Source organism: Lygodium microphyllum, chromosome 9, assembly GCF_053477565.2.
Source record: "Lygodium microphyllum isolate KBCC chromosome 9, Lygodium_microphyllum_v1.1.10, whole genome shotgun sequence".
Taxonomy (NCBI): Eukaryota; Viridiplantae; Streptophyta; class Polypodiopsida; order Schizaeales; family Lygodiaceae; genus Lygodium; species Lygodium microphyllum.
Window position 1 is genome coordinate 34,530,195 of NC_141143.1, and position 72,089 is coordinate 34,602,283.

Sequence of the window (72,089 nt, forward strand, 5' to 3'; positions counted from 1 at the left end):
AGGAAGTGTGCTCCTCGGCGCAAGAAGAATCTACCACTGACTCTTGGGTGTTGGATAGTGGGGCCTCCCGTCACATGACCAACAAGAAAGGTCTATACAGTTCTATGCAGCCTCTACAAGAATCCATCACTGTGACGGTTGGAAATGATGCTAAATGCCCTGCTGCGGGCACAGGTACTATTTCTTTTGTTGCTGCAAATGGTGAAGTCAAAAAGCTTTCAAATGTGTTGTATGTTCCCGAAATCAGGAGAAATCTCTTATCAGTTGCTGCCATAACTGATCTTGGTCATGAAGTGAGGTTCAAGAAGACAGGTGCAGAAATTATTGATAGTGCTGGCACAATTGTTGGCAAAGGAGAAAGAAGGAACAACCTGTATGAGCTAAGTGCTCTTACAGCCACCGCTGGAGTGGGCACAAGTAAGCTTTGGCATGAAAGGTTTGGACACATCGGATTTGCAGTATTGAAGGAGATGCAAAAGCAAGGTATGGTTGCTCACCTACCTACAATAACTGAATTGAAGGAACCATGTGAAGCTTGTATGATGGGCAAGCAACAGAGAAAGGCATTTCCACAAGAAAGCAAGAATAGAGCACATGCTCCTCTAGAGTTGGTGCATGCTGACTTGTGTGGTAAGATGCCTACACAGGCCTTGGGGGGATCTTCTTATTTTATGTTGATTGTCGACGACTACAGTAGGAAGATGTGGGTGTACTTCCTTCGTGATAAGGCTCAAGCTTTTGGTAAGTTTAAAGAATGGCTAATACTTGTTGAGAATGAAACAGGGAAAAGTGTGAAGAAATTTAGAACAGATGGTGGTGGTGAGTTCAACTCAAAGGAGTTTGAAGGCTTTTGCAAGAGCAAAGGGATCAAGCGTCAATTGACGACGCCTCACACACCTCAGCAGAATGGTGTTGTGGAACGCAGGAATCGTACCATTGTGGAGATGGCAAGATGCATGCTAAAGGGCAAGGGATTGCCTAACCATTTTTGGGCTGAAGCTGTTAATACTGCAGTCTACATTCTAAATCGGAGCTACACAAAGGCTCTCAAGGGAAAAACACCTCATGAGGCTTACACTGGTAAGAAACCATCTGTTTCACATTTCAGAATTTTTGGATGTGAATGTTATGCACATGTTCCAGATGAGAAGAGAAACAAGTTACAACCAAAAAGCAGAAAATGTATCTTCTTGGGTTATAGTGATGAGCAGAAGGCTTACAAGTTATATGACCAAGAGGCAAAGAAGATCATCGCGAGCCGTGATGTGGTGTTCAAGGAGGAGCCGCATACAGTGGAGGAGGAGAAGGCAAGGTCTTCCACTTTATCATCAAGCGAAGAAGTAGTCCACTATGAACCTGTCCCGAGAGCTATCCCTATCCTTAAGGAGGAGGAAGCATCATCTTCAGATGATGAGGAAAAAGTTCACCAACCTGACATCACCCCACCGGAAAAGCCATTGCCGCGCTGGGTGAAGCAGCTCTATGACCACAATAATCCTATGCCTGCATCTGTTGAGGAGAAGGCAGACGGACCAAGGAGGTCTCAGAGAATAGAGGAGCAAAGGAGGGCTTCTGCTCACATAGTCAACATGGCCTTGATGGTTGAGATTATGAGAGAAGTAAAGGAGCCAACTGACTTAGAAGAAGCACTTGCAGATCCATCATGGAAGGCTGCTATGCAGGCGGAGTATGACAGCATAATGAAGAATGACACTTGGGAGCTAGTGGATCGGCCAGCAAAGCGGAAGATTATTGGCACCAAGTGGATCTGGAAGGTAAAGTACAAGGCTGATGGTACCTTAGAAAAGTACAAAGCTAGACTGGTTGCCCAAGGATTTTCACAAGTTGAAGGGTTTGATTTTCAAGAGTCATTTGCCCCAACTGCCAGAATGACCACTATTCGCACGGTACTTGCAGTGGCTGCCTACAAGAAGTGGCCAGTGTACCAAATGGATGTTAAGTCAGCGTTCTTAAATGGTGACCTCAAGGAGGAGGTGTACGTGGCTCAGCCACCAGGGTTTGAGGCCCCCCATTCTGAGAACAAAGTGTGTAAACTAAAGAAGGCATTGTATGGGCTGAAACAAGCCCCCAGAGCATGGTACCAGCGGATAGATAGGTTCTTTTTAAACCTAAACTTCAAAAGATGTGCCTCAGATGCTAACTTGTATGTTTACAGGGATGGTAAAAAGTCTGTAGTGATTGTCCTATATGTGGACGACCTTCTTATTACAGGTGACTATGAAGATATGATCAACCAAACTCGAAAGGCTTTGAGTTTTGAGTTTGAAATGACAGACTTGGGCTTGCTGCACTATTGTTTGGGGATTGAAGTCTGGCAAGAGCCAGGAAAGATCTTCATCTCTCAGAAGAAGTATGCATGGGAGATCTTGAAGGCATTTGGCATGACCGAGTGCAAGGAGATAGCTACACCTATGGAGGTGAATGTAAAGTTATCCGTTGAGGATACATCAGCACTAGCAGACATTGGGAGGTATAGGAGGTTGGTCGGCAGTCTAATCTACTTGTGTAACACCAGACCAGATATCAGTTTTGCTGTTGGTGTTTTGAGCAGGTTCTCAAACAAACCTCATGAGAGTCATTGGAATGCTGGGATGCGGGTGCTCAGATACTTGAAGAAAACTCTTGACTATGGTATCACATACAGTTTCGGAACTTCTCTTGTGGGGAACTGTGACTCAGATTGGGCAGGAGACATTGATTCCAGGAAGTCAGTTTCTGGTTATTGTTTCTCTTTGGGTTCAGGAATTTTCTCTTGGATTAGTAAGAAGCAACCAACAGTGGCATTGTCTTCTACCGAAGCAGAGTACAAGGCAGCTTGTTTTGCTGCATGTGAGGCCGTATGGTTGAGAAGGATTCTATGGCATATGGGAGTGCAGGATGAAGAACCAACTGTGCTGAGATGTGACAATCAGAGTTGCATCGCCATTGCCAAAAATCCAGTGTTTCATGCACGCACCAAACATATAGAGATCCAGTATCACTATGTGCGTGATTTGATGGAGGATGGGATAGTGGAATTGGTCTACTGTCCAACAGAGGAGAATGGAGCAGATATCTTCACCAAAGCACTTACGAAGGATCTGCTTCAAGTTCATCTTCAGAGACTCGGCATTGGGCCGAGGAGATAGTTCACCTATGGGTGGACATTGAGGGGGGGTGTTAGATATGATCAATGCCCCACCCTCATTAGGTGCTACCAATGATCCATGGTGCTCAAAGTTGTAAGGCCCCCATTATGAGGAGAAGCCAAATGTGAGCCCGGACATTGGTTGAGTCCTGACTTGTATATCAGATGAGGTCTATGTGACCGGATGGCAAAAAGGTGACTGTTGTGGGTCTAATCTTTGGGTTAGACGGAGTGGTTAAGCTGGTAGCAACTCGAGGCACATTGCATTGAGTTGCGTGGTAAGGGAGTTAAAAGGGGCCCCTATTGTGGGGTCCGGGGGCCGCGGAAGCGGCCCCTGGCTGGGGGGTCCCAGGGGGGCCAGCGGCCCCCCTGGCGGGGGTCCGGGGGCAGCGCCCCCGGCCCGATGGTAAAGGGAATATTCCCTGGAATATTCCCTGGCCGACTAGTGGAGGCTCATATGGTAGGTCGGTCAGCAGGCCGACCTAACGACCTTCGCGGGCTATAAAAGCTAAACCCCTTCGCAGCCATCTTACACTCATCTTTCACCCAGTCAGAGTTGTTGTTCCAGCTAGCCTTAAGCTCTTCACCTATCTTCTGTCTAGATCGCCATCTAAGCTTCATTCATTGGAAGCGCACGGGTGGACAGAGCCATCTTTGTATCAGTTGTTTGGAGTTAAAGAATTTTACTGATTCTCCTCTTATCTGTTGTGTACTCTCTATCTCTTTCTCAGATTCTGTTCGCTGCGCCGTGTAATATTTTACAAGGTGCACTTGAAGGAGGAGTAGCTCATCTATAAGGATCACCAGATTGAGCAGCATTTGAATGAGGAGGTGTGCCAGAGATGTCCTATCTTTCTCGACTACCTAGAGGTAAAGTCCCCTTTAATAAGAAGGCATTATACAAAAAATACTCAAAGAAAAAGAGGTGTAAGAGACATAAGGATCCAAATTCCTGGTAAGCAATTCCACATATATTCTTTAGAATATGTCACACTTTTATGTCTTCTTCTAAAGAGACTATGGCTGATCATAGAAAAGTGATACCTCCGGTGCATTTGTTATTACAACGCATTCTTTGGAATGATTCAGGATGAAGGCGTAATTTCTAAAATGTTTTGATGATATTTATTGGCCACACTTTAGCCCTACAATGATATTATTTGTGGATGATAGCATAAAGAAGATGCAATGTAATCCACCTAACTCTTTTATATGTCCATCTACATTTCAAGAAAATCCAATGGATACCTCCCTATTTGATTGAGGAAAATCCTAGGAATACCATCCTCTTGGAATACATGCTTTCCTGTTTGACTGAGCTAGTAGGTTTTCATGGGGGAGTCTAGGAGTTTGTTAGAGAATGCCCATTTCACCTTCCTGCAATGGAGTTGGATTGATATTTAATGTTTGCAATAAATATATTCATTTGCTTTGTGTATAGTAGTTCACTAACTTGCAAGTGCATTTATGGATTTAGTTTTTTTTTTTTGGGTAGTTTTTATAGTAACTTCATGCAATACAATGTAAAATATATCACTATATTAAAATATTTGGTTGTTGGAGTTTGGAGTTTAAAATGAAGAATTCTTAGAAGGAATAATAGCTACAAGTAATAAAGTAATACTGAGCTATATTTTATGGAGATTGTGAAGTAATTGCTTGCATTGCAAACAAATGCATAACTTCAATCCATATATAAGGCCAATGAAATGAGGAAGAGAGAGAGAGAAAGAGAAAGAGAGAGAGGAATATGTGAATATAAGTGAATGTGTCTGTGGTTCACTTGTGTGTATATAATTAAAGTACTAACACATCAATATATAATTACAAAATATGTGCAAAGAAGGGAGAGAAGGGGGATGTGAATGCATATGTAGTGTGATATCTCATATGTATGTATAATTGAACCATTAGCATTGTGATAATATTATCAAAGATAAGCGCATAAGCTTGATCTAGTGATATAAATAAGTTAAGAAGAGAGAAATACTAATGCATTGTGAGAGAGAGAGAGAGAGAGAGAGAGAGAGAGAGAGAGAGAGAGAGAGAGAGAGAGAGAGAGAGAGAGAGAGAGAGAGAGAGAGAGAGAGAGAGAGAGAGAGAGAGAGAGAGAGAGAGAGAGAGAGAGAGAGAGAGAGAGAGAGAGAGAGAGAGAGAGATTGTTATTCATAAGGAGAAGGAAAGGGAGACGTGTTGTGGATTCCCAACATGTGTGTGTGTGTGTGTGTGTGTGTGTGCGTGTGTGACTTGTTTTTGAGTGGAGTGACATGTTGATGGTTGGTCCCCAACATATGAGAGATAAAGAGAGAGAGAGATAGAGAGAGAGGAATGTGTAAATATAAGTGTATCTAGTTTTGCATATGTGTGCACAATTGAAGTACTAATACATCATGATGTAATTATAACATTCATGCAGATAATTGAGAGAGGGGGGATCTGAATGTATACTTGAGTGTGATATTGCTTGTGTATGTGTAATTCAACCACTAACATTGTGATAATATTATAAAAATTAATCACATAAGCTTAATTTATTGAGGTAAAGCAATTAAGGAGAGAAAATTACTAATGTCTTGTAGAGAGAGAGAGAGAGAGAGAGAGAGAGAGAGAGAGAGAGAGAGAGAGAGAGAGAGAGAGAGAGAGAGAGAGAGAGAGAGAGAGAGAGAGGTAAAAAAGAAAAAGAGAGAGAGATAGAGAAAGAGGGTGTTATAAAGGGGGAGGAGAGAGAGAGGGTGTTATTGAGGAGGAGAGGGAGATGCATGTTGTGGGAGAGAGAGAGAGAGAGAGAGAGAGAGAGAGAGAGAGAGAGTAGTGGCAATGCTAGTAGTGGTAATGTTATTAAGGGGAGTGATATGTTGAAGGTTGGTCCCCAACATATGAGGAGAGAGAGAGGAGAATTGGTTGTGGTTCTAATGAGGAGGGGGAGAGTAAGATGTGACAATGCTAGTGATGGTGGTGGTGGTGGTGGCAATGGAGGAGTAGCAATGGTACTTGATATATGCCCAAAAGAAAAATAGGACTAAGTGGACTATGTGGAATAAAATTGGAGGTTGCCAAAAAAAGCTCACTCCAAAAACTCGCTTCTCGCACGCACTCACATCCATAAAAATATCAATCCAATTATCATCATAAATCTCCAAAATATCTAGTGGCCCATACCTTTGATCCCAAATACACTTTCTTATCAATAGCTAGGAAGAGTAGGAACGGTAATCCAAATGGGGTATTAAAAAAGAACAACACCATTTGGGGTGAAACTAGCAATCCAAGGGAGGGTATACATAAATCCCCTTTATGGCCCATAGAGAGCCCATAGTGTCATATAGCACAAAATCCCTTTCAATGGATTAATCAAAAAAGGCAAAAAAATGCCCTTACCCACAAAAGTAACCAATGCCAAGTTGCTTGAGAGAAAATAGAAGAAAACTATTACCATAGAATAGCTTGCATATCACTACTTGAGACATGAGAGAGAGAAACTTGTTGGTTCTCTATACACATTCTTCCCACTATTAGGACATTTAGGCTTCAACTCCCCATTATAGACACATACATCTAATCTCATAGTTTTCTCCAATTTCTCACATATCGCACCACTGATTCTTGACCATAATAGCATACTCCAAGTAAATTCCATGTACAACCTTTTGAGCCCTAGTAATATTGTCAACATTAAAAGGATGAATAATATCCAAAGGTTGCTTTCTTGTTGCACCTCAGGTCACACACAGCAAGGGAGTACATGTGTATAATAATAGATTTAGAATCTTCCCATGCCAGATGCTATCTTTCCATGCTAACCACTCTACCTTCCATGCTTTTGCATCCATCTTAAGGTAGAAACTCTAGTTTACATAGCACATTTTGAGTACACAACTCTAAAATCCAAAAGGTAAAGGTGAATTTTCAATATTACATTCATCCAAATTTAAAATATACATAATATCTTAGAAGCTTTTGCAACATGAAAAAGTGTGATGACTATAGTTCCTAATGTCAATGTGATGCCGATATAGATACACTATAACAACTAGCATTGATCTATGAGTGTTCATGTTGATGTGGTGTCTCTATTGATTTTGATGCATGATGTGTGATGGATATAGTTGTTGATGCCAATGTGCTATTGATCAATGTACATTGTAATCACTAATATTTTTTATGTGGTTAGTATTAAGGTAGTTCTCGTATGTGACTAGTGTTGATGTTGGTGTCCATTTGTGTACATTGTAGTTTTTAGTATTGACATGTGGTTTACTAGATACTTTGTTCCACTAAAGACATATCACTGCCTTAGTTTGCCAATTACATTGGAACTTTCCACATTGCCATTGAATGAAGTCATACATCTAATAGTAGAGTATTTGAACTTGCATTAGCAGATACATGTAATTGTCCTTTTAAAATAACAAGTGACCATCCCTTTGCAAGTTTACATGAGAGCACAATAGCAAAACTTCCTAACTAAAAGATAGAGCACTAGAAGGCAAGTTAGTAAACGAATTTTCACAAGTTGGATGACTCAATGCTAGGAATCCACTAAGGTTTGTTCAAAACGAGCATTGTGTAGCCTATCTTAAAATAGCATCAAGGACATTCACAAATGAGCACTTCACTGTAGTAGTTGTCACTTCTATGGCCTTATTAATACTATAAAATGGTCCGATGTGTAGTTTGAGCAAAAGCCTATGTCACCATTCACATGCTTTATGATAAAGCCATGTATCTTTGGAGTATTTTTGCATATAGTTTCTTAATGTGATTGGCATATCTATTAGTGCCTGAAGCATGCTGAATGCTATTGCACATGGCATTCTTGAATGAATGTCTTTGCTTGACAATCTGATAATTTGTTGGACAAGTAGTGTATAGGCTAGTAGTGTTTGGGGAACAATTAGTTGCATCTAACATTGTAAACATGCTTACTTACAACTTGCATGCAGTGCATGACAATGGTATAGTATAGTCATAAATGGTATATTAGCCCTTATATGTTTCAGTGAAATAGAGGCACATAATGAATTTTCAGTCCTAAATAATGTGGCCAAGCCATCAAGGCCACATGTTTACAACTCAAGGGATACCAATAATCTCTACTCCATCCAATTTAGAGACCTTGACTTATTGAAGAATTGATCAATAATCAAAATGCAACATTTAGGTAGGATAATGACTTGACAAGCTAGTCTTCAAACTACAATCACATCACCCTCAAGACAATCACCTTTTTGTCTCTATTTCCATTTGGCCACAACTAGTACAATAGATATTTGCACTTTAGCAAGTACATCAAGCTAGGATCATTCCTTGCATGCTTATGTTATATCATGGATGAACAAGGACTACATTAAGTGAACAACCAATGAAATTGCCACTACAAACATAGATGTCTCGCTCATCCATAGGTAGTATGGTGTTGCTTACAAGGTCATGCAATGGAGGCTACATTGAGCTGCCTCAAGTACTCATTATCACCTTGAGTGAGGTCATCCACTAAGTTGACTTATTACTACATGAGCTGAGCCATCACCTCATGTCCAAGTTCTAGATTGTTCTAAGCATCCATTTACATGTACTGCCTATGACTCAAGAACAAAATGTTCTATGAGCACCACAAATTCTACATCGTAGAGAAGGTTGGTCACATGAATCAACACTCACTAACATATCAAGAAATATAATCATGTGATGTCATAGACTTGTGGGGTACATAAAACATCATCTTGGCCATCACACAAAAGCCTTCTTCTATAATGACTCAGTGCACCAAATAACCTTCCAACCAAAAGTAGAATTATTGACAATGAAGAGCACACCCAACTCTTATTTTATCAAGTGTGAAATACAAAACCTTATGCAAAGCAATGAGGTTCTAGAGATGTACATCACAAATACATGCAATAAAACATGCTTGTCTCTAACTAGCATAACCAACTTCCCAATATGGTCCTCTAAGAAACCACACTAAGAAGAGGGTTGAATTGCCATGAAACCTTCAAGCCAAAGCTTTTGAAACAGGCTAAAAGAACGTTTGGTGAAGCTCTCGAATGGCTTTAATACCAATTGAAGGGAAAAGTCTAAGTGGAAACAAGAGAGATGTGAGCTATGGAGGATGGACCACCAAGAGAGCAAGAGAGAGAGAGAGATTCAAGATGTGGGAGATCCAATAGTCACAATGTGTGACTGGCCTTCCCTTAATCAATAGTTATTGAAAGAATAAAGAATAACGTGATTGTGATAGGCACCCACCACCTACAATGTATAGGCGTCTGATCATAGTGTGTAGTAAATATGGGGCAATGTAGGCATAGGTGCCTTTACCCCCAACAACCTTCCACTTAAAGGTGAATGTGCCTTTAGTAAGGAGAGAACAAAGAAAAAAAATATAAAGTACAATAGGATGAGAAATAGATGTCATCTCATTCTTTGCCCATCATCTTCCTAAGGAAGATAAAATAGTTTGATGAGAAACTTTTAGTGAGTAAATCTGTAGGATTCTCATCAATCAAGATCTTCACAAGCTTAACAGACTTACCCTCTATCACATCCCTAATGAAGTGATAGTGCCTCTCAATGTGCTTTGCCTTTGCATGGAAAAATGGATTCTTGGTCAATTGAAAAGCACTCATACAATCTGAATGTAGTATAGGAGTAACAATAATACCAAGATCTACCACTAGACAGCCTCACCATAGGGTCTCCTTGTAAGCCTCATTGGCTGCAACATACTCTACCTAGATATTAGATAAGCCCCTACATTTCTACACCCTTGATATCCAAGAAACAACACCTCCAGCAAAAGTAACCAACCTTCCCTTATTCAATTGTTACTTAAAGAATAAAGAATAAAGTGATAGTGATAGGTGCCTACTCACTTGTAGTGTATAGGTATCAGTCATGGTATATGTAGTAAATGCAGGGTGATGTAAGTACATGCACCTTTACCCCCAACAATCTCCCACTTAAAGGCAAATGTGCCTCTAATGAGGAGAGAATAAGGAAAAAGTGATAAAGTACAAATGTACATAAAGTACAACAGGATGAGGAATATACGTCATCTCATCCAATGCCCATCATCTTTCTAAGGAAGGCAAAATGTTCCATTGAGGGACTTTTAGTTAGTAAATCTGTAGGATTCTCGTCAACCACTAGAAAACCTAACCATAGGCCCTCCTTGTAAGCCTCAATGGTTACAACATACTCTATCTTAGTAATAGATAAGGCTCTCTATTTCTACGCCCTTGACATCCAAGAAACAACACCTCCAACAAAAGTGAAGACATACCCAAAGGTGGACTTCCTATTATTAACATGTCCTACAACATAGTTGGAGTTAGTGTAATCACGATTGTGGTATCCTTGCCACCATAGCAAATGCATGTAATTGCAATGCCTTTCAGGTACATCATGATACCCTTCACAATGTCCCAATGGCATCGGTGAGGTATAGCCATATAGCATGCCCCCATAACTGCCACTACAAATGCCATGTTAAGGCAAGTAGCTATCATGGCATATATCAAACTACCCATTGGGGATGCATAAGGGATCTTGACCATCTTGGCCTTTTGCTCATTTGATTGGGGACAATTATCCTCATTGGACTTCACATGGGAAGGAAAAGGATAGCCAATTGGTTTACTATCTTGCATATGGAATGTATGCCTGTTGTGAAGTAAGGGAGACTCTTAGAGCGACTGTGTGTGATGCATATACCAAGAGTATGTGAGGCTTGCTCCATGTCCTTCATGTGAAAACTCTTCTTCAGCTGAGTCTTCAAAGCATCCAAGTCGAGCTCTCTCAGCAATCAACATATCGTCAACATAAAGTACAAAGATAATAAGGCTACCATCACGGTCCTTCTTCTATAAAGACACAGATCCATATCACTACGAGTATATCCCTGCAAATGCATAAAATCATCAAATTTATGGTACCATTCCCTAGATGCCTACTTAAGGCCATAAAGACTCTTTCTCAACTTGTATACTACGTGTTCCTTTCCCTTTTATTTAAATCCCTCAGGCTACTGCATATAGACATCCTCAAGTAAGTCGCTATGCAAAAAAGCCATTTTCACATCCATTTGATAAAGTTTCAGATCTAATTGCACAACCAAGGCCAAAACAACATCATGGTTGTGGATGACCGTCCAAGCTTGAAAATAGCCCATCTCACTTGCATCCCTATAACCAAAGAAGATGTATTTCATTGACTTAGGATCCAACTTATTTTGTTTATCCTTTGGACATCAACAAGGGATGCCTATCTCCCACCTTGCAGTCTCTTCTTGAAGAATGAGGATCATTATTCTTTTTTTCTTTTTTAAGAGTGAGAAGAAGTCCCTAAAGGCATATGTAAGCAAGGTAGCTGCAAGTGGCTTAGACAATAATGATTACATGGAAGAAATGATTTCCCAACAAGTTGTCTTCTTGGTTAGTTTGTGTTTATGTCTTACATTCAACACACACACACACACACACACACACACACACACACACACACACACACACACACACACACACACACGCACGCACGCACGCACGCACGCACGCACGCACGCACGCACGCACCCACACACACACACACACACACACACACACACACACGATATTTTCAAGATCTCACACACACATGTGAGTACATGCACATCCACCACTGAACTATTCCTTTTCAATCCTATAATTCTTGACATAAGTCACACACACATACACAAACTACTTATCCTTACTTTTCCCACACACATTTACACCCTACATGATTGAGACATACACATACATGTATATGTTGACATGGGATATTGGTCTTATAATTCTTGACACAAGTCACACACACACACACACACACACACACACACACACACACACACACACACACACACACACACACACACACACACACACACACACACACACACACACACACACACACACACACACACACACACACACACACACACACACACACACACACACACACACACACACACACACACACACACACACACACACACACACGCGCACGCACGCACGCACACGCACATGCACACGCACACACGCACACACACACACAGTGTGTGTGTGTGTGTATAGACATGGGATATTAGTCAACTAATATAGCTTATATATATTTAGAATTGATGTAGATTCTTTAACGATGGATCTCATTGTTATGGGTGCTCGATGCAATGTTTTTGGGCTAATGATAGGCCAATGATAGATAAATCTTTTTTACACACGCTCGCATACAACACCCCCCCCTCTCTCTCATATACACACACATGCTCTCTTACTACCTAATCTAGCTCACACACACACACACACACACACACACACACACACACACACACACACACGCACGCACGCACGCACGCACGCACGCACGCACGCACGCACACCACATGTCCTATGTATCTCAATTTTGGCATATTGGCATTTAGATTAGCATATTGGGTTCACACACCATACATTTTTCTCAATGTACTCTTCTGCCTGTCTTGACACATTTCTTTACTTCTCTAATATTCAATTGCCTTACCTCTACTATGGTTGCAAAATTAGACAAATATATTACAAGGAGATGGATCCCTTTTTACATGTACATTTCTCCAATTCGATCCAATGACGTTTATTCTCACAAACACACTCACTATTTACAAGGAGTATCCACACATATGTTAGTTATCTAATAGCCTAATTGTTTATTTTTGTTGTATAATTAGACAAATGTATTTCATATATCTTAACTACCATGTTTGTCCACATAACGACTTCCTCCTCCCTAACTTTTATCAAGAAACATAAATCATCAACCTTAGATTAAGCATCCCAACCATATACATAATAGGTATCATTAATTCCCCCTCCTATAAATAAAAATAATACTTAAACATCTTTATTGCAACACTCATTAGTGACCAAGTAACAAGCATGTTATAATTCTATAACTAAACACCTTTTCTTAAGCAACTTTGAATATACATAATGGTAAACTTCATTTCTTTTAACAAACATTTTCCTTAACTAATAAAATGACAATTAATTGATATGTGGGATATAATGCATGCCTTACATATGATGTTACCAAGTGCTCAGTTTTGGATTTGGCACATATAAATCTTAGCCCCCTCCTACTTAGGATAAGTGTTGCCACTCCTTCTCCTTATTAAGTGATTCATCACATTAAACATTCTTTCTTACTGTAAATCCTAAAGCCTTTATGTGACCTTCCTAAGAAATTCACGAGTCATTGCACTATGGACACTTAGAAATTGTCTAACTCACATTAGTTCATACGACTATTACTTCCAATTTTATTAATAGGCCATGCTTAGCAACCATCTAGCTCACTGTAGTCCCTATGACCATACTTATACTTGCATCATATTCTAATTCATTGATTTGAAAATGAATGGTAGCGTGAAACAAATGTCATATCCATAGATAAACTATTATACTATCTCACACACTTAAAAACATGCTTGTGCATGAGTATATGAATACACTTCTCATTCTTTGAGTAAGCCCATATAAAAAAGGATTTAACCATTGGATACGTTATTCCTTTGCTACATAGGTTGTGTCTACGCACTTGATCATGGTGGTCATTATGAAGTGATGTATGTAATGTTTTTAGTAAATTGACATGTACACCTCTGATTAAGGAATCCTCATTATGTAGGTGTCACAAGTGATGCACCTCACGATGAAAATAAACTTGCCATCACTCTCACTCTGCCATGGCAGAATCTTGATGAAAAAAACATATTATCATCACATTAATCTCCCACTCTTCCACTATGAATCAAATTTTACCTTTTTACACCTTAATTATAATTTTTGTATTTAGGCACCATTACAATATATAGGTAATCTCTCCACTATATAGGTAATCTCCTTTTAAAATGGCAATTTTGGTCTCATCATTGTACAATCTTTTTATGCGATTAAACCATGCTTAGAGACAAAAAGAAATTACTATTTTCCAACAAAATCTATGGCTTCACAATCTTCTAATTAGGTACAATTGACATGGTGTGAAAGGGATGACAATTGAGGTGGTCCCTTGACACTTGCAACCCATCAATACTCTTTGGTTTTTACTAACTAGTGTTTTTTGTTGGCTTTGCAGGTACCAAGATCACATCTTCACCATGGGATTTGTAGTGTACTTTGAATATTGTAAACATTTTTCACTAATAGTTGACATCAATCTTTAACTTGCCACATAATTTCCAATGAATCCCCCTATTGTGAATGATGGTTCACAACTTCCAACTACTAACATTTCATCTCAAAATTTTGTACTTTTATGGAAATGCTATTCCTTGAATAATTTGCAACAACTATAGTGCAATCTACATTGTTAACTTTCTTCCTCAATATTGAAAGCAGTAAGGTACTTGTATATTTTTAGTGGTGAGCCTATTGATAACACACACACTAGTGGTCATAATGTGCAAGTACAACTATGATGTTTATTTAGTCATTATAGCCACTAGTTGGCATGCCCCTTCATGAATAAACAACAAGGAAGAACCCCCCTATGTGGGTGCCTTTATTCCACTTCAGCATTTAGAAATTCTTCTTCATGACAAGAATAACACAACTTGGAATTTTGGGGCCTACACCCTAGTTGCCCCTATTTGAATTGAAATGTCACTTATATTATTAGGAGAAAAGGAACTATCTTCAGCAGCTCTAAAGAATATGCAAGGCTTTCTCAAGGTGGAACTACTTCATTGGCAAGCACCGTGCACCTAATGGATCTTTTTCTATGCAAACTTTTGGGGTAAATTGTTGTCCATCGCCACATGGCCTTTGTGTGTCCACCTAGACTCACAAGGAACCTGACAATAGAAAATATGCTAAATTTCTATATGGATATATGAATTATTCTAGGCCTTTGTGTGTCCACCAAGACTCACAAGGAACCTGATGGTAGAAAATATTCTAAATTTCTATATGGACATGTGAATTACTTTAGGCCTTTTATCAAATGTGCATGTGATGTTACTAGTCATAGGTCAAAATGCAAGAATAGCTCAATTTTATGGATTTGACCATGCATTCTGGTTTATCATCAACCATATAGAGGAAATTTGTATTGGGAGATCCTTAATGGACTCTATGATTCTCTTATTCAAATGGATTAATGAATGCCATGTTTTTATAAAAGCATCATTAGTCTTTGCATATCAAAGAGATCTAATTCTTTCGGCCATGAAGAAGACACTTACACGTAGGGATGGAAGTTTGCTAGAAAATTTCAAAGGAGATGGCATTAAGCTTATCAACAAATGCCTACTCCCCCTTAACGCCAACAATCATGAGACAGCCTCGTAAGTCCACAAAAGAAGCAACTACTCCCAAAATGTCACATCATCTCAAGGCAGTAGAAGAGGATATCCTTCCTCCAAACTAGTGAATTTTGGTAATAGAAACACAATACTCTATGAACCATCAACAAGGAGCTCTACATCCCATTGAACTTAAAATGGATATATATTACATTGGAGGACTACAGTAGTACTATTAAGAAACTATTGTATGATTGATGTAGGTTTCTATAATTATGAAACCTCATGGAAGGAAGTGACTTCTCTAAAAAAGATGTTGAAAGTTTGTAATCCATGTTTGTTTTGTAAGCGTACTCATGGATAGACTTAATTTCAAATCACTTCTACAAGAGTTCTTTTTTGCACAAGACATAGCTCTCCCTCACTCAATTTGGTAATCTATCACTTTTGGATGGACTTTCCTCCCCTCTCTTAAGCAAACATTGTATCATCCAAAAGAATGCTTTCGGTATAAAAATGATTCTTCATGTTTTTGCCACCTCTATGATTCTAAATTCTACTTTCAAGAATATCAACATATGGTAAGAACCGACCTCAATATCATTCAAAGTTCTTCTCTTTGAGGGATTCTCAAATTAGGGCTTAACCACCAAATGCTCAAAATGCTGTGCAAGCCCTACTAGAGGTCTTCTCATCATTTTGTGAAATATGCAACTTACAGATTCCCACCAACCTTTCACAATCCTTTTCCCATTGCATCTATATCAAACTTAAACTCTTGATGAATTCTCAAAGTCCTCATGAAGATGAGGAATCCCTTTACTTTGACACAATCACTTCCCACTTTTTCACTATGGGTTTGGATAAAGCTCCAAATAATCCCTCGTCTATATGTAAAAAGCTCATTCCTAATTAGCTCAAGAGAATTAATGGTCTTGATTTTGCTCCCATGTCCCTTCTTCTAGAAAACATTCATCTCTTATTGCATCAACTAAAAATCCATCTAAATCTTGAGTTCACACCCTCTTCCATGACACTTTCCTTCCTCATGGCCAACTTCAAGATGCATAAAGATGATTTTAGATAGCTCACAAATGCCTCATCTTGCCTCTACTACAAAATAACCACCTTATGTGCTGCTCTACTATAAATATATGCAAGGTAAAGCTTTAAGCCATGAGTGGAGCCTTCAATCAAAAAACCTTATTGACTGCATGCCTTTGAATCCAATCCTTTTGGATCATTGACTTAGCCATTGAATTGATGTTAAACCTTCCAAAGAATATCTTTAGTGCATGAAGGATTGGCAGGTTTAAAGGATACCCTAACAACACTTACCTCTTGGGCATTCAATTGTGCTTAAGGTTTCTTACATCTCATTTCCAAAATTCCCAATGGATTCTACTTGTTCCTCTTGGTGCAACAATAGCAAATCACTCTCTTTCAACCTCAAGAAGTCATTTTCATCAATAACTGGTTTATTGACCATACTTATATTCAATTGAATGGGAAGATTAGTAGGCAAATCCATGGCATACCTATGGGGTTCTCTTTTTCACCTCTATGGTGTAATTTATATTTGTTCCACTTTGAATATACATTTTGAAAAAGACTTGCCAAGCAATAAAGATGAGACATTCTAAAGATGTTTCAACATTGCTTTCATTTATTATAATGATCTTCTTCTCATCAATGTTCCAAACCCTATGATATTCTTCAATGCCACAATCAAAGATGAGGAGTCTATCTTCTATATTTATCCTAAAGATCCCATTGATCTTGACTATTCAGATAATAAGTTTTATATGATCAATAATTGCCACTATATTTAAGTCTACACTACATTCCTCAACTTGGAAATAATGGTCTCTAAAGGAGGAGCATGTTTTGAAAAGACTCAGCAAGAGAAATGTTCTCCCTTTTGAACCAATTCGGTTCATTCATAGAAGAAGTAATCGACCTTCGAATTGGGCACAAGAGATTATTTTATCACAAATTCACTTTTGCCTATATGTAAGAAACTCAGTCATGAGGACACATTTGTTTCTATTAGGATGACAATCAAGAAATTTTGCAATAATGGTTTTGAAAAAGCTAAAACATGGAGGCTTGTTACATCTTTGGTCAAAAAAGATTTTCTAGGTGTTATGTTTGACATTTTCAATATAAGAACGCTCCTTCAAGGTGTGCATAGAAGGGACCTAACCAATGGGTAAGATATTCTATGTTGCACTTATCTCTTATGATTCCTTCAACATGCAGGTTAGGGTGGGTACTCTTATGCATGCTTTACACATTTCTTTACTTCTCTAACATTCAATTGCCTTACCTCTACTATGCTTGCAAATTCAAACAAACATACTACAAGGAAATGGATTCCTTTTTGCGTGTACATTTCTCCAATTGGATGCAATGTTGTTTATTCTCACAAACATACTCACTATCTACTACGAGTATCCACACATATGTTAGTTATCTAACAGCTCGATTGTTTGTTTTTGTTGTACAATTAGACAAATGTATTTCATGTATCTTAACTACCATGTTTGTCCACATAACCACTTTCTCCACCTTAACTTTTCTCAAGAAACATAAATCTTTAACCTTAGATTAAACATCCCAAGCACTAGCCGAACTAGATACATAATATGTACCATTAGTTCCTCCTCCTATAAATATAAATAATCCTTAAAACATATTTAGTATAACACTTATTAGTGAACAAGTAACAAGCATGTTGTAATTCTATAACTAAACACATTTTCTTAAGCAACTTTGAATATATACAATGATAAACTTCATATTCTTTTGGCAAAAATTCTCCTCAAGTAATAAAATGATAATTAATTTAAATGTGGGATATATTGCCTACCTTACATATGATGTTTTGAAGTGCTTAGTTTTGGATTGGGCACATGTAAATCCTATCCCCCTCCAACTTAGGATAAGTGTTGCCACTCCTTTCCCCCATTAGAGCAATTCATCTAAAGGCTTTATGTGACCCTCCTAAGGAATTCATGAGCCATTGCACTATGATGACCATCTAACTCACATTAGTCCATACAACTATTACTTTCAATTTTATCAATAGGCCATACATAGCAACCATCTAAGCTCACTTTAGTCTCTATGGCCATACTTACAGTTGCATCATATTCTAATTTTTTGATGAGCAAATTAGGATAACAAATGCCACCCTATAACATCAACCATTACACTATCTCACACACTTAAAAACATGCTTGTGCATGAGTATATGAATGCATGTCTCATCATTTGAGTAAGCTCATATAAAAAAGGATTTAACAATTGGATACATTATTCCTTTCCTACATAGGTTGCATCTACACACTCAAACATAGTGGTCATTACGAAGTGATCTAGATAATGTTTATGGTAAATTGACATGTGGTACCTCTAATGAAGGAATACTCATTATGTAGGTGCCACAACTCATGATGAAAATAAACTATCCATCACTTTCGCTTTGCTGTGGTAGAATCTTGATTAAAAAAACACATTGTCATCACATCAGTCTCCCACTCTTCCACTATATTTGTGGATGAAATGGATTCTAACATTTTATATCTTCACTCTAATTTTTGAATTAGGCACCACTACAATTGCCTATATAAGCCACACTTTCTCATTCCACTAATCTATCACTCTCTCTTCCCATGCCCTGAAATGTACATCTCCCCCTTAGACTTAATGTTTGCTTCTCGAGCTTACCCCACTAAGCTATCAGTCTCCCTTCTCATGCCTTGAAATATAAGTCTCTCCCTCCTGACTCAAAGCATCCCATACTAAGTGAATCTTCCTTGTTTTGTAGCCACTTTCATGAGAGGTAGATGCTTGCTTTCTGCTTGTCTAGTTAATTAACCAAGTTTTACTAATTATCACACTTATTAATGCAGCTAATGAGTTAATGTATTCATGCCCCTTATCATCAAATCCTATTTCTCCATTATATAGGCAATCTCCTTTTAAAATGGCAATTTTGCTCTCATCATTATACAAACTTTTTTTGTGTGATTAGACCATGCTCAAAAGACAAAAGGCAACTACTATTTTCCACAAAATTCTATGGCTTCACAATCTTCTAATTAGGTACAATTGATATGTTGTGAAGGGGATGACAATCGAGATGGTCCCTCAACACATGCAACCCGTCAATACTCTTTGGTCCTTACTAAATAGTGTTCTAAGATAGCTTGTAGGCACTAGGATCACCTCTTTACATCATGGGATTTGTACTATAATTTGAATATTGTCAAAAATTTTCACTAATAGTTGATATCAATCTTTAACTTGCCACACAATTTCCAATGTATCCACCTATCGTTCACGACTTCCAACTTTTGGGACACTAGGGGCTCAACTGTGGTTATCCTAGAGTATCTTATTTTGGCTTTTGGTTTTATGGCTCCCGCTTGGAGCACCTTCGTGGTAGCGGGTATTCCTCATATCATTAGAATTCAACTTAGCATTTGTACCATGTTACTCTTTTTACTCTCTCTTGTGTATAAGGCTTATTCCTTAATTTAATCCTATACTATTCATGGCATGGTCTTCCTTTTAAAAAAAGGGGGAGGCTGAATCCTAGTTTTTCTTAGGGCAAGTACCCTAATCCTTAAATCACTCATATAACCCTCATTTGAGGTACATTTTACCTGTTTCCCCCTTGACATGCTAGAGATATCATGCCTATGCCTCATCTCCATCCCGTTTGCATGCTGCGAATGATTTCTTCACTACCATGGCTCATATGTTTGGTCCATTTGGAGCTTTAGTAAATAACTCTTTGATTGTGGAAATTGATTTTCTTGGCTTTTCCTAGATGACCCTTACCACCATGATGATGCATAATCTGATGTAGTCGTCTAGGCCTCGATGTTTACAATTATAACAATCTACATCACTTGCTTGCTTCAGAGATGGATATGACCATTAAGTTGGCTTCTCTCTCACAAAAAGCATTTGTCCTTTTTGGGATTGTGATGTAGTTTATCAGCACATGTTGTTACAAGTAATGATTTTATAATGAGTGTTTATCCTCTCCTATTAGTAATTGATGAAATTTTTTAACTGATGTGGCATGCTGAATAATGAATCTTTGATTGTAATAATGTTACATAATGAAACATAGACTGTTAGTTTATTAACCTTTTTAATTTCAATATGAATATGCTCTTAACAATGAGTCTTGCTAATTACCGGCCTCCCTATAGGCTCTTAAGACTTAAAGGCCTACATGTCCATACCACATGCTACTCAACATGAGTAGCTTATTGACTATGAGTTTTTAAGGCATAAAGAGTGGCATACCTATGCCACATATTATGATAACTTAGCATGAGTAGCTCATTGCCCATCTATATATAGCACTTGTGCTACTCATTCTTCTTATCCTGCTAGTTGCCTCGACTACTACTAATGATCTCAAAGGATATTGTACATCTAGATAGACTCATGTCTACATCTAAGGTATCTAAATGATTCCAGGTGATAATGTGGGAGCTTCTCGCTCAACCGCCAAGACCCACAGATTGCTTATTGCTTCAAGTGTTTCAGGCCAAGTGCAATGTCTACCTCTCACATAGCTGTACACGCTCTCACACCTATGCGTGTAGTGAGCTTACCTCGATGATTGAGTTGCCTCCTCCCTAAAGCACTCTGGTACCATCCAAGGTGCAAGCTCAAGAAAGCTCGATTCTCAAGCTCCAAGCTCTATGCTCCATTGCTGTGTCTACTTTGCAAGGAAGGGTCTACTTTGCAAGTAGCCTTTTATGTTAACACGTACATTTAGAGGTGTTGTTGATAGGAAGGGGTGGCTACACTTGGTGAAGCAGCTATCATTCATATATTCCAGAATGACCATGTAAAAAGAAAGCAGGAGCGTGGCCCTCATCATTAGATAGGCCATCATGCAACTATCAATACATGCATTTAGATAAAAAATAGTGGTAGGAGTCGGGCCTCTTTCGCCATGGGCTTTTGTTTGAGCAAAATCCTAAGTAACCTAAGATTAATAATATGGGAGCTTTCACTCAACCGCCAAGATCCACGGACCACTTATTGTTTCAAGCGTTCCAAGTGAGCTCTAATGGCTATCTCTCACCTAACCGACGCGCCATCGATCCTACGAGTGTAGTGAGCTTACCTTGATGCCGATATGAGTTGCCTTCTCTCTCTCGTGCACTCCGGTAGCTCCACGATCCTAGATGTTAGCTCAAGAATCCTCAAGCCTCCTCCATCTCTGAGCTCCATCCACCATAGCCGTGCGTGCAAGAGAAGAGAAGAGAAGAAGAGAAGAGGAGATGGTGAAGAGTTTCACCCTCTTGATCCCTCACTCCCACACACTCACTCTCTCACATTCTCACACTTTCTCTCTCAAGAGCACACACACAAGCAAGGAGAAGAGAAGAAAAGAAGAGCTCTTGTTGGCCACATACCAAAGAATGAGCTTCCATTCACTTTTTGAACTTTATATACAAAACCCTAAATTCCCATGGGCACCCATCCCTTTCTTTTACATGACTCGCCATTGTGGCAAGGTCCTTTGTCTATTTTCCCCTTCTAGCCTTATGCCTCTAGCCTACACCCATTTAATACTTTACAATTGGCACAGGAGGGAGCCTGGCACTCTTTTACATGAGCTTTTGGAGTTTTTTGAGGCGCCTTTCATTTAAAATTATGCCTTTGGCCCCAGCTTAGCTTTAGAGGCCGCCTGCGTGTCTTTGCTTTTTTTTTCCCCATCCTCTTCCTGCCTTTTTATTCATTCTTCGGCCTTCTTGATTTGGGATTAACATTACCCCCTTTGAGACAGGTGCCAGTCCCATGGCACTCTTGGCTGCTATTGGGGTTTAAGAGGCAGTTGGTGAAGTAGTTGTGTGAGGGTAGGGCCATGTGTAAACTCAGGTGCCTGTGGAAGCTTGGTAATAAGTTTTATTGGAGAAGCCAAATGGATAGCAAGTGGATGACAGGGGCCTCCGAAGTCGGTGGTTTGTCGCCTTTGTGATGCCCGAAAGGAAAAGGTGCCATGCTCTACTTAAGGGGGGTGTTGATCTTATTGTGTAGTGTATTGTGCTCGTGTTGGTGGAATGGAGAGTTGGGTCTAACCACAGGCTAGCTTGGGTGATATCCCACACTTGAGGACCCCATTTGTACAAAGGGAGATGTGGTGTAAGTAGCTTAGGGTGATAGGTCTAACCGTAGGCGAGTGGTACCCCCTAGGTATGTCTTGTCCTTGATGGGCCCTAAGTGTGAAGTGGGGGAGCAAAAAGGGCTACGGGTTTAGGAGCGGGGCCAGTCAATCGAAGCCACTGGGCATGCCTAACTTGAGGACCCCTAGGTGCAGTGATCGTGCTTTATGTGGTGCTAAGTGCTTCTATAAGTGAGTTGTTTTGTCCATTCTGTGCGCAATGTTCCTCTTGCTTTTTCCTTGTATGTTTGTTTTTTTTTTGGAAATAGTATTACACTAGTAGAATGACAGCCTGTGCCTAATTCTCCTCATTTGATTTAGGCGGAGAAGGGGGTTGGGTAGATTTGCTAAAAAATTGATGGCTTTGCATGTATCCTTTGAGATTCATGTGGACGTAGAGGGAGGTGGTGGAGAGGAAAGGATGGTTGCATCTAGTGAACTGGCTGTCATTCATATCCTTTAGGAGAGCTAGGCAAAAAGAGGGGAGAAGGCTAGCCCTCATCATTAGATGCGCCATGGCACAGCTGTCGATGGCATTAGGGTCAAAAAAGAGGGGAGGTAGGCCAGGTTCTTGTGGGGTCGGGTCTTGTTTGAGTAGTAATTTAAGTAACCTAAGATAATTAGAGGTAGTTACAAAGGATGGATCGGGGCATGAAGAGAAATCCGTGAGGAAACACGTCATGGAATCATTTAGACTTCTCGAGTCGAAGAGGAGGGCATGCTCGAAGGAGGTAGCATTGGAGTTGTAGATGATAGGAAAATCATAACGCCCATGGAGGGTGGCAACAAAATCCACACCTACCCTACGAGGGTACGCCATGAATGTGGGGTCGTTCCTCTCGTAGGGCAGGGTGTTGCAAAAAGCCATCCAGGTGAGCATGCTGATGTCGCACACTCGCCTCCTCCATAGGGGTTGGCAGTTGTATCCCTGTACAATATGTGGTACTTCAAACACCTTGTTTTGCCTAAACTCTGCTTCTTCATTTCCCCACAGAGTGGGGGTCCTCTCCCTTTCCTCCAGCCACTTCTGTCGCAGTCGTCTGCCAATCGTGATTACCTCCTCCATCACCTTGAGCGATAGGACCCTCTGCAAGCTGTTGGGCATGAGAAAGCTGAAGGTGAATGGGTCCTTTTCTCTTTCCAGCCGCTCCCAAATCACCAGCTCTGTGTGGAATCCAGCAGAAAGGTCATCGGGGCACGGTGGGAGGGGTGCGGACAGCTGCACAATTGGTTTGGCTCTTAGTTGCTTCCTAGTTTCTTCAACTAACTTTCTTCATCTCTCCCTTAGTGCGACTTGTCTCTCCGCGGATGGATCACCCTATTGCTGTTCTTGGATACGCGGCGAGGGGGGTTGTGGGATCACCTCTTCTCTAAATCTCCCCATATCGAATTCAAGCTCAACCTCCTCCCCCTGTTGCTCTTCTTGTTGTGCTCCTTTTTCAAAGCCCATTGCGTCAATTTCCTGGGGGGTTAGGCTGACTAGTAGCAGGTTATTTCGTTGCTCTTCTAGGCTTAGTCTAACCTCTGCAGGGTTGTGCTCCTTTTTCAAAGCCCATTGCGTCAATTTCCTGGGGGGTTAGGATGACCAGTAGTAGGTATTTTTGTTGCTCTTCTAGGCTTAGTCTAACCTCCGCAGGTTGGGGTGGCATCTGTAGCGCTGCATACAGAGCTTTGCGTGCGATGCTCAATTTTTTCTATACCACCTCCAATGACTCCTTTTCCTGTGGGTGGGTCGTGTCCCATGAGTGTGTTAATGAAGGTCTTTTGCTGGGCATTGAAGGCTATCTGGGCGGCTTCTGCTTTACTCTCTGTGAGGATTTTTTCTTTCTCCACCAAAGCGAGGCGCCATGCCAGTGTCTTCACCCTTTTTTCGTTTTGCGCTGCCCATTCCTCTGCTCTCTTGTTCATTTCTTCCATGCTTTCTCCCTACTTCTGTACTAGGGTTATGAGCTTCTGCTCTTGGGCTTTTAATTCCCTGCTCATGTTCTCTTGCTCTTTCCTTCCCAAGCATAGCTGATCGGGTCATAGACTCGTTCTCCTATTGCTGCTGCTCCCTCTCCTGCTTTCTCTCCTCTTCTTTGGCATTCAATTCCTCCATCATTTGCTCAATGTTGGCAGCTTTCACCTCCAATTTCCCATGTTGCATTAGGAGGAGCTTATACTCTCTCTGCGTCTGCACCAATTCCTGATTCTCATCCTCCAGCCGCTACTTGTAGCTCTCCTCCATATCCTCCTTGGCCTTTAATTCTTGTTTGAGATCAAAGATCTGTCGTTGCTACATGGCTATTATGTGGGTCTTTTTGAGCTGGAAAGCGGCTACCGACTCCTTTTCTACCACCAACTCAGCCACAGCCATCTTCTTTTCCTCCTTAGCCTTCTCCAATTGGGAGAGCAACTCGGCAATATACTCGTCGTAATTGGTTGGTGGCATCACTGTTGTGTGGATTGGAGTGGTTGAGGCTTCCACTTTCTGACGTTTCTGGTCTTGTCTCGACTCATCATCTGCGAGGTTGGTCTCTTTTGCCCCGTGGCCGTGGTCTCCGTGCTCTTTTCCTGGGCCATTTCTTTATTGATAAAATATTGTATCCATGCCACGAAGTTGGAGACCTCTACATTGGTGGGGATGCTAGGGGTGAGGGTGGTTTGTTTGGTAGGAGGCACCATGAGGGTGGGGATAGGATGGATAAGGGCCTTGCCTTTGCCTTCAAGGATAGCGGGCTGCGTGATTTCTGGTACTTGCATGCTGGAACTAGGCCCTTCTTCCCTCAGTGGGCTCCAGGCTCCTAGATCATCAACTCTGCTCTACTGCTCGATGGACCGGCGTGTGGCTTCGGCCAAGTCCTCCTCCTCCTTCCTTCTTAGTTCCTCTTCTTCCTTACCAGCTCTTCTTTGCCTTTCTTCTTCAGTTTTCCTGTACTCTTCCTCTAGTTTCTCTTTTTCTTCCTATTCTTTTCTTTTCCTATTCTCGGCCTCTTCTTTTGACACCTTTTTAGCCTTGTTGACTTCTTCCTTTGCTTTTTCTTCTTCCTGTTTCTTCTTTCTTTTCCCTCTCCTCGGCCTCCTTGAGGGATTCTCTTTTTGCCTTTTCCAAATCCTCTTTCTCCTTCTTGCGGCCTTCATCCAGCTTCTTTTTCTTTTGTGCCGTCTTCTTGTTGGATTTCTTGGCTTGCTTTTTGCCCAATTCTTCTTCTTGTTCCTGCCCTTCCTTATCACTCTCGGTCCTGTCTCGCTGGACCTCTCTTGGTCCTAGTGAGGGGGTGACCTGTCAGGCGTTTCTCCTTCTCCTTCTTCTGCATCTTGTGTCTCCTTCACTGCCTCTTGGATGAGCACTATCAAAATTCTTAGGCAATAAATGAGGCCTTCTTTCTTTCCGTGGCCTTGGAAGCTAGGGACTCCCCTCCTACTGGTGTACTTCCTAAAGCTAGTGCTTTAGCCACCTGGTCAATGGTTTTGCATACATATCCGTTCCAATTGACTTCATGCAAGGTGTGAGTTGCTACATTCTCCAGCACAGGCACTTGATTTGATGCATTAAGGCATTGTAGCGCTGGCTGGAGAAGAGCGCGTGTACTAGCTTCGCTTGTAGTCTGGCTTTCGCATCAGGAATGTCCTGGATGCTGATGCCGTCATTAGTTAGCACATCCTCCTTTTTTGTTTTCAGCATGGCATACATATCCCTCTTCTGCTTCTTCTCTATCTTCGGCTCCAGTCCCAATGCCTTCTCTGTCAAGATTATGGGAGAGAAGAAAGGAGTCTCGCTTGAAGCTTTCTTGCTTGCACAATGGGGGAAGACACACAAGGGTGGAGGCTGAAAACAATTTTCCTCTTCTTAGTTGTGTAAGCCAAAAGAACTCAAGTACAAAGAAATAGAAGAACCCTATATATGGGTCTCAAACCAAACTCAACTAACTAAGGTGGCATACTAACTGAGCCACGAACTAGAGTAGATAAGGATAGCTATCATGTAGCTATTATTCATGGGCGGTGTACCAACCGCGTCTGCAACTGACAAGTCGGTGACATAAATACACAACGGTCACCCTGGCGTATCACGAGTGGAGCTCAATATCTCAACACTCCCCCTCGAGCTCAATCCCAATTCCTGCACACCAAGCAGGTCTCTGAACTTGCGCAGCTTCTTTGTGCCCAATGCCTTCGTGAATATGTCAGCTACCTGATCCTCTGTGCTGACATAAACTAGATCAATAAGACCTAGTAAAACCCTCTCTCGCACATAGTGATAATGCACCTCAATGTGCTTTGTTCTAGCATGATAGACTGGGTTATTTGCCACGTGTATACTACTCATGTTGTCACAATAAATGACAACTGGCCCATCTGTAGACTGATGCATATCATAAAGTAGCTTATGCAACCAAGCTACCTCACATGCAGCCATTGCTGCACCCCTGTACTCAGCCTCTGTGCTCGACAAGGCAACTGTAGGCTGTTTCTTGCTGCTCCAAGTGACTGCAGCACTCCCAAAAGAGAACACATATCCACTGGTAGATCGTCTATCATAGATACTACCAGCCCAATCAGCATCAGTGTATCCATGCAACTGTATCTGAACCCCAGTCTCATAAAATAGTCCATACTGCAATGTGGACTTCACATACCTGAGTATGCATCTAGCCGCATCCAAATGTGGTTTCCTTGGAGCTTGCATAAACTGACTTACCAATCCAACAGCATAGCTCAAATCTGGCCTGGTAATAGTCATATAAATCAAACTTCCTACTATGCGTCTGTACATAGTAGGGTCTTCTAGAAGCTCACCTGCATCTGTGCTCAGCTTCACATTCTGCTCCAAAGGAACTGAAATAGGCTTACAGCCTATCATCCCATATTTGGACAGCATGTCCAATCCATACTGCCTCTGCAAGAGCTGTATCCCACTTGGTGATCTAATCACCTCAATGCCCAAGAAATAATGCAGCTCTCCCAAATCCTTCATCTCAAACTTGTGCTTCAATAGCATTTTCACATGAAGGATATCTTCATCACTGCCACCTCTCATAATCAAATCATCAACATAAATGACAAGTAGCATAATACCTTTCTCTGTTTTTCTCACATAAAGTGAGAAATCTACCTTGGAAATCTGAAAGCCAATAGTGACAAGATACTGTCCTATCTTGTCAGACCATGCTCTAGGTGCTTGCTTCAAGCCATACAAGGCTTTCTTCAACCTGCAAACAAACTTAGAATAAACAGCATGCACATAACCTGGTGGCTGCTCCATATAGACCTCTTCTTGCAAATCACCATACAAGAAGGCATTCTTTACATCCATATGATGTAAAGACCATCCCTTTGATGCAGCCATAGTAATGACTGCTCTTACAGTTGCCATCCTTGCAACCGGACTGAATGTTTCTTCATAGTCAATGCCATATGTTTGTGCATACCCCTTGACTACTAATCTTGCCTTGTATCTGTTCACAGAACCATCTGCATTGTGCTTCACCTTATAAACCCACTTACAGCCAATTGCATTTTTACCTTTAGGCAAAGGTACCGATTCCCATGTAGCATTTGCTTCCAAGGTATCCATTTCTTCATCCATGGCTTTCTCCCATTTTTCTTTTCCCATGGCTTGCTCAAAAGAAGTAGGTTCTGGTTCCTGTATCACTTTGACCATATATGCATAGTGAATGGCTGTAAATCCATCATATTTCAGCCTATCCACAGGATACCTAGCTCTCGTAGACCTGCGCAAAGTAGGTTCACTCCCAAGTACTCTCAAAACATCCCTGGTCTTCCTTACTCCAGGTGTAACAATAGAAGGAATACCCAACTCATCATCAATGCTCTGTTCTGAGCCACTGGATTCACCATCCACATAAGAGTGACCTGCATTCACATCAAACATGGGCTGATCAACCTTCTCTTTTCCTTTTCGTGATACCTGCATACCACTATCTGCATTGCTTTGAGAAGATTCTCCTGATCTCAATCTGCCTGTCCATGGCGAAGAATGTGAACCACTGCTAGAGGATGCTCCAGGTCCACTAATATTTTGTGACTGCTGCTGTGAATTCTGTGCAGCATTACCATTTTGTGCATCTACATCATCAATCACATTTACTGGTTTATACTAGCTACTCATCTCATAAAAAACAACATCTCTGCTCACTGTAAACTTACGAGTAGAAGGGTTATAGCATCTATACCCTTTTTGTTGCAGAGAGTAACCAATAAAGATGCACTTCTCAGCTTTTGGATCCAACTTGGATCTCAACTCATCTGGCACATGTACATAGGCAATGCAACCAAAAATTTTCAAATGAGAAATATCTGGTTTCCTACCAGTATACCTCTCCTTTGGAGTCATTCCATGTATTGCTGCAGTGGGAGTCCTGTTTATTATGTAGACTGCTGTAGCAACTGCTTCAGCCCAATAAAAATCTGGCAAGTCTTTTTCATTGAGCATGGCACGAGATACCTCTCCAATATGCCTGTTTTTCCTTTCTGCAATTCCATTTTGTTGTGGGGTATGACTGCATGAATATTGCTGCTTTATGCCATGCTCCTATAGAAACCTTGCAAACTCATTTGAGAGGTACTTTCCCCCTCCATCTGACCTTAGGCATTTTATCTGTAGGCCTGTTTCTTTTTCAACCATCGCTTTAAGAGTTTTGAAATGCCCAAAAACTTCACTTTTCTTTTTCATAAAATACACCCAAACTTTTCTGCTATAGTCATCAATAAAACTGACAAAATAATGACAGCCTCCAAGAGATGCAGCTTTAGTTGTCCACACATCAGAGTGGATTAATTCCAATGGCTTCTTACTCTCTTGAACATGTCTAGGAAATGGTTTCCTTGCCTGTTTTCCAAACGGACAGGCTTCACATACCTTATGCATTTCTGCAACCTTGAATTTTGGCAAACCTGCAACAATATTTTGGGCTTGCATTGATTTAAGTCGCTGTACATTAACATGACCAATGCGTTTATGCCAGATATCAATATCTGCAACTACACCGGTCCCGTGTGCAAACATTGCTGCACTCAATTCAGACATGTCTGCATCCAATGTAAACATTCTGCCCTTCTTCTTTCCTTTTGCTATCAAGCGACCTTTATTTTTCATATCCTCAACAAAGCATCCATGAGGATTAAATCTGACCTGCAAGCCCTGCTCAACCATTTGACCAACAGAAACCAGATTCTTGGTGATATTCGGGACATGAAATACATCGGACATGTATTTCTTTTTCCCATCCTGCATAGACAAATTAATTTTTTCAATTTGCACAATAGGATGTGCAGTATCATCACCAGTCTCCACAAATCCTAGTTTTTCCATTTTCCTTGCATCCTTCATCCATTCTGCATGACCTGTCATATGGTTTGATGCACCTGAGTCAACATACCATACATCGTTGCTTTCTTCTGCACTTGTCACAGAATTGTTCATGTGCTGCACCATAAACAGATGCTCATTTCTGTCATCACCCTGTCTACTAGAGGATGCATAATTTCCTTGTAGCAGTTTTTCATTCATGATGTCATTCTGCTTTCTATAGCAGTCTTTAGCCATATGACCCATTTTACCACAATAGTAGCATTCAACATTACTGTTTGCATTTTGGCCTCTTTGCCATCCACCACGACCTCTTTGGCTCCCCCTGCCTCTAGAGTTACCACGTCCTCCTCCATAGGACTGGTTTTCTTGAGTTTGCTGCATATTCTGATTTCTACCACGGCCTCCATATCGGCCTCCTCTACCTCTGCCTCTACCTCTTCCAGCATTTGAGTAGAAGACAGCTTCTTTTGAAGTTCCTCCTGAAGAAGATGCACCACCATTTCTTTGCTCCTCAGAAATTAGAAGAGCAATCAGCTCCTCAAAATCAGGAAATCTTTCACGAACTGAAATGGATGTCCGAAACTGTGCATAATCCTTTCCTAGACAATTCAAGGTCACAGAAACTAAATCATCATCTTCCACTGGCGACCCAATGGAAGCAAGTGCATCTACAATCTTCTTCACCTTCATGTGGTGGTCGTTGATGCTCATACTTTCTCTTTGCACATTATGCAACTCTTGCTTGAGCTGCATTTTCTTGGCTTACGTATTTGTGCTATACATTTTTGACAAAGTATCCCATGCCTCCTTTGGCGTACTTGCATCCTGAATATGCACAATCATAGAGTCTGAAATACTGATAGACAGCCAATACATAACTTTTCTGGCTCTCTCATGCCATGTTTTGAATGCCTGCATTTGCTGTTGATTGGGAACATCAGGAAGAACTGGTTCTTCTTCATTTCCTGCAACAAATTCCCAATATCCTTTTCCCATAAGAAAATTTGTCATTCTAAACTTCCATGCTTGGAAGTTGTTCTTGTCAAGCTTTTCAGTGACAATCTGTGAAAGAGAATCAGACGCCATTACAGAACACTGCAAAAAATTATGTCACTACAAAGAACACAGCTTCAGCCTCATAAGGGCAAATCTGCAAAACTGACGAAAGTGGTATTTGACCACACAGTCACTTCCTAGTGACGATTTTGCATCAACAGGCAACAGGGATGATTCTGTAACTCCCAATGTCTCTGCGCACAAGCATACAATGCAATTTTTACATTAACTATTCACCAACCTGTAGAACAGTGGCTGCACAGCATAAAATTGGGCCTTTTCCTGAGTGCGTGCAGAAAACTTCCGCCTCCAAAACAGGCCCCGAAATGGCCTCAAATAAAAAAAACAAGGTCGCCGAGGGCTAATGCCCTCGCCCGCAGCATATACTGCCCTCTTGCTTCATCGCGAAGGGCATCTCAACCTGAGACAATGCACTCCTGCACTTTCCGGCTGTGCTACCTGTAGAGATCTGCTCCCAAAAAGAAAATGAAAGCAACACTGCTCCTCTTACCAGAACACCGCGAGCTTGGCTTGCTTTCTTGAGCTCCTTACCACGAACAAGGCTCTGATACCATGTCAAGATTGTGGGAGAGAAGGAAGGAGTCTCGCTTGAAGCTTTCTTGCTTGCACAATGGGGGAAGACACACAAGGGTGGAGGCTGAAAATAGTTTTCCTCTTCTTAGTTGTGTAAGCCAAAAGAACTCAAGTACAAAGAAATAGAAGAACCCTATATATGGGTCTCAAACCAAACTCAACTAACTAAGGTGGCATACTAACTGAGCCACGAACTAGAGTAGATAAGGATAGCTATCATGTAGCTATTATTCATGGGCGGTGTACCAACCGCGTCTGCAACTGATAAGTCGGTGACATAAATACACAACGGTCACCCTGGCGTATCACGAGTGGAGCTCGATATCTCAATATTCTCCACCAAGGTTGGGTTTAAGTGAACATGTACATGTTTACCATTTTCTCCCCTTCCGATGGTGCCGCACTTATTGTCAGGGTCGTATGTCCTCAGAAACTCCACACACATCGTGTGGTCAGGTTCTTATGCAAATTTCTCGAGGTACTTGGTGAGGTTGCATTGCTCGATGACTCTCTTGGCTGCTTCCTCCTTGGCCACCACACCCTCTACGTTATGAATGGTTCGGAACTTGAGTTGGTTGTAGGTGTGGTTTTTAAGAGTGATGCGGTATTGTGCTCTTTCCTCCTTCATGAAGGGAAGTCGATGGGCACGGTCTTGCTGTGACATCTTTGTTGAGATATCGAGCTCCACTCGTGATACGCTAGGGTGACTGTTGTGTATTTATGTCACCGACTTGTCAGTTGGCAGACACGGTTGGTACACCGCCCATGAATAATAGCTACATGATAGCTATCCTTATCTACTCTAGTTCGTGGCTCAGTTAGTATGCCACCTTAGTTAGTTGAGTTTGGTTTGAGACCCATATATAGGGTTCTTCTATTTTTTTGTACTTGAGTTCTTTTGGCTTACACAACTAAGAAGAGGAAAACTGTTTTCAGCCTCCACCCTTGTGTGTATTCCCCCATTGTGCAAGCAAGAAAGCTTCAAGTGAGACTCCTTCCTTCTCTCGCACAATCTTGACATGGTATCAGAGCCTTGTTTGTGGTAAGGAGCTCAAGAAAGCAAGCCAAGCTCGCGGTGTTCTGGTAAGAGGAGCAGTGTTGCTTTCATTTTCTGTTTTGGGAGCAGATCTCTACAGGTAGCACAGCTGGAAAGTGCAGGAGTGCATTGTCTCAGGTTGAGACGCCCTTCGCGGTGAAGCAAGAGAGCAGTATATGCCATTTCGGGGCCTGTTTTGGAGGCGGAAGTTTTCTGCACGCACTCAGAAAAATGCCCAGTTTTATGCTGTGCGACCACTGTTCTGCAGGTCGATAAAAAGTTACTGTAGAAATTGCATTGTATGCCTGTGCGCAGAGACATTGGGAGTTACAGAATCATCCCTGTTGCCTGTTGATGCAAAATCGTCACTAGGAAGTGACTGTGTGGTCAAATACCACTTTCGTCAGTTTTGCAGATTTGCCCTTATGAGGCTGAAGCTGTGTTCTTTGTAGTGACATAATTTTTTGCAGTGTTCTGTAATGGCGTCTGATTCTCTTTCACAGATTGTCACTGAAAAGCTTGACAAGAACAACTTCCAAGCATGGAAGTTTAGAATGACAAATTTTCTTATGGGAAAAGGATATTGGGAATTTGTTGCAGGAAATGAAGAAGAACCAGTTCTTCCTGATGTTCCCAATCAACAGCAAATGCAGGCATTCAAAACATGGCATGAGAGAGCCAGGAAAGTTATGTATTCGCTGTCTATCAGTATTTCAGACTCTATGATTGTGCATATTCAGGATGCAAGTACGCCAAAGGAGGCATGGGATACTTTGTCAAAAATTTATAGCACAAATACGTAAGCCAAGAAAATGCAGCTCAAGCAAGAGTTGCATAATGTGCAAAGAGAAAGTATGAGCATCAATGACTACCACATGAAGGTGAAGAAGATTGCAGATGCACTTGCTTCCATTGGGTCGCCAGTGGAAGATGATGATTTAGTTTCCGTGACCTTGAATGGTCTAGGAAAGGATTATGAACAGTTCCGAACATCCATTTCCGTCCGTGAAAGATTTCCTGATTTTGAGGAGTTGATTGCTCTTCTAATTTTTGAGGAGCAGAGAAATGGTGGTGCATCTTCTTCAGGAGGAACTTCAAAAGAAGCTGTCTTCTACTCAAATGTTGGAAGAGGTAGAGGCAGAGGTAGAGGAGGCCGATTTGGAGGCCGTGGCAGAAATCAGAATATGTAGCAAGCTCAAGAAAACCAGTCCTATGGAGGAGGACGTGGTAACTCTAGAGGTAAGGGGAGCCAAAGAGGTCGTGGTGGATGGCAAAGAGGCCAAAATGCAAACAGTAATGTTGAATGCTACTATTGTGGTAAAATGGGTCATATGGCTAAAGACTACTATTGTTCATGTTTTCTAGAAGTTCATGTGTTGCATCTTCTAGTAGACAGGGTGATGACAGAAATGAGCACTTGTTTATGGTGCAACACATGAACAATTCTGTGACAAGTGCAGAAGGAAGCAATGATGTATGGTATGTTGACTCAGGTGCATCAAACCACATGACATGTCATGCAGAATGGATGGAGGATGCAAGAAAAATGGAAAAACCAGGATTTGTGGAGACTGGTGATGATACTACACATCCTATTGTGCAGATTGGAAAACTTCCCTTGTCTATGCAGGATGGAAAAAAGAAATACCTGTCCAATGTATTTCATGTCTCGAATATCACCAAGAATCTAGTTTCTGTTGGTCAAATGGTTGAGCAGGGCTTGCAGGTCAGATTTAATCCTCATGGATGCTTTGTTGAGGATATGAAAAATAAAGGTCGCTTGATAGCAAAAGGAAAGAAGAAGGGCAGAATGTTTACATTGGATGCAAACATGTCTGAATTGAGTGCAGAAATGTTTGCACATGGGACCAATGTAGTTGCAGATATTGATATCTGGCATAAACGCATTGGTCATGTTAATGTATGGCGACTTAAATCAATGCAGGCACAAAATATTGTTGCAGGTTTGCCAAAATTCAAGGTTGCAGCAATGCATAAGGTATGTGAAGCCTGTTGGTTTGGAAAACAGGCAAGGAAACCATTTCCTAGACATGTTCAAGAGAGTAAGAAGCCATTGGAATTAATCCACTCTGATGTGTGGACAACTAAAGCTGCATCTCTTGGAGGCTGTCATTATTTTGTCAGTTTTATTGATGACTATAGCAGAAAAGTTTGGGTGTATTTTATGAAAAAGAAAAGTGAAGTTTTTGGGCATTTCAAAACTCTTAAAGCGATGGTTGAAAAAGAAACAGGCCTACAGATAAAATGCCTAAGGTCAGATGGAGGGGGAGAGTACCTCTCAAATGAGTTTGCAAGGTTTCTACAAGAGCATGGCATAAAGCAGCAATATTCATGCAGTCATACCCCACAACAAAATGGAATTGCAGAAAGGAAAAACAGGCATATTGGAGAGGTATCTCGTGCCATGCTCAATGAAAAAGACTTGCCAGATTTTTATTGGGCCGAAGCAGTTGCTACAGCAGTCTACATAATGAACAGGACTCCCACTGCAGCAATACATGGAATGACTCCAAAGGAGAGGTATACTGGTAGGAAACCAGATATTTCTCATTTGAAAATTTTTGGTTGCATTGCCTATGTACATGTGCCAGATGAGTTGAGATCCAAGTTGGATCCAAAAGCTGAGAAGTGCATCTTTATTGGTTACTCTCTGCAGCAAAAAGGGTATAGATGCTATAACCCTTCTACTCGTAAGTTTACAGTGAGCAGAGATTTTGTTTTTGATGAGATGAGTAGCTGGTATAAACCAGTAAATGTGATTGATGATGTAGATGCACAAAATGGTAATGTTGCACAGAATTCACAGCAGCAGTCACAAAATATTAGTGGACCTGGAGCATCCTCTAGCAGTGGTTCACATTCTTCGCCATGGACAGGCAGATTGAGATATGGAGAATCTTCTCAAAGCAATGCAGATAGTGGTATGCAGGTATCACGAAAAGGAAAAGAGAAGGTTGATCAGCCCATGTTTGATGTGAATGCAGGTCACTCTTATGTGGATGGTGAATCCAGTGGCTCAGAACAGAGCATTGATGATGAGTTGGGTATTCCTTCTATTGTTACACCTGGAGTAAGGAAGACCAGGGATGTTTTGAGAGCACGTGGGAGTGAATCTACTTTGCGCAGGTTTACAAGAGCTAGGTATCCTGTGGATAGGCTGAAATATGATGGATTTACAGCCATTCACTATGCATATATGGTCAAAGTGATACAGGAACCAGAACCTACTTCTTTTGAGCAAGCCATGGGAAAAGAAAAATGGGAGAAAGCCATGGATGAAGAAATGGATGCCTTGGAAGCAAATGCCACATGGGAATTGGTACCTTTGCCTAAAGGTAAAAATGCAATTGGCTGTAAGTGGGTTTATAAGGTGAAGCACAATGCAGATGGTTCTGTGAACAGATACAAGGCAAGATTAGTAGTCAAGGGGTATGCACAAACATATGGCATTGACTATGAAGAAACATTCAGTCCGGTTGCAAGGATGGCAACTGTAAGAGCAGTCATTGCTATGGCTGCATCAAAGGGATGGTCTTTACATCAGATGGATGTAAAGAATGCCTTCTTGCATGGTGATTTGCAAGAAGAGGTCTATATGGAGTAGCCACCAGGTTATGTGCATGCTGTTTATTCTGAGTTTGTTTGCAGGTTGAAGAAAGCCTTGTATGGCTTGAAGCAAGCACCTAGAGCATGGTCTGACAAGATAGGACAGTATCTTGTCACTATTGGCTTTCAGATTTCCAAGGTAGATTTCTCACTTTATGTGAGAAAAACAGAGAAAGGTATTATGCTACTTGTCATTTATGTTGATGATTTGATTATGAGAGGTGGCAGTGATGAAGATATCCTTCATGTGAAAATGCTATTGAAGCACAAGTTTGAGATGAAGGATTTGGGAGAGCTGCATTATTTCTTGGGCATTGAGGTGATTAGATCACCAAGTGGGATACAGCTCTTACAGAGGCAGTATGGATTGGACATGCTGTCCAAATATGGGATGAGAGGCTGTAAGCCTATTTTAGTTCCTTTGGAGCAGAATGTGAAGCTGAGCACAGATGCAGGTGAGCTTCTAGAAGACCCTACTATGTACAGACGCATAGTAGGAAGTTTGATTTATATGACTATTACCAGGCCAGATTTGAGCTATGCTGTTGGATTGGTAAGTCAGTTTATGCAGGCTCCAAGGAAACCACATTTGGATGCGGCTAGACGCATACTCAGGTATGTGAAGTCCACATTGCAGTATGGACTATTTTGTGAGACTGGGGTTCAGATACAGTTGCATGGATACACTCATGTTGATTGGGCTGGTAGTATCTATGATAGACGATCTACCAGTGGATATGTGTTCTCTTTTGGGAGTGCTGCAGTCACTTGGAGCAGCAAGAAATAGCCTACAGTTGCCTTGTCGAGCACAAAGGCTGAGTACAGGGGTGCAGTAATGGCTGCATGTGAGGTAGCTTGGTTGCATAAGCTACTTTATGATATGCATTAGTCTATAGATGGGCCAGTTGTCATTTATTGTGACAACATGAGTAGTATACACTTGGCAAATAACCCAGTCTATCATGCTAGAACAAAGCACATTGAGGTGCATTATCACTATGTGTGAGAGAGGGTTTTACTAGGTCTTATTGATCTAGTTTATGTCAGCACAGAGGATCAGGTAGTTGACATATTCACGAAGGCATTGGGCGCAGAGAAGCTGCGCATGTTTGGAGACCTACTTGGTGTGCAGGAATTGGGATTGAGCTCGAGGGGGAGTGTTGAGATATCGAGCTCCACTCGTGATACGCTAGGGTGACCGTTGTGTATTTATGTCACCGACTTGTCAGTTGCAGACGCGGTTGGTACACCGCCCATGAATAATAGCTACATGATAGCTATCCTTATCTACTCTAGTTCGTGGCTCAGTTAGTATGCCACCTTAGTTAGTTGAGTTTGGTTTGAGACCCATATATAGGGTTCTTCTATTTCTTTGTACTTGAGTTCTTTTGGCTTACACAACTAAGAAGAGGAAAACTGTTTTCAGCCTCCACCCTTGTGTGTATTCCCCCATTGTGCAAGCAAGAAAGCTTCAAGTGAGACTCCTTCCTTCTCTCCCACAATCTTGATAATCTTTTGATCCTATCATAATCCCAAGTTTCCATTAGTGCTTCCAAATTAACAATTTGTTGGGAAAGTCATAATTAAACAGAAAGACTCTATATGTTTATTGAATGAAAGCATTAAAATCCCATCCAATGTAGAATCTTCCCTTCTGACTTTAACTTTTTGCCCTTTATTTCAAAGTTCTCTTGCCATTTTCCTACCCCGCTCATTGTTTACGTGTTTATGCATTTTGCTTGATTTTCCTTGGTTTTAATTTGATTCACGTCACCCCCCTCCCCTCCCAGGTCGAGAAGAATCCTTCCTAGGATTGAAGGTTTTGGAGGTTGAGGACATTCTGCAATGGGTCTAGGAGTTACCGGCGTAGGAACCAAGTGTAGAAATTGGGGTTGTACTCTAACTGAGCTTCACGGTCTAGATCAACAGGTCGAGTGCCCATGTGTGATGTAAGTGAAAAAGTCAGTGGAAGTGACGCGGCTAGCAATATGTAGCTGTTCCTCAGTCAGTAGTAGGCGATCGAGGTAAGGGTGTCCTTTGATGTGCTCTTCCAAGGGTCAGCCATGAAGAGTGGTTAACACTCTATATGAGGTTGGCATGACATAAGTGGGATCGTACTCCACTGTTTTGATTGCGTGGCACTGCTCAGCGTTTGTCATGACTTGGCAACCTTCTACTTCCCATTGCAACCTAAGAGTGTACTAGTGCCTTAAGAACGGGGATTCAGTCTCAGCAAGTTTAGATAATTTTGCAATTTCTTGGTCATTGATGGTAGAAGTGGTTCGCTAATCATATGACGTGATGAGGCGTTGTTTGAGGGCTTGCTCTTTAGAGATCTCGCTATTGAGCAATTCAACAGGCGGAGTTAGCTACTTTTGCGAAGGCAAGTTCAAACGTCTCCTAGGAACAAGGCATCGTACGAAGTTCGGTTGCAAAAGGATCGGGCAACAAGCCTAAGTCCAATCGGTCATAGCTCAGAGCTAGCTCTCTAAAAGTGGCATCTAGTCATCTAATGCAATCAACCATGTCATCCCCCGTATCTTTGGCTAGATCTGAGGCCAGTGTCAAAAATGATTTTCGCTCATAGGAGGGTTTAAGACGTGCTGGTGGTTGGGGTTGTGGGTGTTCTTGAGGTTGTGGTTGTTGGACCTCCTGGTTTAGGGCTGGGGAAGTAGCAGCTACTTCTGATGGACTACTGCCTTTAGAATGGATCATTGTAGTTGGATTGGCTCTAGGGGGTGGTGGCTCATGTGAGATGCCTGTTGTTTGGGCCGATAGGCTTGTTCGACGCTCTTGGGCATGTGTCTGGATGAGCTTGATGGATGTGGGTCTAGGAAGCACTGTAGATTATGGTTTTGAGATTCTATGGGGCTTGGGGTGATCAACCTTGAGGGCGGCGTATGAGTGGTGCCCTTGGCCGTGTGGGCTTTAGGGATCCATATCCAGGCATTCCCCTCATAGTAGCCTTGCGCGTGCAAGAGGGCTTTAGGGACCCATCTTTGCTTGATCATGTGCCGATTTTTGTAACTGCACCTTGGTTTCCTAGGTTTAGAGCTTCAGGTCTTATGAGGATGTGTGCGTCGACTTGTAGGCGATGGTTACGGCTGGTTAGGCCTCCATTGAAACCTAGGTTGTTGGGCCTTAGCTTTTGCTACCATGAGCAGCGGTTCTTGAGAGGTGGTGGGTGGTGGTCGAGCACTACCCTTCTCCTTAGATTTGGCTGCTAATATTTCTACTGGTGGCTGTGCAGACTGTGGTGAGGTCGCGCAGCCCTTGTCGAAAGCTGTAACAATGCGGACGTTGCCTATGGTGAGGTGGATGAACTGCAACCCATAATCAACGTTGCAACGAGTTTGCTTTTTGAAGGTTCACCTTAGCAGCGACTCTGTGCCTGTGTCTTTGGCGTACAGCCTCAGACTAGATAGAAACTGTGGCCCTGCACTTGTCGAGAAGTGCATATGAGCGGCCCCCATATGGGCTTAATTTGGCATTAGTGGCTTGTAGTGGTGGTTTGCCAAGTTGGGTCCAATGATCGTGAGTTAAGACATTGAAGTCCGCTCCCTCGTCGATCAAGGCATTGAAGACGTAGGCAATGACCGTGATGTGCAGGTATGTGGGCTCCACTGTTTCCTCATCCTCATCATCGATTTCGGTGATGGTGGCTACTTGTACTTTGACAGGCGGTTCCAACATTGGTGGCTCATGCAAAGGATGCATGGGAGGATAGTACTTCTTGACATGACTGCCATTGAAGAAGCCTATTCCCTCACCGTCTAGAGTCTCGAGCTTGACATTGCCCGTTTGGCTGATTGCATGGACTTTGAAAGGTCCAAGACCCCTAAACTTCATTTTTTGCTTATGCCCCTTAACTAAGTATAGGAGCACTAAGTCGCCCTATTCGAAGTCACGTTACTTGACGTGCTTATCAAACCATCTCTTGCGTCGTGCCTTCTCACATATGAGTGCATGAGTGGCTAGAAGGCGAGTCTCTGAGAGGCGTTCGAGTTCAACTAGGCATTGCGTCCATGCCTCCTTTCCTTCCCACTGCTCCTGAAGTGTGATTCGCAGGCTAGGCATGAAGAATTCTACAAGGAGAATTGCTTCTATTCCGTAGGTCAACCTAAAGGGGGTCTTGCTGACAATCATTTTATAAGCTGTGCGGTAAGCCCACAAGGCTGCCACCATCAGCTTGTTATCCCAATTGCTGCACGAGGCAGAGACTACCTTGGTTAGGACGTTGACAAGAATCTTGCTGCATTTGATCCTTGCGAATTAGGTGGCCTGCGAATACTGTGCTACGGGGCTGATGGATCCTATGAAGTCGATTTTCCATTTTTCAAAGGGTTGTCGTGCAATGATTGGGGTCAACTCCATTTGATCCTTGCGATTTGGTTAGGACGTCACAATGCTTAACAAATCGTGCTGCATCACGGAATAGTGTTGGCCACCATAGTTGAGATTGCACCACCTTGCAGGCCGTCGTATCTCCGCTAAAGTGTCCACCAGCAATTCCGCTATGTGTCTCTGAGAGCACGTCGTGCATCTCATGCTCGCACATGCATTTGCGCAGCAATCCATCTTGCCCTAGGTGATATAGCTGGCTTGCTATCAATTGGTAGGGTTGGATCTTGAGAATGAGTCACCTCAGTTTTGCCTTCTCTATCGGTTGCTCAGGCAGTCCATGCTCAAGCGCTTGGACTATGTCATCTACCCAATATGGCGTTAGACCGGCCTTGAATAAATCTTCCTCGTTGGAGAGGTTAAAGAGATGGGTGTCTGGCAATTCATCGACAATGCCTTCTCCAGTGGCTTCTCCTGTGGAGATGCATGACATATGATCAGCCATGTAGTGCCGTTTTCCCTTCCGTACAATAACGGAGAAGTCAAACTCCAAAAGCAAAAGGAGGCACCGAGCTATGCATCCTGTAGCACAAGGTTTATTCACTAGATATAGCAAGGCTTGATGGTCCACAAAAAAGGTAAAGGGTGTAGCGAATAGATAATACCGGAACTTGTTCACAGCAAACACCATGGCCAAGCCCTCTCTTTCTATTGTCGAGTAGTTCATTTCCGTCTCAGTGAGTTGTTTGCTAGCAAAGCTCACTGGATAGTCTAGGTTGTGCTCACTAGGTTGGCATAACACTGCCCCCACAACAAATTTAGAAGCATCGATATGCATGTGGAAGGTAATGGTCCAATCTGGGGCTCGTAGAATTGGTGCTATGGTTAGAGCCTTCTTTAATTCTTCATATGCTCGTTGGCATGCTTCAGTCCATTCATCAAAGACAATCAGTAGCCTATATAAAGGTCTAGCTATCAATGCATAATTCAACACAAACCATCGATAGTATCTCGTATGGCCTAAGAAGCATTGGACTCCCTTGTAGTTGATTGGGGGTGGAAGGTCGACAATGACCCTAACTTTCGAGAAGTCAGTGGCAATGCCGTTCTTTGACACCACGTGGCCTAGGATGCATCCATGCTTCACCCAAAATTGGGATTTCAAGGGGTTCAAGGAGAGACGATATAGGTGACAATGCTCAAAGACTGCTTGGAGTTTGTCTAAGTTTTCCATCCAGGTCGAGTGAACTTAGAGGTCATCGACAAAGACTTCCAAATCTTTGCGAAGCATGTCTTTAAATATGGTGCACATGAGGTGTTGGAAGGTGGCAGGGGCATTAGTCAACCCAAAAGGCATGATTATGTAAGCAAAGACATCCCACTCGGTGGCAAAGGCAGTCTTATGCCTGTCGGTAGGATGCACTTGCACCTAATTGTATCCTGAGAAGCCATCCAGAAAACTGTAGGCCTTCTTCCCCACCACTCTTTTAAGCATGTGCTCGGTGTATGGCAATGGATAATTGTTCCTTTTAGTAGCAGTGTTCACCTTCTTGTAATTGATGCACACTCTAATTTTTTCATTTTTCTTCATCACGTGACTATGGGTGATACCCAATATGTGTGCTCAATTTCGTAAATGAATCCCGCTCTCATTAGCTTATCAATTTCTTCCTTGACCGCATGAACGTGCTTTGGATTCATTGGGTACGGTCACTGCTTTACCGGTGTTGCGTCTAGTATCATGGGTATATTATGAGTCACTACCCTCGAATCTACCCCTTTAAGCTCTTCCAAGGACCAAGCAAATATGTCTACGTACTCTCGCAAGAGAGAGACAAGACTCGTTTCTTCTTCCTCAGTCAAGTCATCGGCAATGAAGACTGGTCGGCGTGTCTCCCCTTCCTGGGCTAGGTTCACCTCCTTGACCTTGGCTGGTCCCTTGATTGGTTGGCTTGTTTGCCCTTGCCGTTTGGTACCCAACAGGATCACTACCCTATCTCCTTTCTTGAATTTTGTAAATCTTTTAGGGAGGTCTTTTGGTTTTCGTTGTTCGTCTGTTCGTGTGTCCCTGGGTTGTTTCGCCCTTTCCTACTTCAATCGTCTGCACCTCAGGTGGACGGGTAGGTCCCCATTGGTGTGTGACGGCCTAGGTATTTTTGGGTCACTATCCGAACTTACCTCCAACTCAGAGTCGAACTTGTCGGCTTCGCTAGAAGAGGTGGTCTCCCTTGGTGGTTGCAGTTCAGATGGTGATTCTGTCCTAAGCATTGGTGTTGCTCCCGGTTAAGCTAGGCCTGCTTACTCAAGGTCTATGGCTCCTACGTGTTCTAACGAAGCACGATCACAATCCATGTGCATGACCCCTCGCTCTATCCTATAAATACTCCTTTTCTATGGCTTGGAGTCTGCCCGTATTTGTTCTCTTTCATGTCCCTCAGTGTCATATTCTACTGTGTCTATCTCACCCTTACTTTCATCGCTGAAGGATTGGCAATCTTATACTCGTTATCAGAGTCCTCTACGTCAGACTGCTCATCATCTCCTAGAGCCTTGTATATCTCTTGTCGTTGATCAGGGACTAGGGCCCAATTGTACGTAAGGTTTAAGTCATGCACCTTGGTCCATTGCCACTTGGATTCGCCTAAGAGATCCTAGAGTGGTTTGAAGTTTGCTGCTGGGTTGTCAGCTAGTTTGTTCGTTAAGTATTCCAGAATCTCCTAGAGTTCCCTTTTGTTGTTTGGCACTTGGAAGGTGATGGGCTTAGGTCTCCCACGAAGGGTTCTTGCCATCATGCAAACTGGTACGGTGGGTGTGCCGTTAGGCCTGCCCCTCATCTTGATGGCTTGCTCATATGCCTCATGATCGGAGAACGGCAGGTCGACTGTAGCAAGGACATGCATCCAATCCCGCTCATCCTCTGGGCATGGGATATACTTGGTTAAGGGCCCATAAGACTTCTTGACTTGAGTGTCACTCTTGAGCATCGCGGAGACGGCATCCAAATCGACTGGTGAGGTCTTCCAAGTGTCCATCTCTACCCTCACAGCTTCCGTTCTATTGCCTAGGAAGATCAAACCATTACCCCAGTCTTCGATAACTCTAGCATTACGCATCTAGGGTCGGCCTAATAGGATATTGTAGTCCACCCCCTTCATGACTATAAAGTCGACAGAGAACTGGACACTTGCGATTTTCATTAGCCAGTTTTTAAGTACCCCGAATGGCTTCACTCTCATGCCATTTGCTAATGTGACATTAAATCGAGCAGTCTCGACAGGTGGGTTTCCCCAAGTTTGAAGTACTGTGTGGCTCAGCACACTAACCTCGGATCCTATATCCATGATCCCCTTTCTCGTTGCGTTGCCTAAGGCTAGGAATGGTAATACTGCATGTGTCTCGGTGCCTTCCCAGAAGGCATTAACATGCAAGGATTTTGGCACAGAGTGCAGCGTTAGACTCGGTATTTGTGTTTCTACATCATGATCATGCAGATTTGCAGCTTGTTCTCGTGACCCCTCAACCCACTGCTTGAGGTCTTACCATAGGGTGGGATGCTGCTTAAGCAAGTCTCCCAGGCTTAACGTCACAGGGGTGGTCACTAGCGTGGTAAGGAGGCTTTTGGCTGCTCGTCTCTCTCCTAAACTGGATTATCTTGGCCAACGGCTGTGACTAATTTGTGGGCCTATAGCATCAAGGCTTGGCCTAAGTGGTGTTGCCTGTGGTGCGGTCGCATCTCCTGACTTTGGTTGAGGGGGTGAGACCGGCGTGCTTATGCTAGGGAGATCATCGATCTCATCCTCTAGGATGGGCTCATCATCCCTTAAGTGCTCTTGGGCCTCTTTCACCCAGTCCTTCACTTTCTCTATGGCCTCGAGTTGGCGCTTCGGATGTGGGTATTCCCCTACCTTGGCACTTCCCTTTTTGACCATCTTGGGGGCTGAAGTTTCTGTCTCTACGTCCGTGACCTTCTTTCCAACAGGCAGAGTCATAGTACTCTTAGTTTTCAGTGTGATCTTAGCTTTCGACCTCTTCTTCCTCCGCCTGTGGCTCTTCTTCCCTATCGAGATTGTTGGGTCCTGGAAGTGATATGCCAGCCTGCTTTGTCTAGGCACAGGTCATGACCCGCAATGGGATAGGTGTGGCCTCCCCATCGAGGTTCTCGACACCAAACAGCCCCCATGGGACAGATGGTACATTGGCTAAACTTAAAGAAGGTTTTTGCTTTGGGCAATCAACAAAGAGATGGGTGATTCCGCACTCAATGCACCTTAGGTCAGCTTTGTCTCTGTTCTGCTGCTCTCTCTCGGGGCAACGTGATGAGACATAACCTGGGTGACCACAAGTCCAATAGATGATTGGATCCTGCATCTGCCCTCCTAGGCCTCTACCTCATCCTCTCCATAACGCCATTACCAAACCTGGTCGATAATCCATAAGGACCGCATTGCCCTCGTTGTCGTGAGAGACATAAGGGCATAAGTAAGTCTCTTCCTCATTTGGCTCTTCCACGTAGTGGATTGGAGCGTAACTTGGTGGATGGGTCACATAGGGACCAGGTGGTCTAGGTATGCCTGTAGGGTTTACGTCCACCCTTGGGACATTCGGCTTAATGTCGTTAAGTGCAGGAAGGGCCAATGGGGCTTCCCTTTCGAAGAGTAGCTGCGGCCTATTCGCTAGGTAAGGCTAGCCATATGGTTGGGAGAACGGAAGTCTTCTCGACAATCTGCAATGCACGATGTCGTGACCGAACCTGCCATAGTTAGCGCAAGGTCTCGATCGAGGGTCTTGACACTTGGCCGGCAAATGGTTTCCGCCACAGTACACACATTGGACGTGTGGGCGTGTTGGTCATCTCCACATGTCTTGCAGCTTGGCTATCTCCATCTTGACATCAGCCAAGTCTTGGTTCGTCTTGATGGCTTTCCCCTTATCTTGGGATGATGGGGCTGGTCGTTCACTAGAGGCTGACGCTCTCTCTGAACTTTGTGAGTTGGTTTCTTTTGAGTTGGAGCTCTTGGAGCTTTGCTCTTTCAGTTGATCATCAACTCTGATGGCTTCCTATAAAACCCTAGCTAGCACGTCTCATTGCAAGCTCGAGTTGGCTGCCAAAGCCTTATACAGTTCCTTGTTTCGAATTCTATTGATGAACTGTTGAAACTGCTCTTTCAATTGGTCATCCGCCTATAGGGATTCTCTTGAAGAGACTCCTCACGTGGGTTACGTAATTGCGAATGTCCTCCTTCTCTTTTTGCTTGACATTCACTAGCAGATTGTCAGAGTATCCGGGCTCGACAAATCTCTTGATGAAGAGATTCTTGAGGCCATTGAAATTTTCTCGCTCTGCGACATCTAAGCTTGTATTCCAAGTCCTGCCCTTATCACCTAAGCAGAGCCCAAATGCTTGAGAGTGCCGAGTTAGGTCGCTGAGGCCATTGGCTTTGCAAACTTGCTTGAACTGCTCTACAAAGGTGTATGGATCATCGTGGGGTTGGTACTTGTCGAGTTGCTTTGGGACTATTGGGATTTTAGGTTGGCTCTTAGAGCCTTGGCTTGCCCCTAATCCTGCCAGTAGTGATGTCGCCAATGTTGCGGCACTTTGCTCTGCTGTGGTATTATCTAGCAGTCGCTTCAGCGTTAGGTCTCCTTCTAGGGCTCTCTTGTGATCCGTTTGATTTCTACCAGCTAAGTTCAACACTCGCTGCACCTCACGCAACTCCGTGCTTTGCCTCTAGCTCCTGGCCTGCTAGTCTCTATTGTATTTGACTATGCCTTTGCAATGCTTTGTGGGCTAGCTTTCTCTCTTCTTCTAAGTCTGCGATGATAGCATTTGCTGTCCAGCCGCGGTGCTCATACCGGGTGTGCACATCGTAGTTGCTGACCAGCTGTTGAATAGCCTCTAGGAAGACGCCTAAGTCGAGTTCCTCGTTAGACTTGCAGTCTGAGCTTTCTTTTGCCATAGTTGAATTCTCGTGATCCACCAAGCTATCGATTAGGTTGAGTAGGTTTGTCAAATCCCCTTCGTTGGTGCCACTTGCTTGGTCCTACTTTGCATGTCTCCATCTGTGGGTTCTCTCCTATTGGTGGTGTCCTTGAGTGGCTTATCTGAGTGAGGTCCTTAACTTATTAAATACAATCCTCAATTCATCTCCACTCAGTGCGTGTGTTCTTTCCAGTGCACCTGTGCTCAATCAAGCTTTCAATTTTCCTTAAGTGCACTTCAAGTGCGGAAATTCAAGGTGAGTGCGGCAAATAGTCTCTAAGCGTTTTACACACCCTCGCTTCATTTTGGGCATGATAGGCTTTGTCGATCAATTCTCTGGCCGTCTTGATGGGATTTAGGGCTTTTCGGTTACATTGCCTTGCTCGTTTTTGGGTTCAATTAGGGTTTCATGGCTCTACGGGTTGCCTCTAGGTCTCTAGGTTTTTAGGTCTCGTGATAGCCCACTCAAGTTGCTAAGCAGCTGCGCCTTACAATTTTGTCTATTCTACACACCAGAATCAAGTTCTGAGCGTCAGGAGGACTTGCGACAGTTTGTGCTGTTGAGTCCAGCCGGGTCAGGTCAAATTTTTGAAAAGTTGAGGCAAATACACACTTGGCCTAACTAGTCTGAATTGTAGGGGCCGAGTGGGTGACTTGGATGGGCCGAATCACACTGGTCTGAGGATAAAACTTTTCGCGGGCCGAGGGCCGAGTGCCGTCACTCAAACGGGCCGAGTTAGGGCTTGGGCCGAGGGCTGAATTGGTAAATGGGCCAAGTGCCGAGTTGGTTAAGGGGCCGAGTGCTATCACTCAGACGGTCGAGTAGACTATGGACTAAGGGTTGATTAGGGTTTTCGGGTCGAGCTGGCCGAATGGAAGGGGCTGAGGGCCGAGTCTAGGACTTGGCCCAAAAATGGCCACTCAGATGGGCCGAACGCGGCACGGCGAATGCTGCGTGATGACGATTTTGATCAAATCTCGTGATTTAGGCAATCATTCTAAGCACAAACTTCCAGATCCTAACAACTAAGGTACCAACGGAAGTGATTGGTATACCTAAGGTGAGCGGTAGGCTCTTCAATGATGAGATTGAATCGAGTCTTTGCGGGAGCTCTCTCTCTCTCTCTTACTGCAATGGTTGCAAATGAGCTCTCCCTTGGCCTCTTGGCTCTTAAACCCCCTCCCAGGTAGGATTTTGATGCTCCCAATCACTCACTTGCCGACATTAAGCATCCCAAGCAAGCTTTTTGCCATTTTTTGCATGATTTATTTCTGTTTTGCCCTGTTTTGCAACAGTAAACCCTACCCTTTCCCGATTCGATTTCCTAATCCTATCCTACACTAAATGCAACAAGAATCGAAAGCAACAAATTGAAATGATTTCTTCATGTTTTCCAATCATCAAACAAACAAACTAACCCAAAATACATACTTGTTTTGAAGATCAAAACACCCAACCTTCCTACCTATCTCAAGCTCCATTTCGGGGATGAATCCCTTACTTCGATGCTCGATATGAGGTGCGCAAGTGCTTAAGCTTGAATTCGTTGGTCCCGACAAACGGAACCAAAATGTGGGAGCTTTCATTCAACTGCCAAGATCCATATACTGCTTATTGTTTCAAGCGTTCCAAGCGAGCTCTAATGGCTATCTCTCACCTAGTCGACACGCCGTCGATCCTACGAGTATAGTGAGCTTACCTTGATGCTGATATGAGTTGCCTTCTCTCTCGCACACTTCGGTAGCTCCACGATCCTAGATGCTAGCTCAAGCATCCTCAAGCCTCCTCCATCTCCAAGCTCCATCCACCATAGCCGCATGCGCAAGAGAAGAGAAGAGAAGAAGAGAAGAGGAGATGGTGAAGAGTTTCACCCTCTTGATCCCTGACTCCCACACACTCACTCTCTCACACACTCCCTCTCTCAAGAGCACACATAGAAGCAAGGAGAAGAGAAGAAGAGAAGAAAATAAGAGCTCTTGTTGGCCACACACCAAAGAATGAGCTTCCATTCACTTTTTGAACTTTATATACAAAGCCCTAAATTCCCATGGGCACCCATCCCTTTCTTTTACATAACCGGCCACCATTGTGGCAAGGTCCATTGTCTATTTCCCCCTTCTAGCCTTATGCCTCTAGCCTACACTTGTTTAATACTTTACAATTGGCATAGGAGGGAGCCTAGCACTCTTTTACACAATCTTTTGGAGTTTTTTGAGGCGCCTTTTATTTAAAATTACGCCTTTGGCCCCAGCTTAGCTTTAGAGGCTGCCTGCGTGTCTTTGCTTTTTTTTTCCATCCTCTTCCTGCCTTTTCATTCATTATTCGGCCTTCTTGACTTGGGGTTAACAATTACACATTGTGGTAATAAAGGTGGGATCCAGGTAGGATGAGAATTAATCAAGGAAGTGCATGATGGATGGGTGGATGTCCCACTCAGTGAAGATGAGGCACTCCTTTGGGCTTTTTGCATTCACATTGTAGATCCTTGGAAAGTTATACTTGCTCTGGTTGTAATCTACCTCTATTATTATCTGCAAATATGGTATGTAGGTAGCATCATTGTGATCATCTGGTATGGTGCCATAGAAGGCCATCCAAGCATCAAGGTTCGTGTCCCAGATGCGTCGTTGCCATTGTGGTTGGGCTTTGTATTTGCTGACGGTCTTCAGAATCTCCCAAACCTTGTATTGCCAATAATCTACGGGCTCTCTTTACCACCTTGTGGGGTGTCTTCTTCTCTCCATTGTCCACCTGTTTCCTAGCCATTGTGCGAGCCTAATCACCTAGTCCACCACTCTTAGAGATACAACTCTACCTAAAGAACAAGGGTAGTGGAAGGAGAACTTGAAGGGTCAGCTTTAGTTTTTCCACTATTCCCAAACAACCAGTTCTTGGGCGGAGTTTACAAGGTAGCATTCCTGTCTTTGTGGGACTTGGACCTAAGGAACTTGTTGTGGCCTTGCTTAGAGTCTCCTTTATGCCAACTCTACGTGCTCTCTCTGCTTGTGCTTTCTTTCCACCCTGCTTTCTCACCCTGCTCTTCCATGTGTGCTTGTACTTAGTCTGCTAGGCTTTGCACTTTGCAGCTGTTCTTCTTCATCTTGGCCTTGTTTGAAGTCTCGCCCTTCTTCTCTTGGTGGTTTTTTTGGAGCTGCAGTGGGTGGTTGATGTGAGGTGCCTCCTAACAGACTCGGAGGAGTCCTCTTAGTAGTTGACTAAAATTCATATCCATGCACATCACCATCTTGTCTTCCCATGGGAAACCTTGGACTTAGTTGAACATGGGAATCTCAGTTCTACTTTAGAGGGGAAGTGTGGAAAAGTCACCCTAATAGCAATTTAACGCCCACCTAAGAAAGACCACTTTATAATCAATCAAAGGCACAAGTGAGGTTAATACCGCACTTGGTTCAAAGAGAGTGTGAGACGGGGGAGAGTATAACTCGATCCCCCTACCCATAAGATAAAATCTCAGCTTCAACCCCCTAAAATGGTGTTAAACCTGGTAACTAATCCTATCGGTATTGGGAGGGTGATGATTTAATCAACTCTATCTAGTGTTGGAAAGTTACTTGACTTATCAGGTCCACCCAGCCATAACCATCCAATCATCCAGGATCAAAGCCTTCCACTTTCCTCGATGGGGTTTGCTTAGTTTTCTAATTAGGAAAGCATACTACCACACTATTTGGACATATAAAATCAACTTCCTTTTATTACTCTGTTAAACTGGGTTCGTTAAACTCAATCTTTAGCATATAACAAACAATTCAAAAATCAGATACTTTATTTCACCATCACTTCGTAGTGTGATACAAAAACCGTCTTTTTATAGAAAGACACCGTCCAATGTAGGATAGGGCCTTCCAATCCCTTGGCATTGGGTTGTATGTGATCGCACTCCATCTGCGGTCAACAGGAAATTTACTTGCTCAGAGCCCCTCTAAGCTTCCTTGAGCCGCCGGAGCCATCCTACACAATAGGGACACTTATCACTCGATCCTTTGCCCTCTCAGGTGCTCGAGTGATCAAATATCAAAAACACCTATCTCCCTTAGGAGCATAGCACCCCCACCTATAGGTGAGTTTTTCCAAAAAGACCTACCCGTCAGGAGCTTAGGACCCCCACCCGCAGGTGATTTTTTCTATGCTCTGTAGAGTGTTTAGGGAGCATTGGGTTGGGGACCCCAATGTCTCGAACCACCACAATCCACAACTCATCGGGCTATGCAAGCCCTGAATCATAAGAGCCATAACTTATCATTCACAAATCCAAAAGCAGTCATAACCATAAAACATTTTTAACATAGTTGTCAATGTATGTGATGCATAGAATCTATCCCCTTAATCAATTTCCATGTTCCTTCTTGAAAAGTATTTGATAATACTAATATGCTTTTACAAGTTTAAGTAAGTTCTAACTAATGGCGATTCTTTTCTTATGTACTAATCTAATTATATCCATTTGGCCATCCATCGTGATTATGGTTTATGGCCGCAACCTCAATTTATTGTGGAATAACCTGTCCTTTGAGTTGAATGGATTTGGGGTTAACTTTTGCTTGCGTTTCAATAGTGACTACTTCTTCATATTGAGGAGTTCTGTGAGCATGACCTCGCTCATTATTGAAAGTGAGAAGGATTGAAGCTTGCACGTGAGAGCTATGGCAGGAGAGCAAGAGCAAGAAAGAGAGAGACAAGAAATGGGAACTCCAATAACCACAATGTGTGGCTAGGCCTTCCTTTATTCAAACTGTCACTAAAAGAATAAAGAATAAGTGTTTGTGACGGGCGCCCGCCACCTGTAGTGTGTAATGGCGGGTATTGTTAGTGTAGTAATACATGGGCGGCTAGGCGAAGACGCCTTTACCGCTAACAACCTCCCACTTAAAGGCAAATCTGCCCCAGTGAGAGAGAGAAAAAAGGAAATATAGTACAACATGTACACATGTACAATAGGATGAGGAAAAAGACATCATCTCATCCAATGCCCATCAATCTCTTGAGGAAGGCAAAGCGCTCAGTAGTGAGGCTCTTCGTGAGCAAGTTTGTAGGATTCTGCTCAGTCGGAATCTTGACAAGGTCAATAGACCTGTCCTCAATGACCTCATGAATGAAGTGATACCTCACCTCAATATGTTTCGTCTTCGCATGGAAGACCGGATTCTTGGCCAACTGACTGGCACTCATAGAATCCGAATCCAGTGTAGGCATAGTATCTTCCGAATCCAGTGTAGGCATAGCATCTGTCATACCAAGGTCTATAATCAAACGGCCTAACCAGATAGCCTCTTTGCAAGCCTTTGTGGCTACAATATACTTCACCTCTATAGTAGAAAGGGCCATAGACTTTTGTGCCCTGGACATCCAAGAGATAGCCCCTCCAGCATAAATGAACACATAGCCAGAAGTGGACTTCCTATTATCTGCATGTCCTACATAATCGGAGTGAGTGTACCCCACGACTCCTGTATCCTAGCTGCCATAACAAAGGCACATATTTGCTGTGCTTTTGAGGTACCTCATGATACCCTTCACGGCATCCCAATGTTTCTTGCCAAGTGTACCCATATAGTGTGCCACAACCCCAACTGCAAAAGCAATATCTAGACGGGTGGCTATCATGGCATACATAAGATTGCCCACGGCTAATGGATAGGGACTCTTGGCCATCTTGACCCTCTGCTCATCTGTCTGTGGACAATTGGCTTGTGAAACCTTCACATGAGAGGTAATGGACAGCCAATGGGCTTAACATCCTGCATGCGGAAGCACTCAAGGACTTTATGTATGTACTCCCTCTGTGACAGATAGAGGAGTCCTTGAGATCTATCGCATGTGATGTGCATAGCAAGTATATGAGAGGCATGTCCCAAATCTTTCATCTCAAAGCTCTTCTTGAGCTGAGCCTTAAGAGCATCGAGCTCCTCATGAGTTGTCCCTACTAAAAGCATGTCATCCACATAGAGTACCAAAATCAGTAAAGAACCATCACGGGCTTTCTTCGTGTACAAGCACAGATCCATAGCACTGCGACTGTAGCCCTGTGATAGCATGAATGCATCAAAATTATGGTACCATTCCCTAGATACCTGCTTTAAGCCATATAGAGTCTTTTTTAGCTTGCATACTAGGTGTTCCTTGCCAGGGTCTGGAAAGCCCTTAGGCTAATCCATGTAAATCTCATCATGCAAGTCCCCATGTAGAAAAGCTGTCTTGACATCCATCTGGTATAAGTCCAGGTCAAGCTGTGCAACCAAGGCCAAGACTAAGCATAGGGTAGTCATCTTGACCATAGGAGAAAAGACTTCATCAAAGTCAACACCATGCTCCTGCTTAAAACCCTTAGCAACCAATCGAGCCTTGTATGCCGGCTTGGGGTGTTAAGGGGTACTTTTCAGCTTGTACACCCGCTTGCATAGAAAAGCTTTCTTACCTTGAGGCAAGGAAACCAAATCCCAAGTCTGATTCTTATGCAATGAGTCAAGCTCAGAGTGCATAGCCCTCTCCCAAGAGTGACAATCACCCCTGCACATAGCCTCATCATAAGTAAGAGGCTCTCCTGCAGCTGTATCCAGGACATAATCCATAGAGGGTGCAAAATGGTCAGGAGGTCGTCTATCTCTAGTAGAACACCTCAACCCAGGCACTATTGCCTGACCGACATCCTGTCTAACATCAGCATGTCTAATATCTAGGCCATGAGCATCAGGTGATGCTACATGCTGTCTAGCTGGCCGTGGAGCAGGCTAAATGGGAGCAGGTGGCTCCTCCTGAAAGATAACTTTGCGTACCTCAACCACTTTTTCAGGCTGCATATGCATTTTGTTCTCATGAAAGATGACATCATGGCTTCGGATCACTTTTGGTGCCTGTAGATCCCATAGATGGTAACCCATCTCTCCTACATCTCCATAGCCAATGAAAATGCATTTGACACTCTTAGGATCCAGCTTATTGCATTTGTCCTTGGGCACATGGCAGAATGCCTCACAGCCAAAGACACACAAATGATCATAAGAGGGGGGTTTGCTTGCCCATATCTCCTCTGCAACCTGAAAGTCAATGGCACTGCTAGGCGACCTATTAATGAGATGCACTGCAGTAGTAATTGCCTCAACCCAGAAGTGCTGCGGTAAGCTAGCCTGGCTAAGCATGTTACAGACCCTTTCCTGAACGGTCCTATTCATGCGTTTAGTAATACCATTCTGAGGTGGGGTGTAAGGGGCGGTCAATTGATGCTTAACACCCCGCTCATCACAAAACTGCTCAAAAGCACGTGAGACATACTCACCCCCATTATTTGACCATAGGCATTTGAGTCTTTTCCCAGACTGGTTCTTTGCCAATGCAAGCCAACACTGAAATGTGTCTAAGACATCGGATTTTCTCTTCCTGGAATAAGCCCAAACATTACGTGAGTAATCATCTATGAAATAACAAAGTACTTTGCCCCACCAAGTGACTGACAGGGCATGGGCCTACATACATCTGAGTGCACAAGAGCCAAGGGCTCACCCATGCATTTCTTACCAGACTTTTTATGCATATTTCTAGTCTGCCTGCTATACAAGCAATGATCACAAGAATAAAAATGCGAAGAGTCAAAAGGCGGAAGATACTGCAAAGCACAGAGCATTTTCATTCCTTTAAGAGACATATACCCCAAACGAGCATGCCAAAGGGATACATGGGGAATAGAACCCATAGACAAAACATGATCCAATGTAGCTCTTGATAGAAGTGAGGGATAGAGGCTGCCAAACTTGGCACCTCTTGCAAGTACAAGTCTGCCACCAGTAATCTTCCATGTAGAGTCTCCAAAAGACACAAAATACTTACATCATCAAGCTATCCAGTTGATATAAGGCTACGAGTCAACACAGGTACATGGCGCATATCATGCAAAACAAAAGAACTGCCAGAAGGAAACTGCAGCCAAATATCTCCAATGCCCACAATGTCAAGAGACCTGTCATCACCAAGATGCACGGAACCAGACATGGTATGATATGTATGAAACCAATCTCTATAGGGTGTCACATGAAAGGATGCACCTGAATCCAAGATCCAACATTGCGCATACATGGAATGTATCTCCGGCCGAAGTCTGTAAGGCATTACATGTAGAAGCTGCAAGTATATAATCATCATCCAAATCAGTGGCCTGCATGACATTAACCTCTTCTATCTTCACAATGAACTTTGCAAGTACAATACTGCACTCAAAAGACTTTTCTTGCACTTTTTCTTTTCCCTTTTCCTTGTGCTTATCATCACACATTTTATGGCATTGCGGCCTAGTATTTTTTGCTTTCCCACAATAATGACAGGTAAGATCAGACTTCCATCCACGGGACTTACTGTGACCACGTGACTTGGACCTAGATTTCTGAGAGTCCCTGCCCTTATGATCATTATCATGCATGCCATTTTTGCCACCTCTAACGGTCAATGCATGTGAAGAGCGGGAAGCATCATTGTTTCTCCTATTGATTTCCTCAGTCAATAAAGCACTCTCAACATCTTTGATTTTCAGCCCATCAAGCTTGTTCATGCATATGGTAGTACGAAAGATATCCCACGATTCAGGCAAGGTGCTAAGCAGAAACAATGGGTGCAAGTTGTCTTTGAACTCAATACCCTGTGACAATAGACTCTTCATGATAGCATGAAACTGATTGAAATGAGATGAAAGGGAGGTCCCCTCCTTCATGTGAAGGTCCATTAACTGCTACAGCCAATACATCTATGACGCAGGACTCTGCTGCGCATAGAGCTCTTGAATCTTCTCCCATAAATCCCATGCACTCTAATTCTCATCTTCAACAACATTATGATGGACCTCTTTTGAGAGTGACAAAATAATGGTAGAATTGCATAGCTCATCCACTTCCATCCAAACATCATCATCCATATCCTTAGGTTTGACACCTTTGAAATGCAAGGGTTTAATCTACAACTTCTGCACCAAAACTTGCCATATTTGGGACTTCCAATACCCATACTTGGTACCATCCAACTTGGCAATGTTAAAGAGAGCTGTCTTTCGGATGACCAGCCATATTGTCCCAAATCAATGCAAAAGGGCAAAATTGCAGGTTGCTGTAATTAGCAGAAAATGCACTAAAACCACTGCTAAAACTGGCTGAAAGAGTGGATTTTACCAAGAGAAGCACTTGTCACTAAATATGACCAAGATAACATCTAATAGTAAGCATTTTCCTTAGAGAAGTGCTCAAAATTTGCAGATTTCAGCTTGCTGTAATAAATGAAAGATTTCAGTAAATGAGAGCTAACTGTGCCAGAAGCGGATCCCAAGTCAATCATATACTGCGAAGACCATAACCAGCATCATGCGGATATAACATAGGCATATGACAGTCGATAAGCATGAGTCCAACACCCAAACATGTCATGAAATATCTGCCAGTGAGTAGGCACACCCCCCAATCAATGGAGCAAAGTGTGCCTGCCACTACCAAGGCTTGACACAAGTAGGTGTCAACTCACAAGGAAAGGGACCCAAGTCAAAGAGTCAGCTCATAAGCATCGGAAGGAACCAAGACATATGAACCATGCATCATCCCAAAGGGTAAGAAATCCCAAATAGTATCAAAAGCTCAAATAGCATAGACCGCCTGCTCAATGTCTATCAAGCATCCAAAGACACTCCCACTGGCAGAAAAGCCATAAATATCAAGCAACAAAGCTCGAACAAAGCATGTACAAGCACCAATGACAAGTGTCCAAGATCAAGCATCAATGATACATCCTGAACATGTAGGCGGTAGAGCATCCATATGTAGCATCCATAGACATCAAGTACATCCCAAAATAAACTCCGACAAGCCAATAAATAGCCCAACTAAGCTCCAGGAGTCCAAAGTTAAGCCAAGACAAAGCTCCAGTAGCAAGCGGCTCCAAACAATGTAACTAGCATGCATAGCTAACATAACCCGTAATGGCGGTCAAGGCGGTTAAGCATAGACCAAAGCATGCCATAAGTGCATCAAAGACGGAGCATCCAAATGCTTTCCAAAGTCAAGCTCAAGCTCAATCAATGATCCGGAGTGTAAGCCAAGCTCAAAGTTGGTCGCCAAATGTCAATACATCACTATGTATGCCAAAACATAGCCCAAATAGCATAGGCATAACTAAGTATGAGTTAAATAGCTTCAACCCACTGTATTACAGTAGTGATTCACTATGCAAAACTGAATATTTTAGCATCAAAATCAGCTCCAAAATGGTGGCAAATGAATAGTCATGCATCCGTGAATCAATAGGCATCAATCGGGACCAACCGGACATCAAATAGCAATGCCGGGAAAGCATAAACATCAAATGTCACTGTAGCACTATTATAAATTGCATGTAGACTATTATGATAGTCCCAAAACAGTGCCAAATTAGTCCTGAATCAATGTCAGTGCTCAAACCTTCAATGCCAAGCATCAAAGCATGTTCATATGCCCGAAATGGAGTCTTTGCAAGTGTCCAATGCCTGGGAAGCTAGAGATGAGGAAGACCAAACTATAGCTGCTGGAAACATGTTGAAAAACTAGTGCAACTTGATCTAGAGTTACTGCAATGCCACATAGCCTAAATGGCAAGTGTGGGGGGTAGGGTAGGCACCAATGAAGCCTAGGAAGAGGCCTCAACAAGCCACCATGAAGGGGGAGCAAGAAATGAGCTCCATGAACCTTGGATATGGCTGCCCTGTTGCATGCACCCTGTGGAATGAATAAAACCCAGTAAAGAATGAAGCAATACCTTTGTGTGAATGTCCTAAGGGTGTCTCAATAGGCTGGGAGGAAGCTTGGGAAGTCGGGGGGAGTGACGGGAGCTCAAGGGAGTCGGCTATGGCTGCCAGGATGGAGACCCAATGCGAGTAGGGAGTCAATGGGAAGCTGAGAATGCCACGAACCAAGCTCGGGAGGTCAGGAAGCCAAGCTCTGATACCAGTTGAAAGGTGAGAAGGATCGAAGCTTGCACGTGAGAGCTATGGCGGGAGAGTAAGAGCAAGAAAGAGAGAGACAAGAAATGGGAACTCCAACAACCACAATGTGTGGCCGGGCCTTCCTTTATTCAAACTGTCACTAAAAGAATAAAAAATAAGTGACGGTGATGGGCCCCCACCACCTGCAGTATGCAGTGGTGGGTACTGTTAGTGTATGTTAACCCTCAAACAAATGAAGGTGGAAAATCTGGAAAAGCTAAAGCAGAAGACAAAGGCCAAGGAAAAGTGAAACGGAAGACAAAGACGCACAAGGAGAAAAGTCCTAAATAAGGAAGAAAGGCGCACAAGGAAAAGCGTAAGTCAATACTTTTGTAAAAGAGCACAAGCGCATCATGGTTTAATTCAAGGAGTGCGGGGCTCTCACCCGTGCAATTTGTAAATGTAGACGGGTGGTGGAAAGGAAGCTAGGAAGATAGAAGGACAATGGGAAAAAGGGTCTAGGCAACGGCTGGCCATGCAAAAAAGGGGATAAGGGGACGACTGCCCAAAAGGGATTTAGGGTTTTGTATATAAAGTTGAAAAGTGAATGAGAAGCTTATTCTTGTGTGTGGCCAAAAGTGGGTCTCTTCTTCTTCTTCTTCTTCTTGCTTGCTTGCTTGAGCTTGTGCTTGAGAGAGGGAGTGTGAGAGTGTGAGGGAGTGATTGTGTGAGGGTGAGGGACCGAGGAGGAGAAGCTCTCCATCTTCTCCTCTCTTCTTCTCTTCTCTTCTCTTCTCTTGTCTTGCTCGCAGCGATGGAGCTTGGAGGGTGGAGCTTGAGGATGGAGCTTGCTTGAAGCTTGCACTTGGATCGTGGAGCTACCGAAGTGCGCGGGAGAGGAGGTAACTCAATCGGCATGGAGGTAAGCTCACTACACCCGTAGATATGGATGGCATGTCAGCTATGTAAGAGGTAGCCATTAGTGCTCGGCTTGGAATGCTTGAAACAATAAGCGGTCCGTGGGTCTTGGCGGTTGAGCGAAAGCTCCCACATTTTGGTTCCGTTGCCGGGACCAACAGATTCAAGCCTTGAGCGCTTGTGAGCTTTGAATTGAGCATTGGAGTAGGGTTTTCCCTGAACCGAGGCTTGAGGTAGATAAGTAGGAAGTGAGGGAGTTTGAAGAGGTATTCGATCTCCTTAGCAAGTAGGTTTTTGTTGTTTTGGACTTGGGAAAGTATGATGGAGTAGTGTAGGTATTTTCCTTATGATTTTTTCTTGCATTTAGAAAGGATAGGAGCAAAGCATTGGAGCAGACAGTAGGGTTTTCTGTTGCTGTATAATAGGCTGGAACAGGGAAAAGAAGGGCTAAGAATGAAATTTTGGGTTAAATGTTAGTAAGGGGAGCAATATTGAGGTGAGTGTAGGCTTGGACAAGGTGCCAAGGGGCCAAGAGCGGCAAGAAAGGCCACATTGTGCATTGCAGGGTTTCAGGAGAGCAGGAGAGAGGGAGAAAGCTTTGTCGCATAGATCCGCTTCGATCCGGCCATCTGGGAGTTATTTTCCTAGCCCATGTAATTCTACACTTTTTCCTACATGAGTAGGCTGGATCTAGAGCTGCTCGACCAGGGGGAAGGCCTCCAATGCTCAGAGCAGTGAATTTTGTGAAGTTCGGTGACAAAACGCGCCGCACTCAACGTGTCCGAGTGATGGTGATTCTGGGCCGAGTCCCAGAATCGAGCCTTGGACTGCTCGGCCATTCGGCCCTCGGCCCACTACCACTCGGACCACTCAACTCGGTCCACGCAACTCGGACACCCACCGCTCGGCCTGTCTGATTTGAGCATTTGGATCAATTTTGAAATTCGGCCTCGGCCCACCTGAGTCGGCCCTCGGTCAACCAGACTCGGACTTGCCGAATTTGACATTCGGACCAGTTATATTCGGCCCTCGAACATTCGAATTGGACACTCGACCCTTGCAATTGGGACTTGTTAGGCCGAATTTAGATTTTCTCAAATTTTAACCTGAATATAGTGAAACTGACCAAGAGACCACATAGAGCTGAAACCATATCATAGATCGATCACTAGGCTGAAACTTAGAGCAAGTAGTTCAAAAGTTGGCTATAAACAGTCTTTCAAATCACGTATGGCATTTACCATAATGGCCGTGCGGGCCGGGGGGACTGCTTCCCTGAACCCCCGCAGATGGGGCTTTGCCCCCTCTGCACCTCCCTCGAGTAGGTTGGAGAGAAAACGCATGCCGTGTGACAGGTCCTCTAAAATAGACCCTAGTGTAGTAATGGCTCTACACCAGTATGGATTCTCACTTGCAAAAAAGCAACCAAAAGCCCGTACCCGAATGGAGACAAACAAAGACCTTAGAACCTCAATGGGCCCATCTAGCCAGCAAGGGCAAAAAGGCCACACTGCAAAAACACATAGGTGCTGCATTCGGACTGCATCTAGTCAAAGCAGAAAGCAACAACGTCAAGCTACAATAGCGAGAATGACTATATATGACAGTCCTGGCAATAGATGCTCCTTGAATAGCACTGCACAGGCAATGCAAGACATCAGTGGAGAATCCACATCTGGTCGTGTAGTTGGGGACTCAAGGGCATTTGTTAGAAGGCTTAAATTTATAAGCCGAGACCTGAAAGATGAAGGCATAGTACCACCTGCTTATATTAGGGTCAAACTCATTGCGAAAAGAGAGTATACTATCGATGCTCTGATTGATGAAGGAGCAGATTTTAATGTCTTGACCTATGAAGCATGGACCCTACTAGGCCAACCAGAGCTCACATCGACTAATGCAACTCTTAGCCCTTACGGGGGACACCCACAAGCACTCATAGGGAAGTGCAAAATCCTTGCGACAATTGAAACTGAGGAAAGCTTGCCTATCCTATTTCATGTTCCTCCAAATAGTGCTAATTGCGGGAAGGAAACCCTCCTAGGAAGATCCTTCAAAAGGGCGACCAAGTGTGAGGCTGGCTATGTAGCACAGAGGATACACCTGACACTACCGGGAGTGAGGATTGTCACAACCTTTAGCAAGGGTGGCCTCATCGAACCTCGAGGGAAAGGCAAGGAAGGTGCTGACATAATAGTCAAGCCTACTAACGAGAGCAAAGACTTGTTGCAAGAGTTGATACAAGCACATGTCGAGCAACGAGAACCAGTGAGTGAGGCCATGCCTGAAACAAGAAGGTCAAGAGACAATGCCAAGGATGGACTTTGGACTTACAAATATCGTAGAAGACCCCAAAAGAAGCCCAAGCCTTATAGATGAAGGCATCGATGGAGGGTCAGCACAACGCCACGATGGATATCCAAAGCATTGCTACGTGTTCAAGGGTATTACGCAGGTAACCGATGGATTTGGGTGCCAAAACCCTTTGCTAAACCTTCCTTGTCGACTGAAGGCTAGATTGTATCAAGAGCAAAGAAGCGTAGGAGGAGATCTAAACGAAAAACCAAGTCTCGAGTCAACAACAGTGGAGTGATCGAGCCCCTCATGGTCAAAATCAAGAAACCAAACGAGACCAATCGGAGGGTAGATCCTTAGCCTAGTGTGCTTGACAAGCAGATATCAGATGTAATCGTTGAGGATACAAAAAAGCCACTAGTGCCCAAGGAGCCTTTGATTCCCCAAGAGGATAATAGGCATCATAGGCACAACATTGCTCATGGCAAGGTTAAATGCTCAACAAAGCAAATAGCAAAATCATCTAACAGCCATGAGCAAATCTCCCAGCTAGTGTCAAAGCCACTTAGGAGTCCCAAGCCTCCTACACCCTCTTCCCCTAAATGGACACATGAAGCACAACAATAGTTGTCAAGGGCGGTTGCTCAATCCCAATCTCTATCTCCATCTAAGCTTCCAAATGTCCAAGAGGTGGGACATGACACCATTCGGAGCTCTCGGCTCAAGGATATGCTTGTGCAACCTAATGTGACTAGATCAACTCATGCTCGATCTACACAGGTGAATGCTCAAAGGGAAACAAAAGACACGACCACTTTCAATCGCCCTAAGGACTTGACACCGCAGTCCACCAAGAGTAGCTAGCCCACTGGACTAGCTGTCCAATCAGGGATCACATCAGTCACAACCCTTGGCCGTGACAATGCCCCCTTGTGGAGCATGGCCTTAGTAGTTCACTTGTGGAGGAGGTGTCGCAACCAACTTCCTTGACAACTCTAGCACTTCCAAAGAGCTTAAAGCCTAGGCTAGAGGAGTTTAGCAGAAGGGAATTGGTTGAAGAGCTAGACTCTCCAAAAAGAGAGGCAGTTGTACCCTCACAACCTAGTGAGGCTATTCAGCAGGCCACGGCTATGACCCATGAGGACACACTAGAGAAAGAGAATGCTAAGGCCCAACCAAGCACATCAATGATTGACCTAGTCCAGGGTTGTGAGTCCTTGAGAGATGCACCTTCACTAACCAAGAAAAAGAGGAGAAAATAGTGAAAAAAGTATCAGTTACAGGTGGTTGTGGACCCCAAGAACATTGAGACTAAGAGCATTGGAGAGTTGATGAATAATCATCTAGTCCATCCACCAATGAACCCATTGATGTCTCTCCTAATAGTGGTGAAACCTCACACACATCCGTATGCTCTGAAAAATCAAAGCGGCCATTATCATCAATGGTGGCTTTCAACACTCAATCCACCGAAAATAGAACTCGCATTGATCAAACAAGAGTGGATACAACATTGTCACAACAGGGTGACAAATTTATAGTAGTCACATCCGAGGATAACCAAGACAAAATAGCAACGAAACCTCAGGAAAAATGCACAAACCCTGAGAGCATAAGCAACCCTAGCGTTGACCAATCTTGCTCATCTAGGTCTAAGCCCCTAGCTATGCTAAAGCCTAGGCAAACTCCTAGAACCTTGCATGAGATAGCAACCAAGCAAGCCCTCATTGAAGATAAAAGTGTTGCAGAATGCTTAACTGAGTTGGATGCTCAAGGTGTTCGCACCCGTCTATGTCCTTGCGGACATGGGCGCATTCCCTAAGGAGCAGCTTGGAGAATACTTGCCGTTTTCCCTATCTTGGGAAGAGCAAGAACATCTCAACGAGCACTATTACAGGTTCCTGCATGAATGCATGTGACTTATCTCTGATGAGGAAGCCGATGAATCACTCTTAACAGTAACATTCAATGATGTGCTCTGCCAACCAAATCTCTTAGAGATAGAGCAGCTAAAGCAATGATCAGAGGGTCAAAGTCAATTTGAAAGATGTTGTTTTGAAAGCCGCATTGCGAGCCCAGATTATGATAGCCTCAGAGGAGCGATTGGCCAAATGGCGGTCTCAAAGAGACCCAACCTATGTGGCACCAACTTCCTTTTGAGTGCTGACTACCATTCGGCGTACGGACTTAGCTGGAACTAGCCAAGAGAACTCTCTGGCCGATAAGGTTCTCACTGAGGAGGAGCTACATGTTGCAAGTAGACTCGGCAAGGTACCATGATACTTGACGTTGCAAAATACCTGATGTTATTAAGAAGGCTACCACGAGTACTAGATGCATGTGTCACACTCCATTATCGAGTTCTACAATTGGTTTTTATCCTCGTGAAGTGACGTGGATTCGTAAATATGTATATAAATAAACAATGACTTTTGTGACCATGTATAGATAAGATCAACACACACAAGAAATGATAGTCAAGCACAGGGAGAAGAGTTGGGTTTGATAGGCTGAGCTCCTCAGGTTCTCCTCTCACCACACATTGAGAAGTCGTGTGACCATTCCCACCTCCAGGAGGAGGACATGCAACCCTCATTATCACCATTTGAAGCTTTGACCAACATCTCTGATGGTGTAGATGGGGCACCGTCCCTTTCTATACACCTTTCCCCTTTTTCGGTCTATCCTTCCGAGGATGAGCCCTGCCCCACTCCATGACAACCAGTCCATGCAACTTAGCATGAGCCAAGATCTGCTAATGGTTGGAGGCAAAACGAACATAATCATGGGGGCCATCCCTCTACAACAAACATTGCATGCCTCACCTCTCCCCTTCTCGTCATATGCACTTGATTACCCACTGTATAATCCCTTCCATGCGAATAGTTTTATCCTGTCTCAAGGTCTAATCCTTGGTTCGCATTTTGTAGGTCCCCTTACATAGCAGACATGGAGCACCCAGTGCAGCTGGCTTGCATTGCTCTCTGTCGCCGTCGAAGAGAGCATGCAACGCAAGCTCCTCTACCGGAACGCTACGTGCTTAGCCTCAAAAGGTATGCAAAGAAACAAGGCCCCAAGCGACACTGCCCTGGACGTAGGCCAAAAAATCCCCAGGCTAGGGGAATAGAAGCTCAAGGGAGCACACAAGGTGTGGAAACACAGGTTGTGTGAGTCCCCCAACAGACGCTCAGGCACCAGATGCTCGAAAGAGGAGAGGGCAGCTCAAGACAAGGAAGAATTTGATGCATTGTTCAAAAGCATTTTGGAAACAGTTGCGGCCAGGGACTACACCATTTAGGTGCCGGCCGACATCTTGCCTGCCCAACCTCATAGGAGCCCCTCACTATAGTAGAGCCTTAGTTGCTCGACCACCCGGATTCATCCCGCCTCGTGCAAATAGAGTAGCCCCTATGATATACAAGCAACTTAACAAATGCCATCCTGCCATAATTTTTTGTCTTTTAATGGTTAAAGGGGCAGGCTCCTCACCTATACACACTTTCCTTACCTATTGCTAATATATGCCACGTCTTTAACAAGCACTGGAATAGGCATTGCAATCAGCATCATAGGATTTTGATAAAGTAATATCTTGACATGATTGCATTTGTTCGTTGTACTTGACGCATGCGACTTGCATATACTCTCATGAAGTGACAAGTGGATGCAGGATGACACAGGTCTTTGTGCAAACATATTCAATGCCCAAGTCATCGCAAGACCACCAATCTCACAAACAACCGCTACAAAGAAACGCTGCCAAAAGTGAAAATCACCCTTGCGAGTGCCCACATCGCATGGTCCAAAGCATATTCATGGGCTACGCTCTCTTTCTGGGTCAAGCTCTATAGTTGGCTCACGACAGTTGTAACCTCAATTGTACCGACATCACGTGTCGCAAAGAGATTTGCAATATCTCAAGTGTATCTCCCCATCTCAACAACTACTTCTCTACCAACGAGGCTAGGGCACAATCATCACTGTAATATCCATTTCTTGAGCCTTCGAAGCTTGACATTTCCCAACCCATTGAAAGGCTAATAGCCTCAACATATTGCAATGATTGTACTCAGGCAAGGCCAAAAAAAAAGAAAAAAAGAAAAAAAAGGAGGAAAGAGAAGAGAAAGAAAGAAAGAAAGAAAGCATAAGAAAAAGAAACAAAAAAGACAATAGAAAAGGAAAAAAGAAAAGAAAAGAACAAAAAGATAAGAAGCACCCACGATCATGGCACAACACCTAGGGGTCCTCAACTTAGATGCATCCAATGACCTTGGTCAACTGGCTCCTCCCTAGTCCCCTAGCCCCTTAGCATCACCCACAATTGTTTAGGGCACATCAAGGGCAAGACACACCTAGGGAGCTGGTCTCGCCTATGGTTAGCCTTGTTACCCTGACCCATTCACACGATTCCCTCTTGCACTCTGCCTTAATACCATTGCAATCAATTGTGGTAAGCACCGCACGAATGGCCATGAAAAGTACAATGTCCTCATCATGCAGATCCAATAGCTACCAGCCTATCGATAGTGCAGTGTCCTTGTGTTCAATTATGTTACGTCGTGCAGTCACAATGCAAAGGATGTTTCATACACCTTTACGTGTACTTCTTCTCAGCATGGACAACTTTGCTTCATCTACACATTGTTATGAGAAACCAGCCCGTGGTCTCCTAACTACGTAATATCTATGTATGCACGAGCACTCACATAATATCTGCACCAAAATATATACGCAGATTGGGTCCTCAAGTGCAGGACATTACTCTCAGCTTCGACCTGTCTCCCAAACTAATTAAACTATATCTTGTGCATGATAGAGAAGACTAGCATTACCCCTAGGGAGAGACCACCTATGAGAGGTTTTCAATTGCAGATATTGAAGACTCCAACGAAAGTGTCATTCACTCTTCATTGACACCCAACTCTGAATTCTTATCCTTTATCATCCTGCAAGCTTGCCAAGAATCGTCATGTACCAAATTCCCAACAAACCAACACTTGTGCTGGCCATCAGTGCAATCCCCAACAAAGAACAGCCCTACCACCAACTCCAACAACCCTATTACCAGTCACCTAGGCCACCAACGCTCCCCCAATGACCTTCCTCCATACCACCACCAACACTCCTCCCCACGGCAACAATCGATGTCCCTTCCACCCACGCCTTCAGTATACATGCCAAAGCTTGCTACCTATGCCAGTGGTGCCATGGGACTGGCACTCGTCTAGGAGGGGGGTAATGTTAACCTCAAACGAACGAAGGTGGAAAATCCAGAAAAGCTAAAGCAGAAGACAAAGGCCAAGGAAAAGTGAAACGGAAGACAAAGATGCACAAGGAGAAAAGTCCTAAATAAGGAAGAAAGGTGCACAAGGAAAAGCGCAAGTCAATACTTTTGTAAAAGAGCGCAAGCGCATCATGGTTTAATTCAAGGAGCACTGGGCTCTCACTCGTGCAATTTGTAAACGTAGATGGCCGGGCATGGAAAGGAAGCTAGAAAGATAGAAGGACAATGGAAAAAAGGGCCTAGGCCACGGCCGGCAATGTAAAAAAGGGGATAAGGGGATGACTGCCCAAAATGGATTTAGGGTTTTGTATATAAAGTTGAAAAGTGAATGAGAAGCTCATTCTTGTGTGTGGCCAAAATTGGGTCTCTTCTTCTTCTTCTTCTTCTTCTTCTTGCTTGCTTGCTTGAGCTTGTGCTTGAGAGAGGGAGTGTGAGAGTGTGAGGGAGTGAGTGTGTGAGGGTGAGGGACCGAGGAGGAGAAGCTCTCCATCTTTTCTCTCTTCTTCTCTTCTCTTCTCTTCTCTTCTCTTGCTCGTGGCGATGGAGCTTGGAGCGTGGAGCTTGAGGATGGAGCTTGCTTGAAGCTTGCACTTGGATCGTGGAGCTACCGGAGTGCGCGGGAGAGGAGGTAACTCGATTGGCATGGAGATAAGCTCACTATACCTGTAGATATGGATGGCGTGTCGGCTATGTGAGAGGTAGCCATTAGTGCTTGGCTTGGAACGCTTGAAACAATAAGCGATTCGTGGGTCTTGGCAGTTGAGCGAAAGCTCCCACAGTGTAGTAATACACAGCGACTAGGTGGAGGCGCCTTTACCCCCAACAATTATCTCGACATCTCTTGGAAGCCATGGAAGAAGCTGGTGGATTCGAGTAGCACTTCTGCATAGGGGTGGAGAGAGAGAGAGAGAGAGAGAGAGAGAGAGAGAGAGAGAGAGAGAGAGAGAGAGAGCGAGAGAGAGAGAGAGAGAGAGAGAGAGAGAGAGAGAGAGAGAGAGAGAGAGAGAGAGAGAGGCTAATTGCTACAGAGCTTCATCACGTCAATAACATAGAGACTTTTGCAGGGGTTGTTGTTGTGTGTGTGTGTGTGTGTATGTGACGTGATGCTCTATCCCTGTTTATATAGTAATTGGGAGGAGGGGATAATGAGAGGATGCTTGGTTTTTAGCATTTTTTGGTGATGCCATCGACGACAAAGAGAGAATGCTTTCTTTTAGCATTTTTGAGACAACATTAGGGAGGGGCTCCATTTTTGTGTAAAGATAAAAGTTGATGAATATATGGGCAAGGACACATTGCGCGTTACGTCATCGGGCGAGCATCACTCCAAGGCATACGACCAAGGCGGCGACGAAGGCATAGACATTGGCATCTTTGCCTTGGTATACTTGGCAATGGCTATGAAGGCTTCATTGTTGGCACCGTTGGTTGCGCATGAGAAGCTCCCACTAGCTTGTAGGAAAATCTTCCTAAGAGGTTACCCATCCCGACAGTGTGGTCATCCAAGTGCATTTAACTGCCAAGTGACTATCCAGTAGGCTAGTTATTTTTGTTGTTCTATACTAGAAACATAGTTTTAATAAGCTAGACTTGGGAGGGTTTCCCAAGTCTTTCTTCCATGAACTAGCATATAATACCTCATTGTATCCAAGATATTCAATCCTGTCAGTGAGAAATATGCATTTACTCATCTTGGCATAGAGTTGATTTTCACAGAGTGTTACTAGGGCAATCTTTAAGTGACCTTCATGTTCCTCTATTGATTTGGATTATACTAGTATATTGCCAAAGAATACTAGCACAAAATCATCTAGATATGGTCAAAAGATGTCTTGCATTAGATGATTGAATGTAGCTGGGGCATTAGTCAATCCGAATGGCATGACTAAAAATTCATAATGACCATACCTAGCTCTGAAGGTAGTCTTTGGGATATCTTTTCCTTGATTCGAATTTGATAGTATCCTCAATCTTGGAAAAAACCTTGGCTTCGTGTAGGCAATCTGAACGTTCATCTATCTTGGGTATGGGTACTTGTTTTTTATTGAAATTTAGTTTAATCCTTTGAAGTCAATGCATAATCTAAGTGTTCCATCCTTCTTTTTCTGGAAGAGGATAGGCGCTCCGCAAGGTGAATTACTTGGGCGGATAAATCCTTGCTCTATCAATGGCCTCAGTTGTTCCTTAATCTCAATAGCTTTAGGAATGGACATTTTGTACGGTCGTTTTGACAGTGGTGGCTCAACTCCAAGAATCAATTTTATTTCATGATCAACCTCATGCTTTGGAGGTAGTGGAGTCAATTCTATTGGGAAGACATCCTCGAAGTCGTTGATCCAGGAAGGTAGAGTGCCTTCATTAGTCTTTTCAACCTTATTCAATTAGATCATGTAGATTGGTTGACCTTTCTTTAATCCCTGGAGTCGACTTGCCTTGGCTAGTTGGACTCTAGTTCTTTCAGCTTTTCCATATGCATTTATGGTTTCTCTTTCCAAGTCTTGAAAGATTATTTCCTCTTCAGCCCATAGAATCTGGGCTTTGTTCTTCTTGAGCCAATCCATTCCCAGAACGCAATCGTAGCATCCTAGTGGTAGGATTTGAAATTCTATTTCAATTATATGGCTATCTAACTCAAATTAAAGTTTCCCTATAGTTTCGGTTAAGGCAATTTCCTTTCCACTAGCCAATTCTATCATCATTTTCCTTGTCCCCCTAGATTCTAGATGCAAACTTTTAACTATCTTAGGTGCAGGAAAGGAATGCGTGATACCACAATCAATTAAGATTATAAATGATGTACCCTTGTAAGTAGCTGGAGATTGAATTACTAAACATTGGTGGTCCGCTCCTTTTCTTTCCATGGCATCATGAATGGATCCTCTTTCAATTTCTTCACCTAATGTGCATTCCTCGGGTTGTCCAATCATGGTATTTACTTAAGCATCAGTTGTTCTTCCAGGTCCATGGCCTGGATTGTTGTTGCCATTCCCTCGGTCTCTTCCACCACCTGGTTTGGGCTAGGATTTTGAGAATAGTTAGGACAATTTTCCCTAAGATGTCTAGTCCTTCTGCATTGGTAGCATTACCTGATTCCTATCCCATTTGGTCCTTGGGTGATTGCATTAGCTCTACCATTTCCTCTGGCATTGGCTATGTCGATACCACAGTCTGGGTAGCCCCTTCCATCGTTGTTTATTGGATGGTTCATTTGGCATTTCGAGTGATTTCCTTGGCCATATGTTTTGCTTACATAAGAGCATCTTCAAGAGTTGTTGGTCTCATTGATTCCATTATCTTCCACGTGCACATCGATGCTTTAAGTTTTCCGTGGGGGCAGTGCTGTGCCAACCTGGTGAGCACAACTTAGATTACCCAGTGAGCTTTGCTAGCAGACAACTCACTGAGACGGAGATGAATTACTCGACAACAGAAAGGGAGGGATTAGCCATGGTGTTCGCTGTGAAGAAATTCCGGCATTATCTATTGGCCTTCATCTTTTTCGTGGACCATCAAGCCCTGCTCTATTTAGTAAACAAACCTTGTGCTACAGGGCGCATAGCTCAATGGCTCCTCCTGCTTCTAGAGTTCGATTTCTCCGTGGTAGTACAAAGAGGAAAACAGCATTACATGGCTGATCACATGTCACCCATCCCCACAGGAGAAGCCGTTGGACAAGGCATCATTGATGAGTTGCCTGATGCCCACTTATTCCACCTGTCCAGCGAGAGAGGTTTATTTAAGGCTGATCTAACGCCATGTTGGGTGGACGACATAGTCCAAGTGCTCGAGCACGGACTACCTGAGCGACCAATAGAAAAGGCCCGACTTAGGCGCTTGATCCTGAAGATCTAGCCCTACCAACTGATTGCAGGCCAACTCTATAGGCTAGGGCAAGACGAATTGCTGCGTAGGTGCATGTGTGAGCATGAGATGCATGATGTGCTCTCGGAGGCGCACAGCGGCATTGCGAGAGGACACTTTAGTGGAGACACGATAGCACGAAAGGTGCTGCAATCTCAACTATGGTGGCCCACACTTTTCCACGACGCCAAGTGATTCGTCAAGCATTGTGATGAGTGCCAATGGACAAAAGTACCTATTCGTAAAGATCAAATGGAGTTGACCCCAATTATTGCTCGCCAACCCTTCAAAAAATGGGGAATTGACTTCATAGGACCCATCAGTCCTATGGCGCAGTACTCACAAGCCAAGTACATCGTGGTGGCCACAGATTACCTCATGAAATGGGCAGAGGCAAGAACCACACGAAAAAATGATGCTAGGACGACTACCAAGTTCTTAAGGGAGCAAGTGATCTCGCGCTTCGGTTGCCCCATCGAACTGGTTAGCGACGAAGGCACACACTTCATCAACGAAGTGATAGCACATCTCCTATCCACCTTTCTCATCATCCATCGCAAATCCTCACCATACTACCCTTAGGCTAATGACCAGGCAGAATCAACTAACAAGATTCTTATCAATGTCCTGACTAAGGTAGTCTCAACCTCATGCAGCGACTAGGACAACAAGCTGATGGCAGCCTTATGGGCCTACCGCACAGCTTATAAAATGGCTGTCAGCCAAACCCCCTTTAGGCTGACCTATGGAACTGAGGCAATTCTATCGTTAGAATTCTTTGTTCCTAGCTTGAGAATAGCACTTCAAGAACGATGGGAAGGGAAGGAAGCATGGACGCAATGCCTGGTCGAGCTGGAACACCTATCAGAAACTCGTCTTCTAGCCACCCACGCACTGATTTGTGAGAAAGCCCAACGCAAAAGCTGGTTTGACAAGCATGTCAAGCAGTGCGAATTTGAACAGGGTGACTCAATGCTCCTTTATTCAGTTAAGGGGCATAGGCAAAAAATGAAATTCAGAGGTCTCGGACCCTTCAAGGTTCGTGCGATCAGTCGAACCGGCAATGTCAAGCTTGAGACACTAGACGTGAGGGAATAGGCTTCTTCAATGGCAGTCATGTCAAGAAGTACTTTCCTCCCACGCATCCTTTGCATGAGCCACCCTTGTTAGAGCCACCGGTTAAAGTACAAGTAGCTACAATCGCTGAAATCAACGAAGATGATGAGGAAGCCGTAGAACCCGCTTACCTCCGTGTCACGGTCCTTGCCAAGCAAACATGCGCTTTCAACGCCTTGATCTACAAGGGAGCAAACTTCAATGTCTTAACCCACAATCATTGGATCCAACTTGGCAAACCCCTACTTCAACCCACAACTACCAAATTAAACCCATATGGGGCTCAATTATACGCACTTCTCGGCAAGTGCAGAGTCGCCGTTTCTATCGAGTCTGAGACTGTTCCAATGCTTTTTTACATGTTGCTAAGTGCTACAGACGCAGGCACGGAGTCGCTGTTGGGGTACCTTCAAAAAGCCGGCTCACTGCAATGTTGATTATGAGTCGCAACGCATCCACCTAGCAATAGGCAACGTGCGCATTGTCACAGCTTTCAGTAAGGGCTACGCGACACCATCACCATCCGCAAAGCCACCGGTAGAAACATCCGTAGGCAAGACTGAGGAGAGGGGTAGTGCCCGACTGCCACTCCCCGACTTCCATAAACCGTAGCCCGCAGCGACCAAAGCAAGGGTCCAACAGCCTCATCTCCAGTGGGTGCCTAAACAGCCCAACAACCACCTAGGACTCAACGCATCTATCCTCATAAGACCCAGCACTCTAAACCTAGGAGGCCAAGATGCAATCACAGAAAGAGCCGCGTGATTAAGCAAAGATGGGTCTCTAAAGCCCTCTTGCATGCGCAAGGCTACTATGAGGGAAATACCTCACTGTGGATCCCTAAGGCCCCCACGGCCAATGGCACTAGTCATATGCCACCCTCAAGCTTGATTAGCCCACGTCCCTTAACACCTCAAAACCATAGGCCGCAGTGCTCTCCAGAGCCCCAACCATCTGACTCATCTATGCTTTGGCCCAAGAGAGTCGCACAAACCTATCGGCCCAAGCAACAGCCACCGTCACAGAAGGCATCACCCGATCAAGTCAATCCGACTCCCCAAAGCAAAGCTGAA